Below are 72,089 nucleotides of genomic sequence, written 5' to 3' on the forward strand. Positions count from 1 at the left end.
GGGGTTCATTCAAGAGTCTGATAATGACAGGAAAGAATCAGTTCCTGAATCTGGTGGAGTGTGATCACACACTCGTGAATCTTCCTCTTGATGGGACGGGTTTGGGGTTTGGGGGGAGGTGATGAAGAGAGTCTGGCCGGGGCAGGATGACTCTCTTAATAAGTTATACAACTCCAAAATAGGCCCTTAGCCCATCTTGCCCATACTGCCTGAGCTGGTGCTGTCAGCCTGGGTTTGGCCCATATCCCTCTCATCCTCTCCTCTCCTACCTGTCTACCTGACAATTGTTCTTGCTTCTACCACTTTCTCTGGAAACTCATTCTGCACACCCAACCCTCTCTGAGTGGAAAGGTCCCCCTCAGGTGACAAGAATTTTGAGAGTGTGTTGTGTGATGAGTGTTTTGAGAGTGTGTTGTGTGACATGTTTTGGGAGTGTGGTTGGTGATGTGTGTTTTGAGAGTTGGTGACGTGTGTTTTGAGAGTGTGCTGGTGATGGGTGTTTTGAGTGCATGATGGTGGCGTGTATTTTGAGAGTGTGTAGGTGATGTGTGTTTTGAGAGAGTGGTTGGTGACGTGTGGTTTGAGTGTCAGTGACGTGCATTTTGAGTGAGTGTTGGTGACATGTATTTTGAGAGCGTGCTGTGTAATGTGTTTCTTGACAGAGTGTTTGGTGGCATGTGTTTTGAGAGTGTGTTGGTGGCGTGTATTTTGAGAGTGTGTTGGTGATGTGTGTTTTGAGTGTTGGTGATGTGTTTGGAGAGCCTTTGGAAGACTACACAAAAGAGTCTGGAAAAACAACCAACTGAAAAACCTCACACAGTTAAGCGTATACAGAGCCGTTGTCATACCCACACTCCTGTTCGGCTCTGAATCATGGGTCCTCTACCGGCATCACCTACGGCTCCTAGAACATTTCCACCAGCGTTGTCTCCGCTCCATCCTCAACATTCATTGGAGCGACTTCATCCCTAACATCGAAGTACTCGAGATGGCAGAGGCTGACAGCATCGAATCCACGCTGCTGAAGATCCAACTGCGCTGGGTAGGTCACGTCTCCAGAATGGAGGACCGTCGCCTCCCCAAGATCGTGTTATATGGCGAGCTCTCCACTGGCCGCCGTGACAGAGGTGCACCAAAGAAGAGGTACAAGGACTGCCTAAAGAAATCTCTTGGTGCCTGCCACATTGACCACCGCCAGTGGGCTGATATCGCCTCAAACTGTGCATCTTGGCACCTCACAGTTCGGCGGGCAGCAACCTCCTTTGAAGAAGACCGCAGAGCCCACCTCACTGACAAAAGACAAAGGAGGAAAAACCCAACACCCAACCCCAATCAACCAATTTTCCCCTGCAACCGCTGCAACCGTGTCTGCCTGTCCCGCATTGGACTTGTCAGCCACAAACGAGCCTGCAGCTGACGTGGACATTTACCCCCTCCATAAATCTTCATCCGCGAAGCCAAGCCAAAGAAAGAAAAGATGTGTGTTTGGAAAGTGTTGGGTAATGTGTATTTTGAGAGTATGTTGGTGATGTGTATTTTGAGATTGTGTTGGGTGACGTATATTTTGAGAGTGTGTTGGTGACGTGTGTTTTGAGAGTGTGTTGGTCGCGTGTGTTTTGAGAGTGTGGTTGGTGACGTGTGTTTTGAGTGTTGGTGGCGTGCGTGTTGGTGACATGTATTTTGAGAGTGTGTTGTGCAATGTGTTTTGAGAGTGTGGTTGGTGACGTGTGTTTCGAGAACGTGTTGGATGACGTGTTTTGAAGGCATGGTGGGTTACGTGTGGTCATCTGGAATAGTTCACCTCAGCTCAGAACTCAGTGGGTGTTGTACACCGTCACACTAATCGAGCGAAGCGGTGATCAAGCACAAGGTGTTGACCTTGTAACCACTTTGTCTGAGTCAGTGAATTCAGCCTTGAGCGAAGTACACTAAGCTCAATATATTGCAGGCGTGAACATCTCCTGCAGGATTCCCATCCCACAACACAGAGCTCCGTTTCCCAGTCGGACAACCTCAAAGCCTTGAAGAAATAAACTGCAAAATAAATAAATGTGATTAATGTTTCTCTAGTGTCACACTTACTCTGCTTGGGTTAGAAATAAAAACTCATGATTTGAAGCTGTCAGATTTAAAACTGTACTGATAAATTCCAAGAGAGTATTAAAAATATTTGAGGCCTTGAAGAAATATTGATGAATTGGCGTCTGGTGTGAAACACTTCTCCTACTGTTGATAGATACTGTGTTCCTTCCACTTGTGACACAGAATATATTTCCCCTCACAAAATAAATCAACAAAACGTTTGGGGAACAGAGCTTCTTTTGGGTCAAAGTTCAAAGGGATGGGTATATTAATTTTGTAGAGTTGGAGCCATGTTCAATGCATTCTTTGTGACATGTTTTTGACAGCAATAGTTTCATTATTTTCAAAGAAAAAAAATAATTTGTGTGGAATTACAGGAATGGAGAATTTATCTGACAAGGCATAACTAACAGAGTTAGGGCTTTTTCCTTTGGAATGAAGAAGGAAGAGAGGTGACTTAAAATAAAGGTTTGCAAAATTATGAGAGGCAGAAATAGGTTGAACAGCCAGTGCCTTTTCCCCGAGGTGGGAGTAGCGAACTCCAGAGGACATATTTACAAAATGAGAGGAGGAACATTTAGGGGAGGTGTCAGGGGATATGTTTTTACACTGAGGGTGGTGAGGGTCTGGAATGCATTGCCAGGGAGTGGTGGCTGAGGCTGGTACAATAGGGACATTTAAAAGACTCTTAGGCAGGGACATGGATGCAAGAAAAAGTGGGTAATGAGGTAGGGAAGGTTAAGTTTTTTCTGTAGGTTTAGATAGGTCGGGACAACATCGTAGGCTGAAGGGTCTGTACTGTGCTGATCGAAGTAAAAGGCCGTGTTGTAATGGAAGATTTAAACCGTGTTTTTTACTTTTGCGGCCTTTGCTTCTGCAGGCTGAGAACCTGCTTGTTTTTTAGAATCAGCAGACATAATCTTATTTCCACCATGAGGCCCAGGGGTGCAGTTGTCTTTTGTTGGTCGCAGACTGTCAGGAGACCTTGAAGATAATTAAATCATTTGTTCAAAGAGATAAGATCTGAAGTAAATAACTTTTGGGTAATATAAGCCATGGTCCCGCTGCTGAAGTTTGAGACTCTCCGAGAGGTGGCAAAATCTCTCAGCAAGAAGAAGAACTTTTAGAGTCCAGCTAACGTCCCGGTCGAGGGAGGTGGAGAAGCTGCTACCGGCGCCCCGACAACCTACTACAAGTGTGCAGTCATCGCCTCGCTTTGGTAGTTGGGACCAGTCCACGCATTGATAAGTATAATTAGGAAGGGCTTGCATATTGTAGTATGAATTCAGTTTTAGATTTAGTAATAAAGACTTGTATAAACTGAACTGCTCTCGGTGTGTGTACTCGGTAGCTCAAACACTGCGACCGATCTAAAACAAACAAAATGAGAGGTACAAGTTTACCCAGGACACGTGCAGGTGCATATTACTGCCTATTCACTCATGGTGAGGTGTAATGAACAACATTAGCTACTCCACCTGGTAGAGGAAAGGCTTGAAGCTCATTCCGCAGGTGAGAATTCATTTTCTCCTGAATAGTTATGGTATATTTCACAGCCATCCAACTGGGCAGCCTGTGCTTGGTGACCTACCCCCTCACGAATGAGTGAAGATGAATCTGATAACCCTTGGATATTTGTTACAACTTGAAATTCCAGCAATTATACAGTGAGGAATGTCTGCAGAAGGACAGTTGTGCATTTTAAAAAATGTTCAATCTGATCAACCATTTAGAAGTCTGCAAGAATTCTGCAGAATATAGAATAATGTGAATGTTGAGCAAAAACATAAATCAAAACAGGCCCTTCAGCCCATGTTATACTGTCCCATATAATCCTAGTCTACCCTCCCTCACAGCCCATAACCCTCTATTTCTCTTACATCCATGTACCTATCTGTCTTTGAAATGTCTCTATTTTACCAGCCTCCACCACCATTTCCGGCAATGCATTCGGCACACCCACCACTCTCTGTATAAAAACGTACCCCAAAACTTTCCTCTGCTCACCTTAAAAGGGGCGTCCTCTGGTGCTAGCCATTGATGGATATCGAATGAAATGTGTTTTCATGCTGGTTAATCCAACGTACCAAGATATTGGCCTATTGTTCCATGAGGAGGGCAGTCTTCAAAACATCAGAGTGTGATGTTCTCTGTCTTCACTTCAAGACTGTAACACTACAGAAAGGTTATCTGAAGTACAGGAAGTCCCCCTCATCGCAGAAAACCAAAGTGTCCTTCCTGTTTACCCAGTCCATTGTCTTCACTCCCATATCTTTAAGTGACCTCCAATTAAATAAATCTTTCTGATCATTCATCAGAATGACTCCACAAAACAGAAATAAACATTCTGGATATCCTTGACTGCATGAAGAATAACGTCACGTTTTCTTTTGCTGAAGAACTTGGAAACCGTTTATTTTTTTAAACCATGCCTACAATGTTTGCTTTCTTTTTCAAAAACTGCATTAACCTGCTCTGCAGCGTCCTTAGATCATTGCAAAGAAACAGTCAACAATGTGCACGAGAAAGCTTTCTATATCAATGTCTACAAAGGAGGGGCTTAAAGCTGCAATTTATTATAGTAAAATATGTTGCTTAAAAATACAAATTATTGTCACAAACACTGCTTAATTAAATCCACATGCCAGAAACCTGTAAAGTCTTTGTGAGTATTGTATCATTAATATGTGAGAATTAAAACCAAACGCACCATTTGAAGAGTAAAAGGATTATAGAGGTAAATGATTCTTGCTAAAGCAAAGCTCTGAGAAAGCATATCGATGAACAGAAGATTTATTTGGAACTGAGCTCCATCACACCAAACCCTTGTTTCTGAATCTTCTAACCCTTGATGTTAATATTCTCAATATTTATTAACTGATTTGCAACAGGAAAGAGTGTGTGGTATCATTAAAAAACCTTATCTGCTATAAAATATTGCAGCTTTGAAGACCTATGTAATATATTAATTAGGATTCAAATGAACATACATGAGAATTTCTTGGGATTAATATTGCTGGGTCTCCGCTGACCAACATTCAACTGGACCAGTCGTATAAGAGGAAGATGTGTTGGGGTGGGGTCTTCGTCAATGACTGCCTCATTGCTGGTTCCCCCTACCTAACCAGCCCATCACAGTTCACCTGATTGGCTGCCCAGCCATCCCACAATGGTCATAGCTGTAATGGATTTTTCTGGCATTACCTTCCAAATCTGCCAACAGTCTGTTCCCTCCCCCACCACTTCGCCTCCCCCCCACCCAAGTTACCGTGGCCCATCACCACCTGAGTTTCAACACTGGAACTTCGTACTGGCTGCACACTTTGTCACCATACCCTGGTACATGTGGCGGTGAGCTTCGACAACATGGTGGTGGTTGCACGCATGATTGGTGTAGCGGTTTACGTAATGCAGTTACAGCACCATCAATTGGGGCTGGGGGGGGGGTCTAATCCTGCGTGTCTGTAAGGAGCTTGTATGTTCTCCTCGTGTCTGCGTGGGTTTTCCCCGGGCGCTCTGGTTTCCTCCCACCGATCGAAACGTACCGGGGGTATAGGTTCATTGGGTGTAATTAGACAGCACGGGCTGGTGGGCCAAAATGGCCTGTTACCATGCTGTATGTCTACATTTTTAAAAAACGATAAAGTTAAAAGTTGCTGCAACAATCCCAGGGCACCATCCAATGGGACCTGTTTGTTAACCCTGACAGGAACACCTAAAACCTTGGCCAGATATTTCAACATGTCTGGCGTTTTAGTACCTGTGGGAGGGTAATCCAATCAATTTTTAAAAAGTCATTCTAGTTTCAAGGGGGTAAGAGTATTGGAGATCTGATCTCATCTGACCTCTAATATTCTGGCTGTGCACAGGGACATGTATTCCTTGAAGCTTTATTGCTGATCTTTTTGGCCCAGAGGAAATGTAAAGTTGCTCATTCCTGGGTTTAGAATCAAGAAGGGTGCAGGCAAACAAGGAAGACTTCCTTTGCTTAACCCTCTGGTTTTCTTCTTCCTGCTTGGCTTTAGTATGGGACATCCCAAACAGAACGTTTTCAAGGAGTCAGAGAGAAAGAGAAGAGGCACTGTTGAACAATGAAAGCCTTTCAGGCACTGTGGCTGTAGTAAACACCCTGAAATGCTGGAGGAACTCAGCTGGTCTTTCCATCGTCCATAGGAGGCAGTTATATTGCTGACACTTTAGGCCAGAGCTCTTCTGGCTAATTCCTTGAAATATTGGCAATATATCTTTTTCTCCTAAAGGCACTGAAAAGACCAGCTGAGTTCCTCCAGCATTTGAGGGTGTTTTTACTGGCATTTGAGGGTGTTTTTACTGGTGGACAAGTGGACCAGGCAGCAGAAGAAGCAGGAGCCACAGGAGACCACTTGGCCACTTGAGACCACCCTACCGTTCAAAAAGATCCCAGCTGATCCATCGATCCATCCCTCCACTTTCCTGTTTATTCTACATAACCTATTAACTTCCTTGTAGCTTAAATATCTGTTTTGAATATACAGTTAAACCCCAAATATCCGGCACCTATGGGGATTGTAGACGCCGGAAGTGTATTTTCCGGTTGCTTGAGATTGTCTGCTGTGTGATTGGCGAGCTTACAGTGATGCCATGTCAATTTTAAACCCACATTTTTTACCTACTTATTTTCTGTTTGCTTCAGTTCCGGATAATAGGGGTTTTACTGTATTCAATAACTCTGCCCCCACAACTCCTCCAATAAACCTGTACGCCCTTTGAGAGAAACACAAGCTCCCCGTTATTTTATTCAGCTACCTGCCTACATATTGATCATACCTTTGATGAGGGGTTATGGCCTGAAGCATTGGTTATACACCTTTATCTTTACGATATGGATGGGTCACGTCTCCAGAATGGAGGACCATCGCCTTCCCAAGATCGTGTTATATGGCGAGCTCTCCACTGGCCACCGTGACAGAGGTGCACCAAAGAAAAGGTACAAGGACTGCCTAAAGAAATCTCTTGGTGCCTGCCACATTGACCACTGCCAGTGGGCTGATAACGCCTCAAACCGTGCATCTTGGCGCCTCACAGTTTGGCGGGCAGCAACCTCCTTTGAAGAAGACCGCAGAGCCCACCTCACTGACAAAAGGCAAAGGAAGAAAAACCCAACACCCAACCCCAACCAACCAATTTTCCCCTGCAACCGCTGCAATCGTGTCTGCCTGTCCCGCATCGGACTTGTCAGCCACAAACGAGCCTGCAGCTGACGTGGACTTTTTACCCCCTCCATAAATCTTCGTCCGCGAAGCCAAGCCAAAGAAGAAATAGATCACGTAGTGTGACCTGCTGAGTTTCTCCAGCTTTGTGTTCTAACTACAATCCCAGCATCAGCAGACTTCTAGGTTTCCCTCCTCGTCATCACAATCTGAATTGGCCAATCTCTTATGTTGAAATGAAGCCTCTTAGTTCCAAACACCCCTTCTCGGGGAGATATCTCTCAGCATCCTCTCCTGGCCTTTCCAGCCACAGCCTTGTGTGTTTCCACCTCCGAAGCCAGACGGATCCAGTTCAATTATTTAATTTACCACCAGCATTAATTTCTGGCATCCCCTTTGACTGAGGAATCGCAGAAATGATTCTTAACATCTGCTTTTATTTCTTTATTAGCTTTGCATCAACCCTGCCAACTGCCACAAGAAGGGGACAAAAATAACCATTTAATCCTTTCAAAATCTGGTCAGATTCACCAGATTCAGAATGGAAAATGTTTGCCTTTTTCCACATCCTGTGAGTAATTAATCTGGTGTGTAAGGCAAGGCAGCACAGAGCAAACACTTCATAAGGATTTTAACAATACTCGTCAGAGGGACAGAAATAACACATCTCTAATGACACAGAAGGAGGCCGTTTGGCCCCTTGCCTCATGCTGGCTCCCATGAGTCCTATTCCCCATACATTCCTTTGTATTCCTGGGCCTTGTTCCTTCTCACCGATGCCCACCAATTCTACTTATTTCTCCAGTGCTCACTGAGATGCAATTTGAACAATTCACCTGCCAATCCACACATTCTTGGGAGGTGGGAGGAAACCAGAGCACCCGGGGGAGAGTGTGCAAACTACGCACAGACAGCGGCGGAGGCCAGGATTGAGCCCGATGACCCCACCCCCCCCCCCATGTAGCTGTGAGGCAGTGGCATGACTGTGCTGCTGGTGGCATGGCACTGAAGTCCTGCTGGTGGTCACTGTGCAGCCTTTCTCTGGCTGAATTCACGTCAGAGCATCAGATCTTTCCAGGTCTTTTGAATTGAAAATTATGTACAAACAGGTCACTAATTAAAAGGAGATCAACTGGAATTGATCTTTGCAGCAATGAATTCCGAGACATTCCATGCTGGCTTTACAGAGGAGGAACACACTCAAGCTGACCTGGCCAGCAGTTCGATCCTTGAGCTTGCCTTTGGCCTCACAAACAGCAGGAACAAATGGCAAAGACAAAAGTCATCACCGATCACTCTTTGAATGTCATCAGACCCAGCCATGCTCATTGCAGGAGCTTTCAGTGTCAGGCAGGGTAACTGCAGAGGTGCAAGCTTCTCACATGCCCCAGATTCTACCCACGAAGATTTTGATTGGGAGAGGTTTCCCGCTGCACGTACACAACAAAACTAATTCAGCTGATCCTTACTTCTACACATGTTCAGTGAAGCTGTGCACGGTTGCCTGGCGTGTGTATGTGGGTGTGTGTGTGTGTGTGTGTGTGTGTGTGTGTGTGTGTGTGTGGGGGTGTGTGTGTGGGTGTGTGGGGGTGTGTGTGGGTGTGTGTGGGTGTGTGTGTGTGTGTGTGTGGGTTTGTCCATACTCCCAGTGATCCTGCTTAGATTAATTTGGAGCATTTACATTCTGAGAGAAATGAAATGAGGACTTTGTATCCGAGCATTATACAAATTTATACCAAGATCTAAAGGAGAGAAGGTTGAGATAATGGTCCATCTAAAAGAAAAGTCATTGTTTAAAAAGGGGAAGTTGAATTTGCAGCGACTCGGTTTTCAAATCACGATTGCCTGGAGGAGTCTGAAACACATCATGAAGTCTATTGGGATTGGCGGTGATAGGGCATTACCGTCCAATCGCAGATATCGAAGTCGGGGGATCGCCTCCAGGTTGTGGGCTTGAACAGCAATGCTCTGGATGGGGCTTGGGCAGATTTCTGATCCATTGATTCCTGTAGCAGAAAGATAAAGGGACATTTTCAGTTGGCAGAGCCATGATTTCACATTGTCTGCACAGAAGCCTGTTTTTAATCCACCAGCTATCAGGCACTTGAACCTCCCCACATCACCCTAACCCTAAACTATTCCAGGACCACCACAGGATCTGCATTACTGAAACATTTAGGGGTGGCACTGTCAGCGTAAGGGTTAACACAGCACCTTTACAGCGCCAGCGATCGGGGCTGGGGTTCGAATCTACGCTGTCTATAATGAATTTGTACGTTCTTCCCGTGTCTGCATGGGTTTACGCCAGCAGGCTCCAGTTTCCTCCCATTGTCCAAAACCTACCAGGGGCATAGGTTAATTGGGTGTAAATTGGGCAACGCAGACTCGTGGGCTGTAGGTCCTGTAACCGTGCTGTACGTCTACATTTTTAAAAATATCTTTTTCTTGCACTAACTGCAACTGTGCATATTTCTCTATCAATATATTTATTATCTCTTTTTCTGTCTTGGCATATTAAGAGATTTTAATATATACCACAGGAGTTGGTGTATCTATCTGCGTGACTGCAGCAAGTCAGAATTTTGGTGCTTTTAATTTTTGTGCGTAAGAATAAACTCTCATTACTTGAATCTGAAAATGTCCATATGCATCTTCCTGCATTTACATTTCCCTCACAATCTTCTTTTGACTTTTATTGGAAGAAAGCAGTCTCGCTATAATTCCTCCGAAGGCTTGCTTTGTCACTCCCCCCCTCTCCCACTGCCTCCAACTTCACAGGCTGCCAATCTCCCACCTGGATCTGTTGCTTCACAAACAGGGAACTGGGCAACAGTCAGGAGCAGGCAGAAGCTACATGAGGGTCCTTAATAATCTAATTATATCAGGGTTGGAGGTGTTATGGATAGCATATAAGATTGTCATAGGTTACAACAGGATATAGACAGGAAGCAGAGTTGGGCGGAACAGAGGCAGATGGAGTTCAATCCAGATAAGTGTGAAGTGATGCACTTTGGAAGGTCGAAATTGAAGGCAGAGTATCTGGTTGGCAAAACCAAGGAGCTGACTATGGGCGTCAGGAGGAAGTCAGGAGAACACAATCCAGTCCTCATTGAGGGCTCAGTAGTGGAGAGTCAAAAACTTCTAATTGCCAGGTGTTAACATCTCCAAGGATTTGACCTGGAGACTCCACATTGATCCAATCATGAAGAAGGCCTGCCAGTGGCTACACTTTGTGAGGAGTCTGAGGAGATTTGGTACTCTCGAAAACTTCTACAGGTGGACCATGGGGAGTATTCTGGCTGCTTCATCACTGTCTGGTACGGAGCCACCAACTCTCAGGACAAGAATAAACTCCAGAGGGTTGTGAACTCGGCCTGTGACATCACAGGCACCAGACTTCACTCCATCGAGGATATCGACATGAGGCCGTGTCTTAAAAAAACAGCCTCCATCCTCAAGGACCTACCCCACCCAGGACATGCCCTCTTCACTCTACTACCATCAGGGAAAAGGTACAGGAGCCTGAAGATGAGCACTCAGTGGCACAAGGACAGCTTTTTCCCCTCCTCCATCAGATTCCTGAATGATCAGTGAACCAAAGACACTGCCTTACTTTTCGTGCCCAATTTTGTTTTTTTTTAATTTATTGCTGTAAGGTGGTTTATATGAATGTTTTCCCTGTAACGCTGCTGCAAAACAGCGAGTTTCCTGACTTGTTCATGACAATAAATCCTGATTCTGATCAATGACACGATTGTTAACAGTATGGAGGACCAGAGAGACTTTAGGGTCCATCGTTCCCTCAAGGTTGTCACACATGTTGATAGGGTGGTTAAGAAGGCATATGTGTGTTGGCTTCATTAGTTGGGGATTTGATTTTAAGAGCCATGAAGTAATGTTGCATCTCTAGAAAACCATCAGTTCCGGTCACTTTATGACATGAATGATTGGTAGTATCGGAGATGATGCAGAGGAGATTTACCAGAACGTTGCCTGGATTGGAGAACATGTCAGAAGGTTGTCAGAGCTGAGGCTTTTCTCTTTGGGTGGAGCGGCAAAGAATGAGAGGCAACTTAATAGAGGTGTATACGACTATGAGGGCGGACAGCCATCACCTTTTCCCTCAGGCAACAATATCAAATACCAGAGAACAGTTACAACCATATAACCACCACTTACAGCACAGAACAGGCCAGTTCGGCCCTACTAGTCCATGCCGTAGCAAATCCCCACCCTCCTAGTCCCACTGACCAGCACCCGGTCCATACCCCTCTAGTCCCCTCCTATCCATGTAACGATCCAGTCTTTCCTTAAATGTAACCAATGATCCCGCCTCGACCACGTCTGCCGGAAGCTCATTCCACATCCCCACCACCCTTTGAGTAAAGAAATTTCCCCTCATGTTCCCCTTATAATTTTCCCCCTTCAATCTTAAACCATGTCCTCTAGTTTGAATCTCCCCCTTTCTTAATTGAAAAAGCCTATCCACATTTACTCTGTCTGTCCCTTTTAAAATCTTAAACACCTCGATCAAGTCCCCTCTCAATCTTCTACGCTCCAGAGAAAAAAGCCCCAGTCTGCACAACCTTTCCCTGTAACTCAGACCCTGAAATCCTGTCAACATTCTCGTGAACCTTCTCTGCACTCTCTCTATTTAAGGTGAGTGCAGGAAAGTTTATGGAAGATGTCAAGGGTAAGTTTTTTTTTTACACGGAGAGAGGTGGGTGCCTGGAATGCATTGCCAGGGATGGTGATGGTGGCTAATACAATAGGGACATTTAAAATACTTAGACAGGCTCATGGATGCAAGAGAAATGGAGGGTTAAGGGTGTGACATAGGGAATAATTATACTGTTGTGGTTTCCAATAGGTCAGCACAACATTATGGGCTGAAGGGCCAATACAGTGCTGTAATGTTCTGTGTTTTAAAAAGTTTTTGGAAAAAAGGCAAGGACTGGTTAGGGATTGTCAACAAGGTTTTATGTTTGCAAGATCGAGCTTTGCAAAGTAGATTAACTTTTTTATATAAATGAGAAAGGAACATCGACAAGGGAAGGGAGAGGTGGATATTGTCTGCTTGGACCTTTGACAAGTTCAGGGGTAGGTTGGTCGAAGGGGGTGAGATTACATGAGATTCAGGGCAGGAGACAGAGTGGAGGGTGGTCATTTGGATCGGATGCCCGTTACTAGTGGTGAGGGGCATGGGTCAGTACTGGCACCACTGTTGTTCCTCTTTTCCATTAGATAATAAGTTTGCAAAAAAAATTAAAATAGGTGGTGTAGAGGACAATGAGGAAGGGTTTCTAATATTATGAACGGAGTGGGTGGACCGAGAAATGGTGTGTGGAGTTGTAATTTGTTTATGTGTGAGGTGTTGCATTTTGGGCAGTCTAAGCAGGTTTGGATTCACCCGGGAAATGGCAGGGCCCAGGGGAGTGTGGTAGACCAAAGAGTACAAGCACATGGTTCCATGACAGTGGTGACACGGGTAGACAGGCCGGTGAAGAAGGCATTTGGCATGCTGGCCTTCATCAGTCAGGGAATTGAGTACAGGAGTTGGGACATTGTGTTACAGCCAGGCGAGATGTTAATCAGGTCACATCTGGAATATAGTGGGCAGTTGTTAGGACGGATCTGATAAAACTGAGAAGGGCACAGAAAAGAATCACAAGAACATTACTGGGAATGGTGGTGAGAGATTGGATGGTCGGGGATATTTCTCCCTGGAGGCTAAGGGCTGACCCTAGAGAGCTCTAAAAAATCATGAAGGTTCATGGTTGTGTGTTGACCCACACAGGCTGGGGGAACCTGGAGACTGGCTCATGAATGAGGACCAGGTTTTGGAACCAGAATTTGAGAGGGTGCTGAGGGCAAGAAGGGCTCCTGAAGGGCCTCAGCAACTGAACGCTTCCTGATCTTGGTGGAGGTTCAAATCTGGAGCTCGGAGGTTTGGATCTGGAAGACGGAGGTTTGGATCTGGAACGCAGAGGTTTGGATCTGGAACGCAGAGGTTTGGATCTGGAACGCAGCGGTTTGGATCTGGAGCTCGGGTCGCCAATGAATCGAGAAGTACATACAAACTCCTTATAGACAGCGCCAGATTCGAACCCGGGTCGATGCATTGCTTTAACTGTTACACTAACCATGCCACCAGGTCCAGAGGAACCCATAGGTTCCTACACAGTAAATGACTGCTCCTTGCTCTTGAAACTTTGTCTCTCGTTTGAGAGTTTCCCACCAGTGCAAACATCTTTACATCTAACCTCCACACTCTTTTTTTCTTCCCTCTTCTCTTTTCCATCCCTCTGACTTCTTTCTTTCCTCCTCTTTCCCTGGTCCATCACCCATGCCTTCCTCTGCCAGCTCCCCACCCCCCTTCCCTTCCTCCCAACAGAGAGCATCTTTCACAGCCCCTTGCCCCCTCAACTTCTTCTTCCCCATCACAACTGTGCTCCTCCCTTTCCCTGCCCCCACCCCCTTGTTATCCAGGCATCTGCTCAAATTCTGGCCTTCCTTGTGAAGGGCTTAGGCCCAAAATGTCAGCTGCCTCCTGCTTCCCACAGATGTTGCCTGGCCTGCAGAGTTCCTCCAGTACGTTACGGTATTGTGTTAGTTCCCCTGGATCTGCAGACTCCTAGTTCATCTTACATCTCTCCTGGTCTGTCCCTTAAGGATCCTACATGTTCCAATAAGGTCACCCCCCCCCCTTCTTCTAATTACTATGTAGGTATCAAGTAAAAATATAATGGCATTCACTTTCTCCTGTGCGGGGCTGGTCTGGATTCTGTGGGTTTGTGCTGAATAATGCTTGATTTATCAGTAACATTTCCCATTTGAGAAGGCAACACTTGGTTGATGTCAATGTATCCAGCTTGAGTGTCAATAGTGGGAAAGTTATTGGAGGGGATCTAGCTGCATTTGAAAGACAAGGACTGGTTAGGGATAATCAATAAGGTATCAGGTTTGCAAAAATGTGCTCCATAAATTTGATTGATTTTTTTTAAAGGTGCCCAAGAAGATCGATGAAGGAAAGGGAGGTGAATATTGTCTGTATGGACACTTTGGGGATAGGGTGGTAGCAGATCACATGGGATTCAGATCAAGCTGGTTGAATAGATTTGCCTGATGGCAGGAGACAGAGTGGAGGGTGGTCACTCAGAGTGGATGCCTGTGACTAGTGATGTGTGGCAGGGGTCAGTGCTGGCACAACTGTTGTTCACCTTTTCCATTAATGATCTGGATGAGAATGAGGTTGGAATGGTTAGTAAGTTTAAGAACAAATTCAAAATAAGTGGGGTAGAGAGCAACGAGGAGGGGTTTGTAATATTATGACGGGATCTTCATGAATGGAATTGGCGGACCAAAGACAACTGAATTGAAGCTGCAAAGGATGGTGTTGTTGACTGTTTCATATCAGATAAACCTGGTGAACATCAGATAAGCTGGAAATACAATCTGTTTGCTTCGCTGGTAAACAAGAGAGACTGAAGACGCTGGGAAACTGGAGCAATGCACAGATGTTGGAGCAGATCAGGCAGCATCCGTAGAAGGCAATATAGATGGTGGACACTTAGGGCCAAAACCTTTCATTGGGAAAAGCAAGAAACATGAGGATGGCCAAATAAAAGGTTTGTATGGGGGGTGAGAGAGGGGAATGAACACAAACTATTGATAGGTAAAAACAGGTGGGAGGGGGAAGAAACTAGAAAAAAATAAAAAGCTGAAAGGTGATGGGAGGAAGAGGTCAAAGAGGGCCAACTCTGATAGGACAAACGAAAGGAAGGGGATGGGGCTGGAGGAAGGGAGATGTGGGTGATGGGCAGGAATTGAGGCCAAGGGGAGGGGGGAAGGAGAAAGAGAGGAGGGTTGGAAGGAATTGGGCTGTGTCAAATGGGTAGCGTGCAGCGGTTGACACGGACTTACTTTCTATGTAATTGTAGCTGAGGTAGAGGTGCTCCAACTTTGGATTAAAGATGGGGATGGAGTTGAGTTTGTTGTTGGAGAGGTGGAGATCAAGCAGAGTTGACAAGTTAAAGATGCCATTGGGAATTCCTTTGTCTGTCAACTGGTTGAAATTCAACCTCAAGAACGTCAACTGGTGCAACTTCTTGAAATAGTTTTTGGGGATTTGACTGATCCGATTTTTATCCAGAAAGAGTTGGAAGATGTGAGGGGGCACAGTTGGGGGCATTTTCCTCAAGGAATTGTGAGCCAGGTTGAGTTGCATGAGGCTCTTGAGACCTTTGAAGGTGTTCCTGTTGAAGACGCTGTCGGGCAGCTTGTTGTGGTGAAGGTCCAGCAAGGTTAGGTTCTCCAACTTGCTGAATGATCCGGATGGAATCTTGGAAATCTGGTTCCTGGCCAGCCGGAGTTGTTCCAGACTTGCTGGGAGGTTTGCAGGAACTTCGTCCAACCTATTTCTAGCCATGTAGAGGAAGAGAACCTTGTTCAGTATGGCAAAGAGATTCTTATCCACCTTCTGGCTGGTGATCCTATTATTGTCCAGATTCATCCATTTGAGACCAGTTGCATTCCAGAAGGAACGTTCTGGCAAGGAATCAATGAAGTTATTTTGAAGATAAAGATATTCGATCCTTGGTGGAATGATGGGAACCACTCTCAAGTTCCGGCTGTCACAGTAGAGGGCATTGGGGTGGTCGGGTGGACACGAGCAATGCCTTGGGCAGTCTCGGAACACCGACGGGGGTCCTGGAGGGAGGAGTGGTGGCAGTGTTGTTGTGACAAGGCTGGGTTCCACAGGTTCAATCACCCTGGGCTTTGGCAGTTTTCCAAGCTTGGGAGGTTTAGGAGGCTTCGGAGGCTTGATCCGAGGAGGCTTGCGTTTTCTCTCAGTCTTTTGACAATCGACCACAGTGGTTAAGAGAAGGGCGATGGAAATGATGTACCCCAGGTGTGTCATGATCCAGCTGGAGAAAAGACAACCAACATCATGAAATAATCAAGGCCAAAACTGGATTTCAAATGCATTGAAATTACACATATCTGGTTCCCTCAGGACCTTCCTTCCATCCTCACCTGGCCTGCCTCGTGGTGACTTCTGCCAATCTGGTAACTGTCTTCTGTGCTCAGCAGTGACCACGAGGGGTTGCAGACCCTGGGGGAGCAGCAGGGCAGCGCAGGGCAGCAGAAACGGGGAATACCCCCACCCTGCCATTGAGAAGAAGAAGCAGAGGAGACGAACCTACAGGGAACGTGACCATAGCAGCGGATCAGCGGCTGAGGGACCCACACAGGCTGCAGGCAACTTGCGATCGAGGGATCTGCAAGGGCTGCGGAAGACTGGCTCGTGGGAACCAGGTTTCAGAGCTGGGATTCAAGGGGGTGCCAAGGGCAAGAAGGGCTCCCTAAGGGCCTTGGGCGCTGAAGGCTTCCTGATCGTGTCAGAGGTTTGGATTTGGAGCTCGAGTGGCCAATGGATCGAACAGGAGTCTATGCAGCTGCGGAGGCTGAGGGAGGTGAATCTACGGATACTCAATGTCTCTTTTGCTTCTTTTTCTCTCACACTGTAGCACTAAAGGCGGCTCTTTGGTGTTAATGACGGGAAGAAGTTAAAGTATTGTGTTTTTACATCAGTCTCTGTGTCTCCCCTCCAACACCCCCCCCCACCCCCCGCCCTCCCCTCCATCGACCATCTACAAATCCTGCTGCTTTGGAAAAGCAACCAACAATTTAATTTTTTTTAAATTTAGACATACAGCTCTGAAACAGACTCTCTCCAGCCACGAGCCCGCGCCACCTAATTACACTCATAGCGTGGAAGTCGAATCCCGGTCGCGATCCCTGGCAGGGTAACAGTGTTGTGCTATCCGCCACACTAACCATGCTGCCCTAATAATAAAAGACTATCCTGCCCCAGCTGGACTATCTTCATCCCCCCTCCCCCCCTACCAGGAAAATTTACATGCGAGATCATGCAACCCCAGATTTAAGGACTGTTTCTTTCCAACTGTTATCAGACTCCTGAACGAGCCCCAGATCAGTAAGATGATGAAGCCTTTGCTCCATCTCACTTGACTTCTCTCTGTAACTCTGCGTTGAATTACTGCCCTGTGTCTGTAGCAAACCAATGTGCTGTTCTCAATGCTACATCTTCTGGGATTAATTTCTAAAACATTCTGTTCCAGATGATCTCAGACCCTCGTGACTGCAGATTAAATCATTCCTCCTGGCTCCCCTGAAGGACTTCACCCTCCCTCCCCGCAGTGTGCCGAGCAATGTGATATGTGGATCGGGTCTGGTGTGAGAGAGAGTGAGACCATCTGGTGTGTTGATCTTGTCGAAGGGCTGTTGGCTCACCCAGCGCAGAGTGAAATGCCATCACAGGTTAACGTCTATATTCGGCAAACCTCGCAACTGACACCGCTGTAGACCATAAGTCATGGGAGAAGAAATAGACTATTCAGCCCATCGAGTCTGTTCCACCATTCAATAATGAGTTGATCCATTTTCCCACTCAGCCCCACTGCCCAGCCTTCTCCCCATAACCTTTGATGGGGTTGTTAGGGTTTGGAGATGTGGGGTGGAGGTGTGGGATGGGGGTTGGGGGTGTGAGTGTTGGATGGTTTTGTGGGGTGTGTGGGATAGGGTGTGGGGTTGGGCCTAGAGTGTGAGGGTGTGGGAGGTGGAGTGTGGGGTGGAGGTTGGGCCTGTGTGGGGTGTGGAGGGGTGTGGAGTGAGATGGATGTGGGGTGTGTGTGGGATGTGAAACGATGTGGGCGGGGGTGTCTGTGTATGGGTTGTGGAGGGGGTTGGGGATGGGTGTGGGGTGTGTGTGATGGGGTGTGGGGTTGGGGGATGGGGGTGTGGGGTGTGCCAAGCAGCGACAAGGAAGCCACTGTTACATCGGGAACATCATAACTGGGAAAATGGAGGACAATTCCAAGGAATTAATGAGGAATTTACAGCATAGAAACAGACCCTTTGGCCCAACTTGTCCATGCCAACCCAACTAGTTTGCCTCCACTGAGGCCATCTCCCTCTGAATCTTTCCTACCCATATACCCATCCACATCTTTTAAATGTTGAAATTGACCCAACTACCATTTTGTTAGGGAGCTCGTTCCACTCTCTGGGTGAGAAGGTTCCCCAAGTTCCCTCTTACCTTAAACCTGTAGTTAGGGCAGTAACAATGTGCCTCAGGTTTTAGTTATCAGATCATTCTTTCAGGGACATTGGTTGAGAGTTTATTTGTCACAAAATTCCTAGTACAACATATAGGGTTCTTCTGAAAACAGCTGTTTCTAACATCCATACAATGTTGTAGAGGATCACAATGGAATGAAACACCATTTAGCACCAAGGAAGGGCAGTGTGAGGGCATTGTATGGGGTTCATTCATGGTTCAGGGAGAAACTGTCTTTAAGCCTGTGGGTGTGGGCTTTCACAGGCTTCCCAATGGGAGGAGGGGGAAGAGAATGTGTCCGGGGTGTGATAGAACATAGAACTCTACAGCATACTACCAGCCCTTTGGCCCTCGTTGTGCCAACCCATATATTCCTTTAAAAAATACTAAACCCTCCCTACCCCATAACCCTCTCTTTTTTCTTCCATCCATGTACCTGATTAAGAGTCTTTTAAATGCTCCTAATGTTTTTGCCTCCACCACCATCCACAGCAAGGCATTCCAGGCACCCACAGCTCTCTGTGTAAAAAAATTACCCCTGATGTCTCCCCTAAATGTCCCTCCCTTCACTTTGTATGGATGATCTCTGGTATTTGCTATTCCTGCCCTGGGAAAACAGCCTTGGCTGGTCACCCTATCTATGCCTCTCATAATCTTGTGGACCTCTGCTAACTCCCCTCTCTACGTTCCTTTTACGCTCCAAAGAGGAAAGTCCCAGCTCTGCTAACCTTGCCTCATAAGACATTTGCCAATCCAGGCAACATCCTGGTCAATCTCCTCTGTACCCTCTCCACAGCTTCCACATCCTTCCTGTAATGAGGTGACCAGAACTGAACACAATGCTCCAAGTGTGGTCTCACTTGTAGAATTGCAACCTCTCAACTCTTGAACTCAATCTCCCAACTAATGAATCCCCAACATCCCATCAGCCTTCTTAACTATCCTATTGACGTACACGGACTGGTTGGGCTTTTTAATATGTTGGCTGCCTCTCCTAGAGGGCACAGAGAGAACCAAATGGTGTGCCATGGAGTCTTTCATGTCCACTCAAGAGGATAAACAGCTCCTCAGTTCATTGTCGAATCTGAAATCCAACACCTCGACTCCATGGTGTCTGCTCAGAAACTCAGGATCTGTCCAGGAGCTCAAGTGTGACCCACTGTGGTAGTTAGCTCGGACGAGCATCTCAAAAGCAGAAGGAACAACAGCTGTGTTTAATTTGCCACTGGAATTATCTCAGTGGCACATATACAAGAGACCCAGGAACCTTGCCAAGCACACGCCTCTTGGTGTGCTATGCCTACTGTCCCAACCCTCTCAGTGAACTCGTTGTTTCCTTTCCACTAAACATTCCCGGTGAGATATTATCCAAACTGAAGCCAATTCTGGGAAGTCCGTTGAGCACCATTTGGCAATAAACCTCCCCCATTTTGCTCATCGGAAAACCTTCTCTAAGCTGGCTCTCAGACAAATTAGAGGCATGGTTTCCACTCGCCAATGTCTGAGTTGGAGTCACTGATTGCTGAGCAGCAATAATCTATTGAACCCATTGAGTCTGCCCCGCCATTTAGTCACGAGTTGATCTGTTTCCCCACTCAGCCCGACTGCCCGGCCTTCTCCCCATAACCTTTCATGTCCTGGCTAATCAAGAATCTTTCAATCTCTGCCTTAAATACACCCAATGACCTGCCTTCCACAACCGCCTGTGGCAACAAATTCCACAGATTCACTGCCCTCTGGCTGAAGAAATTCCTCCCCATCTCTGTTCTAAGTGGACGCCCTTCAATCCTGAAGTTGTGCCCTCTTGTCCTAGGGAAACAACCTTTCTACATCTACTCTATCTACGCCTTTTAACATTCAAAATATTTCAATGAGATCCCCCTACATTCTCCTAAACTCCAATGAGTACTGGTCAAGCACCAACAAATGCTCCTTAGATGATAACCCTTTCATTCCCAAGATCTTCCTGTGAACCTCCTCTGAACCCTCTCCATCGTCAGCACATTTCCTTTAATGAGAAACTCAAAACTTCAGATTGCAGATTTTGGATTTAGTGCACTTAATACTCCAAGTGAGGTCTCACCAGTCCCCAGAATGCCACACTGAAACACTCCAAAGTCTAGGACAACAATTCTCAACCTTCCTTTCTGCTCAAAGATTATGGGGCCCCCTTCCCTGTGAAGCCGTCAAGCTTTGGATTCTTCCGTACTTCTTTCCTATCGACTACGTGAAAACATTTATGTTACGTGGGGCACTCAAATGTGCTGTGGCTCCCAGATGTGGTGTGCAGGGAGCCCGTTGAGATTGGCTGGTTGAGAACATCCATTTTGAATGGGAGCCATAGCCTCCCCCCTCCACCACCCCGGGGGCCACTGCACATTTAAGAGGGGGCCATAGACCGAAATCCTAAATATTTTAAATGTTTTTATGTAACCAATCGGAGAGAAGTACAGAAGAAATCAACTAAACTTGACTGTTTCACAAGGAAAGGGGGCCCATAATCTTTGAACAGAGTCCTAAGGGGCCTATAGCCATAAAAAAGGTTGATAATTGCTGGTCTAGAGGTTGCTTTGCAATTATAGAGTCCAACAGCACAGAAACAGGCACTGCTTATCCATGCCGAATGATGTGCCCACATTAGACTCACACAATCCCCTCCCATCCATGGTTATCCAAGGATCTCTTAATGGAAGCTAATGTACCTGCATCTACCATTTGAGAGTTAAACAAGAAAATCTGCAGATGCTGGGGTCAGTACAATTAAATGTACCCCCCCCATCACTACTTCCTAGCCCTGTGAGCCCACGGTCCTCTCCCTTTCCCTTCCTCCCTCTCCTCTCTCACCCCCCCCCCCCAATTAAGGGTACCTACCCACTACATCCTAGCCCTGTTAACCCATGGTCCTCTCCCTTCCCCTTCCTCCCTCTCCTCTCTCCCCCCCCCCCCCCCGATTAAGTGTACCTACCCACTACCTCCTAGCCCTGTGAACCCATGGTCCTCTCCCTTTCCCTTCCTCCCTCTCCTCCCCTCTTCCCTGATCTTTTGATTCAGGTTTTTGCCTATTCTGTTTTCTTATTCCTAATGAGGGGCTCAGGACCTGCTGAGTTTCTCCAGCACCCAGGTTTTCTTAATGCAAAAGGTTCTGAAAAAAATGCAAGCTTTATTGCAATTAATTGTTGCTGCTGCCCTTATATCTGCATTTGTGCAATAAAACTCCACACCGGTCAGGTAGCCAGGTTTCATCCTAGCCTTGATGAAGCAGTCACGCACCTGTGCGGATCCCCCAGGGGCTGCCCATTTCAATCCCCCACCCCATTCCCTTGCTGACACGTTTATCCGTGGTCTCATGTGCTGCCGGACTGAGACCACTCACAAATTGGAGGAACGACACCTCACCTTCCGTCTAGGCCCCCTCCAACCGGATGGCATTAACATTGACTTCTCTGGCTTTCATTAAACCCCCCCCCCCCCACATTCTCCCTGCCGTTTTTCCCTGTCTCTATCTTGCCATTCCTTCACCTTTCCCACAAACATGATAAATCCTCACCTTGTCCCTTATGGTATCCAATTAGCACCTTGTGTTGGTCTGGATTCCTCCCCATTATCTGAATTCTGACACTTTCTGAGATTTCCTCCTTCAAGCTCATTCTACTTATTCCTTGAAGAAAGGCTCAGGCCCAAAATGTCAGTAATACATATTTGTCACCTGTGGACGCTGAAAAGACCAGCTGAGTCCCTCCAGCATTTTGGTGTGTTTACTATAATCCCAGTGTCTGCATTGCTCATGTGTAACTGCCATCAATTTCCCACAGCAATGCTCAAACAACATCGCTGAAAGGTTTCCCTTGAAAATAAGACACCCATGCAGGTTACGGATTTAGACGTGGCAAAAAAAGCAAGGATCTCAGCCAGTCAGACAGCTGAGGAAAGGGACGGACAGCGTCTCCTTATTCACATCAGTTCCTCTGTTCCTAAATTGGGATTTTAAATCATCAGAAAGTTAAAGAAAATAGGCATTGGTTTCACCGGAATATTTTGGAAGCACCAATATATTTTGAGATGCCATTGAAGATTCAGAATCAGAATCAGGATTTATAGTCATGAACAAGTCTTGAAAATCGGTGTTTTGGGGCGGCAGCATCACAGGGCAAACATTCATATTATAACCATCTTAGGATATTACTATAAAAAATAAAATAAAATAATAACAATAATTGTGTATGAAAAGTAATGCAGTGTCTTTGGTTCATTGATCATTCAGGGGAAGAAGCTGTCCTTATGCCACTGGCTCCTGTACCTTTTTCCCGATGGTAGCAGAATGGTGGTGGGGGTCTTTGAGAATAGAGGTTGCTTTTTTAAGACCCCGTCTCATTTAGATGTCCTCGATGGAATGAAGTCTGGTGCCCGTGATGTCACAGGCCGAGTGAACAACCCTCTGGAGTTTTGTCTTGTCCTGAGAGTTAGTGCCTCTGTACCAGACAGTGATGCAACCAGGCAGACTGTTCTCCATGGTAAATCTGTAGAAGCTTACGAGAGTCTTCGGTGACGTACCGAGTCTTCTCAAGCACCTCACAAAGTATAGCCGTTGGCGAGCCTTCTTCGAGTTTGCATCAATGTACATTCCAATCAGCGAAAAGTTGGGATGTGAATTTATCTGAATTTTTAAAAGATCTTATTGAACCACAAGTTCTTGAAAAGTATTGTGGAAAAATGCCTGTAGGAAGCATTGAGTCATGCTCGATCGGCACTGGAGAGACATCCAGAGATTCAGGTAAATTCAGTGCAACAGCATTGACATGATCTACCGGGATCATTGTCTGAAGAGGGAGTGCAAAATCACTGAGGACCCCTTCCACCCCACGCACGGTATCTTTCCCATCGGGGAAGAGATCCAGGAGGATCAGAGCCAGCACCACCAGGCTGAGGAACAGCTTCTTTCCCACAGGCAGTGAGAACGCTGCACAATATTTATTTATTTTTATATGTCTATATGTACCATGCACATGTATCGTTTGTCTGTATGTGTGTTACGTCTGGTTGTGGGTCTGCACATTTTTGCACCGAGGACCAGAGAATGCGGTTTCGTGGGTTGTACTTGTACAATCAGATGACAATAAACTTGAACTTGGGCCAACATTTAACATGGTTTAATAATCTCCTGTGACTGAATTTTAGATGACATGAAGCTTGGAGGTGTTGTGGATAGTGTTGAAGGTTGTTGCAGGTTACAACAGGGATATAGACCGGATGCAGAGTTAGACAGAGAAGTGACAGATGGAGTTCAATCCGGATAAGTGCAAAGTGATACATTTTGGAGGGTCAAACTTGCAGACAGAGTATTTGGTTAATGACAGGATTCTTAAATGTGTGACAGAACTGAGGGATGTTGGGGTCCAAATCCATAGATCTCAAGGTTGCCACACAGGTTGATAGGTAGGTAAGAAGGCCTATGATGTGTCGGGGGATTGAGTTAGTCGGGGGATTGAGTTCAAGGGTCAAGAGTTCATGTTGCAGCTCTATAAAACTCTGGTTAGATCACACTTAAAATATTGTGTTCATTTCTGGTCACCACATGACAGGAAGGATGTGGAAGCTGTGGAGAGGACGAAGAGGAGATTTACCAGGATGTTAGGAGTAAAACAGGAAAGCCTGCAGACATCATTATTAAAGTAAAAACACAACACTGGGGAAACTCAGCATCTCAAGTAGTTTACTTAATAAAGCAAAGATACAGAGCTAACATTTCAGGCTTGTGCCCTTCATCAAGGTGTGAGCAAGATGGAGGCAGGTGCCCAAGCATAATGAGATGATGCCTGGATTAGAGAACGTGCCTTATAAAGCAAGGTTGATAGAGGTTGGGCTTTTCTCTTTGGAATGAAAAAGGATATGAGGTGATTTAATAGAGGTCAACAAGATAATGAGAGGCATTGATACGGTGGACAGCCAGCGCCTTTTAGTGGGCGAGAGTAGTAAGGACCAGAGGACACACATCAAAGTGAAGGGAGGGATATTTAGGGGAGACGTCAGGGGTAAGTTTTTCACACAGAGAGTAGTGGGGGCCTGGAATGCCTTGCCAGGGGTGGTGGTGGAGGCTGGAACAATAGGGATTTTTAAAATACTAGACAGGCTCATGGATGCAAAGAAATAAGGGTAAGAGGTAAGGAAGGGCTAGGTTGTTGAGTAGGTTTATATAAGCTAGCTCAACATCGTCGTTCGAAGGGCCTGAACTACAATGCTCCATGTTCCATATCTATCTTAACATCCAGACATAACCACAATAAACAAAATTAGGGCCGAGATGCCTATGGGATGTGACTCTTTGTAAAGAGTTTTTCACTTATTTCTCATCTTAATTCCTTTAGATTTTGGAAACCAAATTCTAATCCAGAGAATTTCACTAGCTCACAAAGAAACCCAAATCTATAGCATCACTTTGTTTCAATTTACAACACGGTAAAAACCGATTCCAACCACTTGAATCCGTGCCACCCAATTCTACCAAAACTAACTTACAACTTGGAGGGTGGGAGGAAACCGGAACCCCCAGGGAACACCCTCGCAGACTGGGGAAAACGTATCAACTCCTTCCAGACAGCACGGGATTCGAATCCGGGTCGCTGGCACTGTAATCGTTCCAGTCCGATTGAGACATGGTGGAAGACAGGGGACACACAAGATGGTTTTGATGTTGAAATGGAACTTAAGAAGTGCCTGGAGATCCAGCTCTGTTTCAGTTCAATGCTTAGACTGTGCAAATACATCAGTCATCATTTTTCTTAGCCTTAACTTCCAACAACTCAGACTGAAGGTCACACATAAAATGCTGGCACAACTCAGCAACTTCTTCCTGCATTTTCTGTTTTTGTTCGTGTTTCCAGCATCTGCATGTCTTTAGGGCAGGAGTTCTGCGCCTCTGGATACAGCTGTGGCTGCTGTGAGTTCTGTCCCAGGCGACAGAACAGCAGCTCCAACAGGGAAAATCAACCAAACACAGCCTCGGATCACTGAACTGACAGGGGCCATGAGCCTCTGAGACCCCAGGAGGTACTAAACGTGGTGCTGAACCTTCTCCAGCCATGATCAACTAAGACGTGAGCTGGCTTTCTTCCTCAGGATGGGCTGTGGACTCCCTGGATTGCAGTGTTGTGATGGATCGGCTGGGGTCTTGGCTGCTGGGAAAGTGTGTCGGTTGCAACACTACCTCAAGAAGACAGCCACATTCATCAAGAGTCCCCATCACTCTGGTCACAACCTCCAGACTCAAGGTGCAGGAGCCTGAAGATCACAAGAAAAAGGAACAGAAGCAGGCCAATTGGCCCCTCGAGTCTGCTCCTTGAAACCTCCCTGAGCTAAACTTTTCTCGCATCTAGTTCCAAGTTCTAACCTTGTCCCCATATCCCATGATACCCTGACTAATTAGATACCTATCAATTTCCCCTTTAAACTCCTCCCAATGATCTGGGCTCCACAACCGCATGTGGCAATGAATTCCACAAATCCATGACCCTCTGGCCAAAGAAATTTCTCCTCATCTCTGTTGTAAATGGGTACTTTTTAATTCTAAGACTGTACCCTCTTGTCCTGGAGCCAAGAGGAAAACATCTTATTTACATCCACTCTGTCCAATCCATTCATTATTCAAAATGTTTCTATGAGATCCCCTCTCATTCTTCTATATTCTAATGAATAGATTCCAAGAGCCGCTAAGTGTTCCTCATATGTTATCTTTATTCCTGGAATCATTCTGGTTAACCTTCTCTGTACCCCCTCTAACCTTGCTATATCCTTTCTGAGATATGGGGCCCAAAACTGCCCAGTTACTCCAAATGAGGTCTCACCAGTTCCCCACAGAGTCTCATCAATACCTCTTTACTCTTGTACACAATCCCGTTTGAAACAAATTCCAACATAGCATTCGCCTTCTTTACCGCCGATCCAACCTGCTGGTCAACTTTCAGGGTATCCTGCACGAGGACTCCTAAGTCTCCTTGTACTTCTGAGGTTTGAATTTTCTCCCCATCCAAATACTGATCCAACAGCTTATTTGCTCGACCAAAATGCACAACCGTACATTTCTCAACATTATATTGCATCTGTCATTTCTTCACCCATTCTCCTGAGCTGTCCAAGTCTCTCTGCAAGCTTTCAGTTTCTTCTACGCTTCCGACTCAACCACCTATCTTGGTGTCATCTGCAAACTTAGCCACAAAACCATTAAATCCACAATCTAAATCATCAATATACATTGTAAAAAGAAGCGGCCCCAACACCGACACTTACGGACATCACAGGCAACCAACCAGGACGGGATTCCCTTATTCTCACCCTTTGCTTCCTGCCAATTCTCAGCCAGTCTTGCAGCATTCATTGGAAGTAAAGATTTATTACTGACATTTTGAGCCTGAACTCAAAAGGGCTTCGGCCCGAATCATTTGCAATATAGGGTAGAACAGTTAAAGCAATAAAATGAGCAACAATGTTACAGCACTAGTGACCTGGGTTCGAATCGGTAAGGAGTTTGCATGTTCTCCCCGTGTCTGTGTGGGTTTTACCCAGGGGCTCCAGTTTCCTGGCACTCTTTGAAATGTGCCAGGGGTGAAGGTTAATTGGGTGTAAATTGGGCAGCATGGACTCATGGATTGAAAGGGCCTGTTACCATGCTGTATGTCTAAATTTAAATTTAAAATAAAAATATATATCTTTACCTCCCTGCAAGACCAGCAGAGTTTTTACTACAATCAGAGTGTCTACAGACTTTCGTGTTTCACTTCCTTCAGTCCATCTAGTCCATGCTGGACTACTTATTCTGTCTAGTCCCACCAACCTGCATCCGGACCATAGCCCTCCCATCCATAGACCTATCCCTCCCCCCCCTCCCCCCATCAACATGATCTATCAGGATCATTGTCTGAAGAGGGAAAACCACTGAGGACCCCTTCCACCCCGCACACAGCATCATTTCCACTGCTCCTGTCAAGGAAGAGATCCAGGAGGATCAGAACCAGCACCACCAGGCTGAGGAACAGCTTCTTCCCACGGGCAGGGAGAATGCTGAATGACCAAAGAACTGCTCACACTGACACTCCGAGGCTCTCATATTCATGAAGCAAAATATACACGTGTGTGTGTGTGTGTGTGTGTGTGTGTGTGTGTGTGTGTGTGTGTGTGTGTGTGTGTGTGTGTGTGTGTTTGTGTGTGTACTGATATGTCTGGGTGTGTGTGTGTGTCTGCGTGTTTTGCACTGAGGACTGGAGAACGCTGTTTCATCAGGTTGTATTTGTACAATCAGATGACAATAAACTTGACTTGAATCCAATCTTCTCTTAAGTGTTGAAATCGAACCCACATCCACCATTTCTGCTGGCAGTGTGCTCCACTTTCTGAGGGAAGTTCCCCCAAATGTTCCCCTTCAACATTTCACCCTGTGCGAACTGCTGTGTTCCCGATTACCTGGCTCCACCCCGTTCTGTGACTGTACCTGTGGAGATGACCACGCCACAACATGGGGGCCGCCATCTTGGATGGTGCTGATTTCCAGGGATACCCACGCTGCCACATGGGCACCTGTGACCTTGGCCTCAGTGGTGCTGGATCAGAACAGTCCTCATCAATTCACCCACTCCATGATGGATGTCTCCATCAACGAGCAGGTGACTAAATGCTTTTTCACTAGATGGAGCATCAAGAATTTTATTTATCCTGACACTGTCCAACGTTACTCCCTCGAGGCTAAACCGGTCACTTACAAAGACGCCCGAGCCTCAATGTCTTAATCTGCAGAAATCCACACCTACACTACGGGGCACGACATATAGAGACTTTAAGCTCCTTATTATAGTGCAGCTCTGCGCGCCAGTACTGTGGGTGATAGACTTCCAGTGCCACTTAGAGTGTCACTATGCAATATGACAGCCCTCTCCCACCCCTCACGGTTGGCAACCTGCATCCCTTAACCAGCTGCTCTACTTCCCCCCCCCCCCCCACAGCTGGCCCATTCAACGCGCGGTCTCTCTACCCTCCGCAACGACCCCCTGCCGCTGTTCGCCTACCTCACCCTTAACTGTAAGCCAGTCACCACAACAAGCAGGCGATACAGTGAGGACGACAGGGTGTTTACAAAGGTGGAGGTACGACGACTCCTGGACGAGGGGATTATCGAGGCCAGCACCAGCCCCTGAAGAGCTCAGGTAGTGGTGGTCAAGGGTGAGGGTAATCGTAGAATGGTGATTGACTACAGTCAAACCATCAACCGCTACACTTAGATGCATGTGTACCCCCCTCCCTTGCATCATGGATATGGTCAACCAAATCTCCCAGTATTGTGTGTTCTCCACGATAGACCTGAAATCTGCCTACCACCAACTCCCCATCCGCCCTGAGTATCGCCAGTTCACAGTTTTCGAGGTGGGCGGCCACCTCTACCACTTCCTCAGGGTCCCCTTTGGTGTAACCAATGGTGTCTCCATCTTCCCAAATCTGGATAAAGTCACGATCTGCGGCCACAACCTGCAAGACCATGACGTGAACCTCCAGAAATACCTCACCTCCGCCAAATGCCTGAATCTGACTTACAATAAGGATAAGTGTGTTTTCTTAATAAATTCAGATTGATCTAAATGAACCAGTTTGGGCAAGTATTCATCTATTCTATTTGCCAAAACTTTAGCTTCAATTTTGAAATCAACATTTAATAATGATTTAGGTCTATACAATTTCAGCTTCAATAAGTCTTTATCTTTCTTAGGTATCACTGCTTTTGAAAAAGATTCAGGTTAAGAACATATTACACAGTGGCTATAATAACTTCCTTCAGCGTAAATGAGGAATCTAAATCTTTCCGTGCCTGATCATTCAAAGATGGTAGTTGAAATTTATGCAAGAAATCATGAAGCTTAACTTCATTCTTTTGATGACTGAGGTGAATATAATTTAGTATAAATCTTTAAAAGAATCATTTATATCTTGTGATTTATAGCTAATTCTCGAATGTTTTTTAACAGCAGTAATAATCCTCAACGCTTGCTCTGCTTACAATTGCCAAGCCAACATTTTATGCGCCCTTTCTCCCAACTCGTAATACTTTTGTTTAGTTCTATCAATCAATCTTTCCTTCCTATAAGTCTGAATTGAATTATAATGCATTTTTTTATTCTCCAGTTCTAACTTTTCTTTCTTTGATGGATTTTTTTGTAAGTTTCTTTCCAAACTTGCAATTTCCTTCTCTAATTTGTCTACTTCCTGTAAATACTTCTACTTAACTTTAGTTGAAAAATTTAATATCTGACCTCTCAAGTAAGCTTTTAATGCATCCCATACAACAAATTTATTATCAACTGAATTAAGATTAATCTCTAGATATATCTGTATTTGATTCCATATAAAATCACAACATTCTACATTTCTTAGCAAAGATTAATTAAATCTCCATCTATAAACAGTTTCAGTTTTGTCCAAATTTAAACATGATATCAATAACAGTGAATGATCAGATACAATCCTGTACCAGCTGGGGAAGCTCAATGAGCCCTCAGATGCCCTGTCACGAGGGACCTGTGCCAGCACACAGTGGATCACCTCAGTGCCCTCCACAATGATCTCTGCCACCCCATTGTCATGAGATTTTTTCACTTTATCAAATCTTGGAATCTGCCCTACTCCATTGGGGATGACAGAGACATGAGCAGGGACCTCAGGGTAAGTGCGGAGTGCAAGCCGCCCTTCTACCAACCGTTCAGGGCATACCTGATAAAAGCCACGCGCTCCTTCGAGTGCCTGAGCATGGACATCAAGGGCCCCCTTCCCTCCTGCAATACATACTTCCTCATGGTTATCGACAAATATTCACAGTTTCCCCTTTGCCATCCCCTGCCCTGACATGTCCACCATCACAATCATTGGGACCTTATGCAACCCGTTCATCCTGTTCGGGTACCCATCCTACATCCACAGCGACAAGGGGTCCTCGTTTATCAGTGACGAGCTGCGCCAATTCCTGCTGGCCAGGGGTATTGCCATCAGCAGGACCATGAATCATATCCCTGGGGGAACAGTCAGTAGAGAGTCAGTTTCCCACTGGCAGGCGGTCCTTCCAGAGGTGCTCCACACCACTTGAGCTCTGCTATGTACTGCCACCAACGCTACCCCTCATGAAAGAATTTTCTCCATCCTCAGGAAGTCCACGTCAGGGACCTCACTACCCTCCTGGTTGACGTCTCCAGGGTGAGGGCTCATAAAACCGACCCCCTGGTCAAAAGGGTTCAGCTCCTCCACACTGGGTACATGGCCTACCCGGATGGGCACAAGAAAACAGTCTCTATCTGGGACCTCGCACACGTGGAGGCCCCAAAGAGCACACCCACCAGGCAGCACCACTTCTCTTTCCATCCAAGACACTCCAGCTGAGCCGTCACTCCCCCCCCCCCCACAGCAGGCTGACAGCGCTGGAGGTCCAGGATGGGACCGCGGCCCCCGGCCACAAACTCACAACTGGCGCTTCGCCAGTTAGTATGGAAGATCAAACCATCGGACTGGCATAACCTGTAAGACTTTTGTGTCCACATCACCCCGCCAGACAAATGAAAAAAACAAGGGGTGAATGTGGTAAACTGCTGTATCCCTGATGACCTGGCTCCGTCCCGTCCTGTGACTGTGCCTGTGGCCCCTCCCTCCTTGTATAAAGCCTCTAACACCTTGACCCTTCCCCAGAAAGCCCGGATCATGGCACAGGATGAGACCCTTGTCCATTGTGAATAAAAGCCTGTAGATCAGTGACTCAGTCTCAGCCTCTCGAGCTATTTACTGCACAGCACACCCTTAACCAAATGCCCTCTCGTCCCAGGTCCATTCATTGGGCACTGGATTTAAATTTGTTTATTGTTGTTCCCACGCACAGAGATGCAGTAAAAGGTTTTCCTTTGCACGTCTTACAGAAGTTGACAGGGTCACCACACTCTGGTGCCAAATAACACGAAGGGAAAGGAAGAGAAGAAAGAAATTCCCTTCAGAGACCGCAAATCACGGTTCTATGTTAATGTGTGTCATAATCTCATTGACTTGTTGCCACAGAGAATGTGGCCATGCAGCCCTTTGATTGTATACTTGCTCCTGACAGAGTCATCCCATCAGTCCCCTTTCCTCATGAGAGCTCCGCTTGACCAGTGCTGCCATCCCATTCACACTGACGTAGGCCACGAGTCTTGAAGTGTGTTCATAAGGAGTCAGTTTGTGGCGTGTGACATACTTCACTCCAGCAAGGGTTCGAGGCCGCGCCGACTCCACCGCTCCAGATGCTCAGAGATCCGTCGCTAGCTCATTCAATACCAACTGGGGCTGGGGGGGGGCTTGAGTTATCAGGGAGAGGTTGGAGAAGTTGGGACTCTCTGGAATGTAGGAGGTTGAGGGGGCACCTTATTGAGTAAAAGCCCACAAAATACGCATGCCTGAAATCCGGACCACCCAAGTATCCAGACTTTATGAAAACTCTAATTTTTTTTTAAAAATTGCGTGCGCAAGTGCACAGATGCCCAGCGGCAAGAAGCCACCACTTTATTTTTCTTTATACTGCTCGTTTTGATAAATGAACCATGTTCACTAATGAATCATGTACAATCTCTCAAAATTTACCTGTTCATCACTTCTTTATTCCCCCTTAAATTTGAATTTTATAAGTACTGCCTGAGAATCCAGAAAATCCAAAAATCTTGAGCGACCCAATCCCCAAGCGGTCCGAATTTTAGGACTGTACAATCATTAGGGTTATTGATAAGGTAAATGACCACACACTTTTCCCTGGAGTGGGCCAATCTAAAACTGGAGGGCATGGACTTGAGGTGAGAGGGGAAAGATTTAATGGGGACCAAAGGGGGAAGTATTTGGAACAGAGAGTGGTGGGCATTTGGAACAGAGGAAGTGGTAGAGGCAGGGACAATTGTAATGTTCAAGCATAGAACATTACAACACAGTAAAGGCCCTTCAATGCCAACCCAGATAAACCTACCAACAAATTAACCCTTCCCCACCTCACACCCATAACCCTCTCATTTTCTTATATCCACATACCTGTCTAAGAGTCTTTTAAATGTCCCTATTGTTCCAGCTTCCTCCACCATTCCTGGCAGTGCTTTCGCGGCCCCCACCACTCTCCCCTGATGTCTCTACTAAATTTTCCTCCCCTCTCCTTGTACCGATGTCTTCTGGTGTTTGCTAGTCTTGCCCCAGGAAAAAGACCTCCTTATCTATGACCTTTAAAATCTTATCGACATCCATTAAGTGACCGCTCATCCTTTTTCTCTCTAAGGAGAAAAGACCAGCTTTATTAATCTTGCTTCATAAAACATATTCAATCCAGGCATGGAGATCATGGGTTAAATGTTCTTTTCCTTTGCTGTGCATTGGCTTCAAATAACGCGTTGATTTAATTAAAATGCACATTGAATGGTTGGTTTTCTGAAGGAGACATATTCTCCAGTCCAGGAAACATCCTGGTTAATCTCCTCTGAACCCTCTTCAGAGGTTCCACATCCTTCCTGTAATGTGGTGACTAGAAATGAGCACAATATTCCAAGTGTGGTTTAACCAGAGTTTGAAAGAGCTTCAACATGACCTCACAGCCCTTAAGATCAATCCCCAGTCTAATGAAGACCAGTACACCATAACCCTTTTTAACTATCCTATAAGCCTGCACGGCAACATTGACTAAACTATGGATTTTGGCCCCATGCTCCCTCTGTTTCTTGACATGGGTAAGAATCCGTTAAAGGGCAGTTAGAGAAATACACGGGCAGGCAAACTGAATTAACTTGGGTTTTCAGCCTGGTCAGCATGGACAAGTTGGGCTGAAGGGCCTTTTCCATGCTGTAAAACTCTAAACATTTAGGCCAGAACTCTTTTTTTTTGTCAAAGTCATCGGCATCTAACTGTTGCAGGCAGTTCTGCAGACTCTGTAATGACTACACCTTCCAAAAGTGCTTCCAGCAGCACCTCTTTATAGAATGGATGTACTCTGGATCATTTGGAAGGCAGAGGGATGGTACACCAAAGTAAGAGGTACACCAAGGCAAGAGGCAAGTAACGTTAAGGAAGGGGAAGAGGCAGTCAGTGCAGAGCACCCTTGTGGTCATTCTCCCCAACAATAATTATACTGTTTTGGAAACTTTCAAGGGGGACATTGTACCAAGGCCAAGCCCTAGTGATCAGGTCTGATACTACTGGCCTTTCAGCTCAGGAAGGAAGGGGGTGAAAGGAGAGCTGTAGCAATAGGGGATTCGATAGTTAGGGAACAGATAAGGTGTTCTGTGGAACAAGATTGAGACTCCTGGAGTGTATGCTGCCTTCCTGGTGCTAGAACGAGGGACAAATCTGACTGAGTCCTCAGGTGGGAGGGTCAGTAGCCAGATGTCATGGCCCATGTTGGTACCACTGACATAGATAGGAAAAGGGATGTCCCGAAGAGGGAATATAGGGATTAGGGAGGGAACTACAAAGCAGGACCTCAAGGGTGGTCATCTCGAGTTCGCTGCCTGTGCCACATGCCAGAGAGGGTCGGGATAGGAAGTTGTGGCAGATGAATGCATGGCTGAAGAGTTGGCAAAGGGGGAATGGGCTCAGATTTTTAGATCATTGGGATCTCTTCTGGGGAAGATCTGATTTGGACAAAAAGGATGGGCTGCACCTGAACTGGAGGGGGACCAATACCCTGGTGGGCATGTTTGCTAGAGCTGCTGGGGAGGGTTTAAACTAGTTTGTCAGGGCAGTGGGAACCAGAATGAGAGGCCAATGAGTAGGACAGGTGACACACCAGTAGATACGCTGCGTCGGGAAATTGTGAGGAAGTTGATAGGTCAAAACTGCAAGTGTAAGACGAAGGATTTAACTTGGTGCACCTTGGAAACAAAATTAAAAAGGGTGATGAGGAGGTTGGGGGTCTTGTCATTGCAGCTGAAAGTTGGTAGGTATGACTTTGTGGCCATCACCAAGTCATGGCTGATTGAAGACCATAACAGAGAATTAAACATCCATAAAAATAGTAAAAAATGGAATCAAATCTTTGGAAAGAGGAGACATTAGGTTGGAAGATATAGGATCACTGTGAGTAGAATTAAGAAAATGTAAGGGTAAAATATCCCTGATGGGAGTTGTATATAAGTTCCATAAAACAGTAGCCAGGATGTGGTGGGCAATCAACAGGGGAGGGGGTGGGGAGTAGAGAAGGCAAGCAAAAAAGGCCAATATTACAATGGTCATGGGGGATTTTAATATGCAGGTTGAATGGGAAACCAGGTTGGTTCTGGATCCAAAGAGAAGGAATTTATACAAGCCTTTGCGGGTGGGGGGGGGGGGGGGGGGGGGCGGGAAGGTTTAGAGCTGACCTGGGAAACCCCAATTCTGGACTGGGTATTGTGTAATGAACCAGAGTGCTTTTTGTGTCAGGTGGGGGGCATGCAGCACAGTAACAGGCCTTTCTCGAGCTTGAGCACAGGGGTGACCCCGGGGGCTGATTTGGAACCTCTGAAAAACACAGAGGGTGGATTGTGCCTGTAGTACTTGGAGAGCCCACTCTCCCCAGCTCTACGGGAAGAGAATTCACACAAAGACAGAGAGGGCCCATCTGCAGCCACACACAAACTGCCGGTGAACGTGACCATCAGAGTATTCCACCTGCCGCCTGGTCCTTGGCATTGAAATTTCAATACCGCACCACACTCCCACGTCGACATATCTGTCCGTATCCTCACGCGCTGCCAAACCAGGGACACCCGTAAATTGGAGGTGCAACAACCAATATTCTGTCTGGGTGCTCTCCAACCGGATGGCATTAAAATCGACTAATCCAGTTTCTGCTAGCCCACTCCCCGCTCTTCTCCCCCTTCCCCATCTTCTAGCTCTCCACCCCTTCCCTCTGCATTCACAGCTCCATCCCCCGCCCCTTGTTTGCTGCTGTGCCCTCCCTCCCCCTTATCCACCTCTTACCTCCTGCATGTGTGACTGTACTCCTCCCCCTGCCCCTCCTCATCTCCACTTTGTTCAGACGCCTGCCTACACTTAGTTCACACCTTGACAAAGACTGAAACACTAGTTATGTATCTTTATTTTTAATTTTTTTTAAATTTAGACATGCAACACGGTAACTGCCCCTTCAGGCCCAATCACACTTGATTGACTTACATCCCTGGTACATTTCGAATGGTGGGAGGAACCCAGAGCCCCCAGGAAAATCTCACGCAGACTCAAGAAGAACGTACAAACTCCTTGCAGATAGCGCGGGGATTCGAACCCCAGTCCCGATTGCTGGCACTGTGACAGCTACATTAACTGTGCCACCTTTGCTCTATAAAGGACATTGCTTGACCTTTTGAGTTTATCCGGCGTTGTGTTTTTACTTCTACCACGGTGTCTGCAGATTTTCATGTTTCACTTCTCCAACAGCCATGTCCTTATTGAATGGTGGAGCAGGCTCGATGAGCCATTTTTGGCCGACTCCTGTTCCTATGTAACCTTTGATGGAGGGTTCTGTTCCAAAATGTTGACAACCTAATTGCTTCCATGGATCCTGCCTGACCTGATGTCATTTATTGTGCTGGGTGACCTCAGTGGGTCGAGCAGCCCTCTGTGGGCGGGGGTGGGTGCGGGGGCGGGCGAGTGGTGGAGGGGTCAGAGGAATGAGAAGAGAGGGCTGCTCACTGTTTCTGGTTGAGACACTGCTTCAGGATTAAGGGTGGAGAGGAAAGTGAAAGGCAAGGAGTGGGTGGTGTTGGTGAGACAGGAGATGAAAGGTGATAGGTGGGACAAGGATGACAGAGAGAGAAGGGCAGGGGAGGGTGGGGGCAGCTGGGTGATGGGTGGAAGGAGGCAGGGAGGAGAGAGAGGGTAAAGGGTGGATGAGGAAGGTGGGGGTCACGGATGGGGAGAATGGTGGGAGGAGGGGATGGTGAAGGTAGGGGTTGGGGATGGTAGGTGGCAGGGAAAGGGTGGTGGGGAGTGGAGGGAAAATGGGAAGATATAGATTGGGGGTCAGAAACACGAGGAAGAGGAAGGGTTAGGGTGAAGGTGGGGAGAGGGAGGGTGAAGGTGGGGAGGGAGGGGGAATGGGAGTCGGGGAGAGATAGGGTGTGGGTCAAGAAGGAGTAGGGTGGGGGTCAGGGAGGGTGAAGATGGGGGAGGGGAGGGGAAGGGTGGAGGTGGAGGGTGTTAAGCAGCAGCACCGGTGAATAGAAAGTACGTTCACAGGGGGAACCATTGGGGGAGAGAGGATGGTGGGGTGGGAACAGAAGGGAAGAAGGGGGAAATCCCATGGGTGAAATGTGTGGGGAGTAGGTAGATAGAACTAGGAGGGGGAAGAGTAAGAAAATGGATGATGGTGGTTGGAGTTGGGTGTGAGTAAAGAGAGAGAAAGAGAGAGAGAGAGAGAGAGAGAGAGAGAGAGAGAGAAAGTTCTCTGTTCCTACCATTGGGCTGTGGACTGTCCAGGCAGAACATGAGGTGTGGTTCCTCTACTTCCAGCTGGCCATTTGATAATTCTGACACAAAGTCCACAGACTGTACAATAGGCTTTAATTGGCTTAAACTTGTACAGACCAGGCTCAATTCCTGCTGGCTCCACGTGTCTGACTGCCCAGAAGGGGCCAGCTCGTCTTTATGGGGTGGTGATTGGTAGGTGGGGCCAGCCTCCCAGGTTGCCTACCTGCAGGTACAGTGGTTGCCCCCTCCAATAGGGCTGGTAGGAGTGTGGCCAGTGGAGTGTCACCACACTCTGGCAGTGAAGAAGATCATGGGCTAGCAGGTCCATGTGGAATGGGAAGGTCGGGAGCTCAGGATGGACATGGCAGACAAGGCGGAGGTGCTCGCCCCATCGGGAGCTCCAAGTGCCATCGCTGAGGTTAGAGGGGGTGCGGGGAGGGGATCATTGCCTCGCCTGAATGGGCAGTTGAGGTCCCTGGGCAGTGCGGGGTAGGAGGTGCAAGATCAAGTGTGGCCCTTCCTGCTGTCCTATCGAACTAGCAGGAGAAATGCCCCTCTCCTCCTCTTACCGGCTGACTTCCCTCCCCACCCCAACCAGGGGCAGGGTCTCGACCCGAAACATCGACACCTCCTCTGTCGCCACTCGCTGAGGTTTTTTTTCTTGTCTCTGAGCTAGCCTGGGGAAAAAGATGGGCCGAACCACTGGAGTGAGCTGAATCTCACTTGTAAAGTGCGTGCTCCGATTTCCAGAAAGCACAGCCCTTTTTAAGACAACTGCTGGTGAGCCTGACCAGGTTCTTCTCCAACTGATGAGCAAGGTCCGGGTTTGGACAGTAGAGCTCTGCGTTCCTAGAGCTGGTTTTCCCTGTTCCAAACACAAGATATTCGGGCTGGGCGGGGGGGGGGGGGGGGGGGGGACACACACTCCAGTTGATCTCGAAAGGTAAACAGCAACAAGTTACATGAAATAAGAGAGTAAAGTGAAAGCATGAAATGAACATGTTGAGTAAGGAATGAAAGCTTCGCATAAAACTATCGAAACATCGCTCACTATTTGTTTCTCTGGAAATGGTTCGTTCGTAGAGTTTTGGAACTCCTGCAAAGTCACTTGTAACTCATTGCAAGAAACTTGTCTTTCTGTACGTCTGCGCTCCTTTTTATCTGGTTCGGAGCCAAAAAACAAAAAGTTTTCACAAAACATTATCGTGCAACTTAAACTTCAGGACGAGAAACTTTTCCTCAACTTTCAGCTCAAGCCGTTTTTGTTTTATCAATGTTTTGCCCAGGAAACTTATTCACACAGAGAGAAACATGGATTTCTTAAATAAATGGCTCCAGCTATTTCTGGTTCTTTTTGAAAATCTGTCAGAACATCACTGAGCATCGAATGAAACTGATCAGAGATGAAAGCTCGAGATCTTACCGCAGTCGTGCAGACTCAGTCTCCTTTCGAATGCACCCTCGGCTGATAGTCCGTATGTCTTTGTGATGGTTCAATTTGTTCCTCGTGCCTCAGCCTCTATCGGAGTAAAACAATGCATCTTTTATCTTGCAGCCAATTCCTCCAGCTTGAATCCACACCCTCAGACATCCTCATTCCCATATTTAATAACGTTACCTCGGTGAAATAAACACATGCTTTCATCATGCCATTCCCCGCATTTTTTCCCAATGTTTATGCATCGTTTCATTCCCAGATTGTCCCCAAAAGATATGGGTGAGGAATTCTGCACAGCTGGTTGAGAAGCATTCAATAAAGGAGACTCATTCTCCCTATTTTTCTGAGTGAATGATTTCATTCAACTAAAACCCTACTACTTGTAGCATGTTCCATGTCCCACTCTTTGTCCATCTAGAATACCTACTGTATCTGCGTCTTCCCCACCCCTGACAGCCTGTTCCATAAAAAAAACCTGTCCCACACATATCTCCTTTAAGTTTATCCCCCTCATTTAAATGTACCATTTGACATTTTTTTTACCCTGATTCTAAGGACTTTATAAAGTTCTATCTCATCTCTCTTCAGCCTCCAACGCCCCAGTAAAAACAACCCAACTCTGTCCAACCCCTTCCCTTAACTCATCCCCTCTAATCCAGGCAACATCCTGGTAAATCTCTTCTGTACCCTTTCCAAAACCTCCATACCTTCTTGCAATGGAGCGACCAGATTTACACACAATACTCCAAGTGTGGCCTGACCGAAGTTTTCTACAACTGCAACATGACCTCCTTACTGTTTCTACTCAATGTTCCATCCCATGGATCCATGCATATTAGTATAGCAGTTCGCGCCACTCTATTACAGGGCCAGCGACCTAGGTTCAATTCTGTCATTGTCTGTAAGGAGTCTGTACATTCTCCCTGTGTCCGTGTGGCTTTCCTCCGGGTGCTCCAGTTTCCTCTCTCATTCCAAAGACGTATGGGGTTAGTAGGTTAATTGGTCACAAGGGTGTATTTGGGTGGCACAAGCTTGTAAACTGGAAGGATCTGTTACCATTCTGTATGTCTTTAAAAAAAATGCCATATACCTTCTCTATTACCCTGTCTACTTGTGTAGCCATTTTTGTGGACCTGAATCCCAAGCTCCCTCAGCACATCAATGCTGTGAAGAGTCCTGCCATTAAATGCATCCATTCCCTGTACATTTACTGCCCAAAATAGTCCGGATTAAAATCCATTTCTCCATCTTGGTCTGTTGATGTTGATATCCTTTTGTATTCTTTAATCATCTCCACACTGTCCAGAGTTCCACCAATCTTAGTGTAAAATGCAAACTGACTAAATCACCACCTACATTTACAACCAAGTCATTTATATTTATAACAAACAACAACGGTCCTGGCTCGAATCCCATTTGGTTAAGTCCTGAAATGTAGGACTTACTTCCACAGAACAGGCCAAATTATTTGGAAGTTTTCCACAAGAAGCAATGTAAGACTCTCTCTTTAAATTCCAATGGTCCTGGCTGTTAGAACTTTACTGGAAGGAGTTTATTTTTGCTTTTGTACAATGGGTTCTGCCAGCATTTGACTCCTTTGATACGTGGGGACAACTAAATGAAGCACATACTGAGTTCTGGAACACCATACTGAAGCAGCAAAGGGAGGCTTTCTGTTCAACAGAAAGTGAACATCACAGCTCCAAACGTTCTTGGATGCCCCCGAATAGCGCTCGTCTTCTAAATTCCTCAACCAAATTTATTTGGTCTTCAACAGGTTGAGAAATTAATCTAAAAATGGATAATTTTCATGGGAAGGAACAGTTCTGGTGGATTTAGCCCAAAAACAGACAAATAGAACCTCCTCAGGAAGACAATTTGGTCAGCCAGGGCACGAACTTTCCATCCATCGAAGACATCTACTTCATATAGGCAACCAACGTACCCCTGGTCACAACCTCTTTTCACTGCTTCCTTCAGGCAGAAGGTACAGAAGCCTGATGTCCATTACCTCGAGGTTCAAGAACAGCTTCTATCCAATAGTTATTAGGCTCGTGAACCTCCCTGACTCAAACCATAATCTACCCAGAACCACTAAAAGGTCTATTTGAATGACTGAAATGGCACTTTTTTGCACCATCTGCAAATGAGAATGGGACATCAAGGTTGGCATAGCAGATAGTGCAACTCTGTTACAGCGCCAGCGATTGGGACTGGATTTGAATCCAGTGATGTCGGTAAGGAGTTTGTACATTCACCCTGAGTCTGTATGAGTTTTCCCCTGGAAAACTCCAATTTCCTCCCACTGTTCAAAATGTACCAGAGGTTGTAGGTCAGTTGGGTGTAATTGGGCAGTACAGGCTTGTGGGCCGAAAGGGCCTGTATGTCTACATTTTTTAAATTTAACAAAATTTTTAACAGAAGAGAAAGGAGCAGGAGTCGGCCATCTATCCCATCAAACCTGCTCCGCCATTCAATGAGATCATGGCTGATCTGATGAGCAGCTCGTCTCCACCGACCTGCCTTTTCCCCATATCTCTTAATTCCCCAACTATATAAAAAGTTACCCAAGCTTGTCTTAACTATATTTACTGAAGTTGCCCCCACTGCTTTAATGGGCAGCGAATTCCACAGATTCCCCACCCTCTGGTAAAAGAAGTTCCTCCTCATCTCCGTCCTAAATCTACGACCCTGAATCTCGAGGCTACGTCCCCTCAATCTGGTCTCCCACCAATGCGAACAACTTACCTACCTCCACCTTATCTACACCTTTCATACATTCATGATATTTATTTATTGTTTTATTTTTTTCTCTGATGTGCATTTTGTTAATTTAATTTGCTTATTATTAATTTAATTTATTTTTTGGTATTAGTGATTTTTACTCAGTACTCAGCTCCACAGGAAGTACTCTGCGACATTGAGCAGGTCAGGACAGGGTTAAGAAGATGCCAGTGGTAACATGGTGGGCGAGTTGGTGATGAGTGGTTGATGCCACCCCCTCTCTCCTCACCACAGGCTCCCTTTGGTGATGGACTGACATAGCAGTTTCAACCGCAGTGGATGTCTGGCCGTGTAGGTGGATTGAAGAGGTCATTGAACAGACTCTCTTCAGCAATCTCCCCTTGCCAACCAATAGTGCCTGCCTCAACCACCTCCTGCAGCAGCCCCCTCCATACCCTTTTCACTCTCTATTTGAAAACATTACCCCTCAGCTTCTTGTTAACTCTCTCCTCCCTCATCTAAACCCAAATCTTCTGGTTTTCAATTCAGCAAAAGACCTGATCTCTTCCTCTCATGTTTACGATGGTCCAGCTGTTTCATGATAACATGTGTTTTGATTGCTCCTTTAAGTTCAGGTTTATCGTACAACCTTATCGTACAACCTGACAAAACAGCATTCTCCGGTCCTTGGTGTAAAAACACGCAGACACACAACTGGATGTAACGCATGTACAGATAAACAATACCTGCTCAGGGCCAATATGCATATGAATAAATAAATATTCTTTTGTAGCGGCAGCTACACTTCTCCTGCAATAACACACACAACCAGACGGGTTGAGCTCAGTGAGCAGACTAGTTTATTGCAGGCTGCTGGGCTGTACTTATACGCCCAGCCCAGACCTGGCTTGGAACCGTGCTGGAGGGCGCTGACGTCACCCGGGCATCACGTGGTACCCTGGCTGAGCCCCGTGCTGGAAGGAAGGGAAAAACCCTGATGGCGCCATTTTGGCCGGCTGCCCCGCCACGTGACTTACAAGCGGGGCCGGTTCGCCTGCCTAGTGGTGAGCCGCCACTCTTTAGTAAATAGCAGCATCTTGGGTGGTCAGTGTGAGGAGTTCCTTTGGGCACTCAGCGTTCTCACTGCCCGTGGGAAAAAACTGTTCCTCAGCCTGGTGGGGCTGGCTCTGATCCTTCTGGATCTCTTCCCAGATGGGAGCAGCTGAAAGATGCTGTATGGAGGGTGGAAGGGGTCCTCAAAGATTCTGTGCGCCCTCTTCAGACAATGATCTGGGTCGATCACGTCAATGGTGGGGGGCAGGGGGGGAGACTCCTCTCTGTCACTCTTAATTCTCTTAATTACCTAAACCGCCCAATTGCTATGGTGGAATCTAAATGTGTCAGAAGATCAATGGTCTCATTACATACTCAAAGGAACAGTGAGAGACAGAGTGGACATTAGGAAGGAAAGTTGCACGTTATCCTTCCTGAGGGAGTTGAGGAACATATCTGCTCTGCATGGGGGAGACCAAACCTACAGAGCTGTGTGTAGCCTTGAAAAGAACCTTATCATCTTTACAGCTTGGCCACCTTATTTAGGTAGCAGATAGCAGTGGAACAGTTAGCGCAGTAGTTACCCCCCCCCTCCCCAATGCTGTTACAGCACCAGCGACTCGAGTTCAAATCCCGGCGTTAACTGTAAGGAGTTTGTACGTTCTCCCCATGTCTACATGGGTTTCTTCCTGAAGCTCCCGTTTCCTCCCAACCTCCAAAACGTACAAGGATAGCTGGTTAACTGGTCACATGATATGGTTGGGGGCTCCTGGGTCAGAGGGGCCTGTTACCAGGAAGCACATCCAAATTAATGATTAAAATTTAATTATTACAAATATACTTGCCAGAAAGATTGTCCAGATGAGCTTCCCTAGTTCAGCTCCAAGTGTGACAGGGTTATTTTAGGAAGAAGTATTGAACCAGTGTTATAGTACAGATTCTATCACCAATGTGTCTATGTTCAGACGGTCGTGTAGGATGACTGTGATTGGCTGAGAGTGTAGCCACATCTACTGGCAGGTCTTAAAGGATTGCTCCTAGCCAGACCAGGTCATTCTGGACTGGTCAACCTACTTGTGATATGCTCCAGTCTTTTAGTTTGGATCAACAAGTCTTGGTTCTTTCGATGCGCATTACAACCACTTCTAAGCAGCTTAGAAGAAGAAGAAGAGGTGATTTAATTGAAGTATAGATACAAACAGAGGTTTGACACGTTAGAGATAAAGAGGATATTTCTCCTGATCTAGAACCAGGGGAGACTGTTTTTAAATGTCAGATTGTCATTTAACTTGAGACATGAGGAGGGATTTGGTCTGTTAGGAGGCCATGGATCCTTGGAAATCTGTGAAAGTTGAGTTGCTAAATCAAGGTTGAGATGGATTTTTGGATTATAGGATTGGCCATGATCTCACTGAACGGTTATAAAACCATAGAGGAGCCAAAAGTCAAATTAAGTCTTCCCATGTGTCATTCCTTCTTCAAGGATGGCCAGGTTTCTACGGTTTCCAGGTTCCAGTTAAAGTTTTATTCCATCCATACCATGATGCCATGATGGAGGTTGTTTAATGAGAAGTTTAGCTTGGCATCTTGTCCACAGTACACCAGGTACAGAAGGCCAGAGTTATAGAGATCAGTTGGTATGCAGCAAGGGCAGCAGGATTTTATGAGTGAAACATTCCTTCGGGAGTCTGATGACAGTGGGAAAGAAAGTGCTTGATCTTGCAATCTGGAATCTTCTCGTCACCTCATTCGCCAGGCTGCTGTCCATCCATTTCAGCTCAGCGTTTAAAACAAGAGGCTGCTGGAGAAGCTGTCCTTGCTGAGACTGAACACTCCTCTCCATTACTGGATTCTGCATTTCCTAGGAGAAAGTCCGCAGTCAGTCTGGACTGGCAGCAGAGAACCATCACGCTGAGCCCTGCCGCACCTCAGGGCCGTGTGCTCAGCCCCCTTCTGTTCATGCATCTAAACCCATGACTGCATCACCAGACCCAGCTCCACAGGGTCATCATTTACAGTTGGCACAAGAGCCGTCGGCCTCGTCAGCAACAATGATGAGTCGCACTGCAGAGCAGAGGTGGAGAATCTCGTGAAATGGTGCGAGCGGAACAATCTGAGTCGCAACGTGGACAAGAGGAAGGAGATGATCGAGAATTTAAGGATGACCCTGGACGACTACCCTCCCCTACACATTAATAGATCAGGAGTGGAGAATGTAGGGAAAACCAAGTTCCTCAGAGCCCATTTAAGAAGTGACCTATCCTGGACACACAACATCTCCTCACTTGTCAGGAAGGCACAAGAATGACTGCACTTCCTGAGAAGGCTGCTGGTGACCATTTTATCAGTTTCCTACGGGAAGTCTATCAAGGATGGCTGCATCACAGTGAGGTATGATTAGCCTTAGAACATTGGATCAAAAGTCAATCCACAGGACCATAAAAGCAGCAGAGAGGATCACTGGGGTCTCTCCCCACCCCCTCCCACATCGATGGAATTTACCAGGATTGTTGTTTAAAGAGGGCACACAAAATCATTGAGGACCCCTTCCACTCCGCCCACAGCATCTTTCCGCTACTCCTATCGCAGAAACATAGAAACATAGAAGATAGGAGCAGGAGTAGGTCATTCGACCCTTCGAGCCTGCTCCGCCATTCAACGAGATCATGGCTGATCTTAAAGTTCAGTACCCCGTCCCCGCCTTCTCACCGTAACCTTTAATACCCTTATACTGAAAGAGATACAGGAACATCGGAGCCAGACCTCCAGGCTGTTCATCCCACAGGCAGTGAGACTGCTGTACAACTGCTAAAACAAGCCTCTTAGACTCCACTATTTATTAATAATATTTATTTTAAATATGTGTGCATGTACTGTGCTTGCCTGGTGTGGAGGGCAGCTAGACACCCTGCAGGATGAAAAACAAGACCTGTCAAAGAGCAGATGAACATTCTCGTAGAGTCAATGACCATCTAGCCAGCACGTGCTTTGAAGTGCGGAAAGGGCATCCCTTGCATCTGGCCATTCATTGCAACAGAACTTCCCCCGACCCTCTTGGACTTCACCGTACCACTAGATCCGGAAGGGGACGGCAATAGGGTGGGTCTGAACCTGTGCAACCCCCTACTTGCCTAAGTCCATCCTATGGGATGGATAGCCAGGAGAGAAAAAACTGTACTTGTCTGTACGTGTGTTTTGCACTATTCTGCACCATAGACCAGAGAACACCATTTCATCAGGTTGTACTGGTACAAGTGGATGACAAATAAACCTGACAGGACGGAGGTGAAGGGAGGGTGGCTGGGGTGGGATGAGTATTTTAATACATCAACTTCTTTTCTAAGGCATCAGATGGGGTCGCTGGGTGGGGGGGGGGGCGTGGATGAGGGGGTGTGAGGGCCTGAGTTATGTCCACAATACTCTGCAGTTTCTTGCGGAATTGGACGGAGCAGTTCCCGTCCCACACAGTGATGCACATGAACAGGATGTGCTCATTGATGCAGCTGGAGAAGTTGTTTCAGGATGCTGGGGGCAGGCCAAATGTCCTCCAGCTTCTGACAAAGTAGAGGCACTAGTGAACCTTCTTGGCCATTGTGCTGATGTGGGTGGACAAGGACAGGTCACTGGAGATCTGAACTAACAATGGGTCATCGTACCGACCTAGCTGTTTACCACAAGGTCCTCACTTCCAGGGAATCATCCAATCAGATCCTACTGCTGAATGAAACCAGACTCCAGGAAATGTATTAAAAACACATAGAAATGTTGGAGGAACTCAGCGCCAATAGAAAGTAAAGACGTTTCAGGCCTGAGATCTTCTTCAAGGTATTAGCAAAGAACGGGAAGGCACGAGAATAAAGACTGAAGACTGGTCGGTAGAGGAATCCAAATCCACAATAGCTGTTAATTAGGCGTGATGAGGAGAGGTGAGAATTGATTTTGGCTCTGTGAATGGAGCCAGAGGGGGAGAGAGACAGACAGCAGACAGACAGACGGACAAACAGACTGGGGGAAATACAACAGGGGGAAGAAGATTGGGGAGGGGGAAATGGGGTTAATGGAAACCAGAAAATTTAATGTTAATGCCATCTGTTTGGAGGGTGCTCAGATGAAGATGAGGTGTTGTCCCTTGCTGACATGTCTCATGCACTGCCAGACTGAGACCACCTGCAAATTGGAGGAACAACATCTCATCTTTCATCTGGGCACCCTCCAACCGGATGGCAATAGCGTCAAGTTCTCCGGTTTCTTGCCAGTCTTCAGTCTTTATTCTGACACCTTCATGTTCTTTGTTTATACCTTGAAGAAAAGCTCAGGCCCGAAACGCCGGCAATATATCTTTACCTCCTATGAACACTGTGAGACCAGCTGAGTTCCTCCAGCATTTCTATGTGATTTTACTTCAGTCACAGCATCTGCAGACTTTCACGTTTCATTCCAGCAAATGTATCTCAAGGGCAGTGAGAAACCTGTTTTTTCTTTCCAAAGTAACAACAGGCCTGAATGTAAAATAGATCAAGTTTGTGTGGAGCCATAGATCTTCGAAAATGACTTCATCGGGAACTCTGGATTCCTGCCCTTCAAAAAGCCAAGCAATGAAGCTGAGCAAAACTTAATAACATCAAGCAAATAAAGTGCAATTGGATGGTTGCCTTATTGAAGCAGGTTCAACCTGTCTGTGGTTCCTGGTCTGGGAGCTGTGAATTTAAACCATGATCTAAGATATGTAATCTAATTCAAGAACACAGTCAATATACAGCGCTGCCAACTTCCACCCAACCTCAAATTTGCTTGGTCCATCTCTCCCAACACTCTCCCTTTTCTCAATCTCTCTATCTCCATCTTGCGAGACAAACCCTTGACAGACGTCTTTTACAAACCCACCAGCTCCGACTGTTACTTTGACTACACCTCTTTGCACCCTGTCCCCTGTAAGGATTCCATCTCTCCCCTCAGTTCCTCCATCTGCACCACACACATAGACTCTCCTCTCTTCTCCACCTTCTGCAGGGATTGCTCTCTCCATTTTCCACTTCTTCCTCCCCACCAATCATCCTCTTGACACCTCCTACCCTGATGACTGCAGGTGATGCCCCACATATGCCCACCTGCCCTCCCTCACCGCTCCAAATAGACCTTGCAAGTGAAGCAACACTTCACTTGTGAAGCAGGAGTCATCTACTGCATCCGGTGCTCCCGTTGTGGTCTCCTCCACCCATTTCAATTCCCCATCCCATTCCCTTGCTGACGTGTCTGTCCACAATCTCATGCACAGCCAGACTGAGACCACCCGCAAATTGGAGGACCAACACTGATCTTCTGCCTGGGCCCACTCCAACAAGATGGCATTAACATTGACTTCTCTGGTTTCTGTTAAACACCCCCTCCCTCCGACACCGTTCCCCTAGCTCTCGTTCTCTCTCTCTTCCCTTTTCCCTTCATCTCCTTTCACAGAAGTAAAATTAGTTCTCACCTCTCCTCTTATTGTACCCAGTTAACCCCTTTTGTTGTCTAGACTCCATTGCCATTCTTCAGTCTTTATTCTGACATTTTGCTCAGGCCCAAAATGTCGGGTAATATATCTTTACCTCCTATGGACACTGCAAGGCCGGCTGAGTTCCTCCAGTGTTTCTGTGGGTTTTTACAATAAGCAATGTTCTTCATATCAGAACTTGCACTCAAATGACAATTTACTGATGCTTTCATCTATTTAAAAAAAGCAGCAAGACTGGCACAATTTAAATGTCGTCTACAAATTGGCCGATGACACCATGGTCATTGGTAGAATCACAGACAGCATTGAGGAAGTGAACAGGAGGGAGAGAGGGCCAGCACATTACAGCTGAGTATCAGGCCCCTTCTAGTCTGTGCCAAACCACTTTTTTTTGCCTTGTCCCACTGACCTACACCTGGTCCTTACCCCTCCCATCCATGGACCTGTCCAAATTCTTCATAAACTGAACCCATAGTCACCACTTCAGCTGACAGCTCGTTCCACACTCCCATCCCTCCCTGTGTGAAGAAGTTCCCTCTCATGTTCTCCCTAAGCTTTCCCCCTTTCACCCTTAACCCATGTCCTCTGGTTTGTATCTCATCTCCCCCAGTAGAAAAAGCCAACCTACATTTACTCTATCTGCCTCATAATGTAAATACATCTATCAAATCTCCCCTCATTCTTCTATGCTTCTTCTCATCTGCTTAACCTTTCCCTGTAACTCAGTTCCTGAAGTCCAGGCAGTATCCCAGTAAATCTTCTCTGCATTCTTTCTATCTTACTGATATTTTTCCTATCGTTAGGTGAGCAAAACTGCAAACAATACTCCAAATTTGGCCTCACCAATGTCTTATACAACTTTATACCATCACATCCCAACTCCTGTACTCACTCCTTTGATTTATGAAGGCCAAGATGCCAAAAGCTCTCTTTACAACCCTATCCTCCTACCACTATCAAGGAATTGATTAATCGGGTCATTGAGTGGTGTCACAACAACAACCTTGCACTGAACATTAGTCAAACTAAAGAACTGATTGTGAATTCAGGAAAGGGAAACCAGGAGAACATGAAGCAGTCCTCATCAAGGGCTCAGCAGTGGAAAGGTTAAAGAATGTCAAATTCCTGGGTGTCAAAATCTGTGAGGTTCTGTCCAGGGGTTTTCACCCGTGAAGAAGGCTTGCCAGAAGCTATAATTCATAAGGAGTCTGAGAAGATTTAGAGCATCTCCAAAGACTCTTGTAAATTTCAACAAATTTGTACCGTGGAGAGCATTCTGACTGGTTGCATCATTGTCTGGTGTGGAAGTGGCAACGCATAAGACAGGAAAAGACTTCAGAGAGTTGTGAACTCAGCCCACATCATCATGGATATCAGCCTTCATTCCACTAAGGACATCTACTAGAGGCGGTGTCTCAAGAAAGCATCCTCTATCCTCAAGGACCCCCCCACCACCCAGGCCATACCCTCTTCACTCTGCTCCCATCACGAAGGAGCCTGAAGTCAAACACTCAACAGTATAAAAACAGTTTCTTCCCCTCCGCCATCCGATTTCTGAACGGACAATGAGCCACAGACATGACCTCATTTTCTCTCTTCTCTGGCAGAAATTTATTTTTTTACTAGTGTATTTACAGAATTGTAATTCTAGCAATTTATGCCCCTGTAATGCAGAATAATGTCGCCACAAAAGATCGATTCCAATCTTGGAAGTAATCTGTGGCCAATGAAGTAGAACTGATGTTCGACATGATGCAGATCAGGAACAGCAGTACAGCCATGCACACTCTCACACCACATGCTAGTTCAAGCGCATGCTCAAGGTTCAGTGGCAGAGGTTGCTTTGTGAGCAGACCAGTTTAACAACTTATGGATAGTACAGCAGGTGAGATACAGTGCAGAGTTTACAGAGAGAAATCAGTTGCTACAGAGCAAAGGTAGCAGAATTTCAACGTTTTCAGTATCATCCAGGACTCTGGTAATGGCGGGAAATAAGCCATCCTTGAATCTGGCTGTGCGCGATCTCACCCTCGAAAATCTTCTTGGCAGGTGGGAGATGAAGAAAGTGTGGCAGGGGTGGGTTGAGCCTTTCAATAAGTTGCCTGCTTTTCCAGGGTAAGCAGGAGTTATAGATGGAGTGAATGGAGGGGAGGGGGTGTCTTTGATGGTCTGAGCCACATTTACAGCTCTCTGCCGGTTCTTGAGCGGAGCAGTTCCCATCCCACGCAGTGATGCACCCTGACAGGATGCCCTTTACTGAACAACTGGAGTAGTTGTTGAAGGATGCTGGTAACATGATGAATTTCCTCAGGGATCCGAGCCCGAAGGGGTGCAGATGCATTTCCTTGTCCATTGCCTCAATGTGGGTGGACTCAAAGATGTCTACTGTCTTCACCTCAGAACCATTGATGAGGACCAGGGATAGAGCAATGTTCCTCCTCCTGGAAAACCAGCTCCTGGGTCCTGCTGACACTGAGAAGAGGGGTTGTTGAGGTTAATGTCCGCTCATTCGACCACCTTACCCTCAATATCTATTAACATTTCAGACCCCTTACTCATCAAGAATCTATCTTCCGCTGCCTTAAAATATTCAGACTTTTCTTTCATAGTCCTTTTGGAAAGAGAATTTCAAAGACTTACAAACCGCCCCCCCCCAAAAACACTGCCTGAAATGGGTGATGCTTTACATTTGCATCATGACTCCTAGTTCTAGATTCTTCCAGAGGAAACACACTCTACCCTGGTCAGGACCCTTCTTGTAATGCTGCCATTCATTTCAAGAGGAATAGAATCTAAGGGCAGGGATGGATGTTGGGGCTTTATCAGGCCTTGGTGAGATCTCACCTGGAGTATTGTGAGCAGTTTTTGGCTTCTCATTAAAGAGAGGATGTTCTGAAATTGGAAAACATATGGAGGAGGTTCACTGGGATGATTCTGGGAATGAAAGGGTTATCGTATGAAGAGTACTTGATGGCTCTTGGCCTGGACTCGTTGGAATTTAGGAGGGACCTCATTGAAACATTTCAAATGTTGAAAGACATTGGCAGAGAAAGGTTGTTTCCCATCGTGGGAGAGTCTAGGACAAGAGGGCACAACTTCAGGATTGAAGAGCATCCGCTTCATACAGAGGTGCGGAGAAATGCCTTTCGCTAGAGGATTGTGAATCTGTGGATTTCATTGCCACAGGAAGTTGTGGAGGCTGGGTCATTGGGTGTATTTAAGGCAAAAATTGATAGGTTCTTGATGAGCCAGGGCACCAAAGGAGAAGGCCAGACAGTGGGGCTGAGTTGGAAAATCAATCAGCTCAGATTGAATGATGGGGTAGGCTCAATGGGCTGAATAACCTATTTCTACACCTATGGTCTGATGGTCTTATGAACAGAATCATAAACTGTTTCTCTCCGGACAAATGGCTGACCTGCTGAATAACTCCAGCCATTGATGTTTTCATTTCATCTGACCGCAGTTTGACAAATGTGCAGGGAGGTCATCCAGGTAATCCCAATATCAAAAATCCCTCACTTTAAAATAACTTTTGTGATGACAAGCCGGTAAGAGTCATGAAGTTAGTAAATATTTTTACATTTGACAGATGTTTTATATCTCTATGACAGATTCCAAGAAAAGAGCACTTGTGTCAAATTCATCTGTTGGACAAATGTTCCGCCTGATCCTTGCAGTTCCCAATGGTATCTGTCTATCCAATAGCTTGGTAATCCCCTCTACTATAAAGGAGCCCATTAACTTCCACTGGACTGCACAGTTGTTTAAAATAATTGCATTTTGCGGGGCTACATATGAGCATAAGAAATAGGAGCAGGAGTTGGCCATTCAGCCCATCGATTCTACTACACTATTCAATAAAATCATGGCTGATCTGATGAGAGGATCATATCCACCAACCTGCCTTTTCCCCATATCCCTCAATTTCCCAACTATGTAAAAATCTATCTATATATATTCACTGAGGTCACCTCCACTGCTTCACTGTGCAGCAAATTCCACAGATTCCCCTCCCTCTGGGTAAAGCAGTTTCTCCTCATCTCCATCCTAAATCTCCTCCCCTGATTCTTAAGGCCATGTCCTTTATTTCAGGTCTCCCCCACCATTGGGAACAACTTACCTATCTATCTTATCTATGGCTTTCATCATTTTATGTTTCCTCAAGATAAAGAGAAGCCCTCAGCGGCACAAGGACAGGTTCTTCCCCTCCGCCATCAGATCCCTGAATGATCAGTGAACCAAAGACACTGCCTCACTTGGACTTTTCATGCACTAGTCTTAGTTATTGCCGTAAGGTGGTTTTATACAAATGTTTGTACTGTGAAGCTGCCTGTAAAACAATGAATTTCGTGAGTTGTTCATAACAATAAATTCTGATTCTAGATTCTCGATTCATTCTTCTAAATTCCAGCGAATATAGTCCCAAACAACTCAACATCTCTCCTCATAGGCTCAGCCCCTCTCCTCTGGAATCAACCTGGTGAACCTACTGAGTGGCCCAAGTATTTCAATGCATTTTAGAAGGTTCTTGTTACGGGAGAATCTTGTGACAGATTATGTTATATTTTATATTGTATATAGATATATTTTTAAAAGGCGATCAATGGTAGGGTCTTTTTCAGTATGGGTCACAAACAAATACAAACACTTCACAGCATAGATCTCATTTAAAATGCCAGAGCACTGCTCAAGCCAGACAGTGGAAACTGCTTTGCTGAAGGACTTCACAAGTAAGTGTTAATTGGACACGGTGTAGAGTAATGGATTATTGCTTTGGAATGCAACAGATGAACGGACTCAGAAGATTGGGTGCTGCAGTCTATCGGAGTACAGTTTGCTGTTCTAAGAAGGTCATGTGATTTTCTCTGAGAGAGAGAGAGAGAGAGAGAGAGAATTCAGTTCCACCGCCAGCAGCAGCTGCTGGGACTGGAACAGGACAAGCTGACAAGCTTGTGGAAAAGCCCCATTTTGAAGACGGGTTATGAGTTCTTAGTTCAGCCTGATCAAAGCCCTTGTGGTCCATACAAGAGGAGATGGCTGGCTGTATAATATCTCACCTGAGGATAAGAGAAACAGAAAAGGAACTCTGTAGTGACCTGAAAGAAAGAGGTTATCATCTGGAAAGTGAGGAGTGAGAAGTGAGATTGGACTGTGAATCAAAAAACTTTTCTGAATATAGTAATAAGTTAGAGTTTGATCCTGTTTTCATGTTTAAAGATAATTAAAAGCAACTTTTGTTTAAGTAACCATTTGTCTTGGTGAATTTCTATTGCTGCTGGGTTTTGGGGTCCTCTGGGCCCATAACAATGTCAAGTTTCTTCAAGCAATATTTTCCTCACATGGTACATTTGTCTCACCAGGTCGCCCCGCAACAGCTGACTGTGTTAAACAAGACAATGACAAGAAACAACAAATAGAAAAGTAAGAGAGACTGTTTAAAGTTAATGAGGAACAGATGCCACAATCCAACTAGGAGAAGATCATAATTCTGACACTGAACTGGGAGAAGTGGAGAGTAATCACGGTTGCTTTACTATAACACATAAGACCATTCAGTCCAATGGCTTCATGCCAACCCCTCACTCTAATGTCCCTCCCTCATTCCCCTGTATTTATGGACTTTTCACACAGCCAAACCCCTTTCATTTTCATTTTAATTTAGACATGTAGCACAGTAACAGGTCCTTTCAGTCCACAAGTCCATGCTGCCCAATTACACCCAATTACCCTACAACCCCCAGTATGTATTGAACGGTGGGAGGAAACCAGAGCACCTGGAGGAAACCCACACAGGTCATGGGAAGAACATGCAAACTCCTTACAGTTAGCGCTGGATTCAAACCCTGGCCGCAGGCCCTGTAACAGTGTTGCGCTAACTGCTACGTTAACTATCTTTTCCCCCCCCCCCCATTAGTTTTTATTTCCACCAACCTATGTAGAGGGAGTTAACTGTGGACAATTAATCTACCATCATCCAAACACCAACTGTTACAGGAACTAGAGGGCTGGTGGGAGAAAAAAAAATGAGGGATATTTTGTACAGGAGCAGGTACAATCAGAATCGGAATTTATTGTCATACACATGCATTGTTCTGCAAACATTCTGCAAACATTTCTATAAACCTCATTTCAAAATAAATAAAAATAGTGCAATTAAAAGGAAAAGACTAAGGGATCTGATGGCGGAGGGGAAGAAGCTGTCCTTGTGCCGCTGATTTCTCGTCTTCATGTTCCTGTACCTTTTTCCTGATAGTACCAAAGTGAAGAGGGCATGGCCTGGGTGATGGGGATCGTTGAGGATAGAGGCTGTTTTTTTAAGACACCACCTTAGGGGGAAGGGAAGGGAGGGGGAAAGGTGAGCAGGTTGGCGGAAACTAGGAAAGTTGACGTTAATGCCATCTGGCTGGAGAGTTCCCAGTCGGAAAATCAGGAGTTATTCCTCCAATTTACTGGTGGGATAGTACATGAGGCCGTGGACAGACATGTGAGAATGGGAGTGCGATGCAGAATTGAAATGGTTGTCCACTGGAAGGTCCCTATCACAGGTGTCAACTGAGTGAAGATGCTCACTGAAGCGATCTCCGAGTCTTCACCCAGTCTCTCCGATGTAGACAAAGCCACAAAGGGAGCACCGGATGCAGTAAATCAGTCCCTAGTGAGTGGGTGTGGGTGCAAGGGAGGCACTTCCTGCCGGGGTTGCCAGGGGCGGGGGAAATTGGTAGGGAGGGATGAGTGCATGAGAGAATCACAGAGAGAACAGTCCCTATGGAAGGCAGAGAATGGGGAGGGGGAAAGAGGAGGATGTGTATCGTGATGGGATCCTGTTGTAAGTGCTGGAAATTCCAGAAGATAATGTGTGGGTGTGGAGGCAGGAGAGGTAGTGGTTAAGGGTGCTAATGGAAAGATTAGCTCCCAAAGGACCTCAGGCACAGACAGTTTCTTGATCGTATTTGGTGGGGGGGGGTGGGGGGGGGGTGGAAACTGGAAGCTCACGTTCTCCACTGGATCAGTCAGGAGGCCGTGCAACTGCAGAGGTTATTGGGCCTCATGAGGCGAATGCATGGACACTCAGTGTCTCTGAAAGGATTTTCTCCTGCTTCTCTCTTCCTTATTGGTGGGGACACCGGGCTAGTGGAACTTTTTTGTGCCTTTACGACAAGTTTTTGTTATTGTGTGCTTAATAACAAGTCGAGTTGGAAGGTGAGGTAAACCAAATAAAAAACTTTACTGAACACAGCCAGACATGGTAAACAGGGCAGGGAGAGAGAGCCCACAGCATGGCGTCTGCTCCTTGCTAGTCTTAATTCAACTAAAAGAGATTAGGAGATGGGGAAGTGCAGAGAAACCTAGGGGTACTTGTACATCAGTCTCTGAAGGCGAGCATGCAGCTACAGCAGGCGGTTAAAAAGGCAAATGGTATGTTGGCCTTCATATCAAGAGGGTTTGAGTCTAGGAACAAGGATACCTTACTGCAGCTGTACAGGGCCTTGGTGAGACCCCACCTGGAGTATTGTGTGCAGTTTTGGTCACCTTATCTAAGGAAGAATGTTCTTGCAATGGAGGGAGTGCAGAGGCGATTCACCAGGCTGAGACCTGGAATGGCAGGAATGACTTAGGAGGAAAGATTGCGCAAATTGGGATTGTACTCGCTGGAGTTTAGAAGATTGAGAGGGGATCTCACAGAGACCTATAAAATTCTGGCAGGACTGGACAGAATGGATGCAGATGGGATGTTTCCAAGGATGGGAAAATCCAGAACCCGGGGCCATGGTTTGAGGATAATAGGCAAACCATTTAGGACTGAGATGAGGAGGAATTTCTTGACCCAGAGGGTGGTGAATCTATGGAATTCATTGCCACAGAGGGCAGTAGAGGCAGGTTCATTAAATATATTTAAGAGGAAATTAGATCTATTTCTTCAGTATAAGGGTATTAAAGGTTACGGAGAGAAGGCGGGGACGGGGTACTGAACTTTAAGATCAGCCATGATCTCGTTGAATGGCGGAGCAGGCTCGAAGGGTCGAATGACCTACTCCTGCTCCTATCTTCTATGTTTCTATGTTTTAAAACGCCCTCACGGTACTCGCGCATGCGCGGGGCACCACTGCGAGTACAGTGGCTGCAATGCGATTTTATCGGGTATAGGGCAGCCAATGGCAGCAGTGGTCTACAGCAAATAAAAGGTTAACACATTTGTAGTTATCACATGACATTCAAGGAATCTTGGCACTTGAAATTGAATCTTGAACCCGTGTGTCAATGGGAGGTGAGAGGAAGCTGGAACACCCAGGGGAGACCATTGCAATCACAGGGAGAATGTGAACTCCACACACAAACACACAGAGCACTGGACATTGGGATTGAACCAGGGCCACCGGAGCTCTGAGGTAGGACAGAGATAAGGAGGAACTGCTTCTCCCAGAAAGTAGTGAATCTGTAGAATTCTCTAGCCAAGGAAGCTGACTCATTACATAGCTTTAAGGCAGAGTTAAGGTTTATACGGAGCTGAGTCCATGTCCAGATCAGCCGTGATCTTAATGAATGGCAGAGCAGGCTCGATGGGCTGGATGGACAACTCCTGGTATTCTCTCCTGGTGCCTCCATACCCTCTTCCCAGGAGGATCTGGGTCAGTCACAGAGGGAAGATTATTTCCAGTAAATGGGGACTACACTTTGGGGAAGATATGCAGAATCTGAAGAGTGGAGCAGTGTGGAGATTGTTAAGTATATATGTGATTAATATGTACTGTGTATTGTATGTGTGGAGCATGGTCTTGAGCAGTGGTTCTCAACCTTATTCTTTCCACTCACATCCACTTTAAGGAATCCCTATGCCATCATTGCTCTGTGATTAGTAAGGGATTCCTTAAGGTGGGATATGGGTGGAAAGAAAAAGTTTGAAAACCATTGTTTTAATCCTACCTCATTGACTCGTTATGTGCACGGTTTCATAACTCCAAAGGAAATGGACCAATGACAATTTTTCTCAAGCAAAATATTTCAGTAACAATTGGGTCTAGAGCAGTGATTCTCAACCTTCCCTTCCCACCCACATCCCACCTGAAGCAATCCCTTACTAATCACAGAGCACCGATGGCCTAGGGATTACTTAAAGTGGAATGTGAGTGGAAAGAGAAAGGTTGAGAACCTCTGGTCCAGAGAGACACTGTTACATCAGGTTGTACAGGCACATTCAGATGATAATAAACTTGAATTCTCCAAATATTTACAGGGAAATATTTCCAGTGGCTAAACCTCGCTGGGAATCAGAAAGAGTGGAGAAGATGGAACTGTTTCTCCCAGTACAGTAAAGGTTGTGAAGAGATTAAAGACAGAATATTGTGTTCAGTTCTGGTCACTTCATTACAGGAAGGATGTGGAAGCTGTGGATTGGAAAGCGTGTCTAATGAGGCAAGGTTAGCAGAGCGAAGAAGGATGAGAGGAGACTTATTAGAGATCTGCGAGAACCCAGCTCTACACTTTTAAATTTGTTAATTTTACATTTGATTTTTAGACATACAGCACGGTAACAAGCCCTTTCAGCCCACGAGCTCGTGCCGACAATTACACCCAATTGACCTATAACCCCGGTACGTTTCAAATGGTGGGAGGAAACCAGAGCCCCCGGGGAAACCCACACAGACACAGGGAGAACGTACTTAGATGAATGTTAACCACCCCCGCAGAAAATCAGTAACTTACGACCTTAATTCCAACACGAGCCAGAAGCCACTTTGAGAAGTGACCTCCTTACAGGTCATTTCTTACAGACAGCGCGGGATTCTAACCCTGGTCCCGATCGCTGGCGCTGTAATGGTGCTGCGCTAACTGGTACACTCTCTCATCCATTATGAATAAAGAACTATTTTTTTCTCTTGCAAAGATATTTCCAATCAATATTTCCTTTCTACCTTTCCTTGGCAAGTTTATTTATCCCAAATATCAAGTACTTTGAGAAGGGTTCTTCAGCGAGCAGACTAACAAGTTATCTCCAAGATTCATACAACTGGGTAAAGGGCACAGTTTGCAGAGTGTGGGATTGCAATGAAAAGGAAACTCAATTAGCACCAATTAGCAGGTAAGAGTACTTGTTGTGGGGCCCATTCAGGAGTCTGATAGATGCATGGAAGAAACTATCTTTAACCCTGTTGGGAGGGCTTTCACACTCTTGCCTTCTCTCAGATGGTGTTGTTGGTGAATTTGAAGATGGACTTGCAGGCTTGGACCACTCATTGATTTGGTTGATATTTCCATGACAACACTTCTTGTGTGATTGGAAGCCAACAAACTGTTTGAGGGAAAGATTTGCTTCATTTGTGAATGTTCTATTCCCACGACTTAGGTCTATTACGGGGACATGTTGCATTTCACCAGAAAGTTTGAAGTCACAAAACAAACTACGCCCCAAACTTTCTTCCAACAATAATCAGAGACCTTTCCAGAATTGTGAAATATTCTGGATGTAGGCCTGTGCAACATGGCTCAGCTCAACTGTACTTAGATGAATGTTAACCACCCCCGCAGAAAATCAGTAACTTACGACCTTAATTCCAACACGAGCCAGAAGCCACTTTGAGAAGTGACCCTGATTCAACCCTGCCTTCTATTTCTGCGAGGGGTAAGTGTCAGATGTGCTCAGGGGCTGTAGGATGGCCTTTTAGAGGGCACACTGGGGCTGCCTACCACAACCACATCAGCTGCGCGACTTTTTTTAATATTTTCAATCAACATCCAGTCAAAATGAAAAACAATCAAAAAGTAAAACATCGATATCCATAATAGTAACAAAACAATACAAATACTGATCTGCGTCGATGTTAAAGGAAGTGAGTAAAACAAAGAAAAGAGTCAACATGTGACTCGATTATTATAAAAATTCCAATAATACAACAAAGATGTAAATTCAATGTCTGTGTTGAACCAAAAGGAGAAAAAGGGAATAGAAAGGTAATAGAAAGAAGAACAAGGTAAGAGGACCCCTCCCCTCCCCTCCCACCCAAACAATGAGAAAGAATAAGTAAAGGAAAAGATTGGCTTCTCTCCAGATAAACCCCACTCCTATCAAGGGACAAATAACCTGACTAATCTAGGGTCCTCGGCGCTGTGAGCACTGGCGGGGAAGAGACAGGAGGGGGGAATCATTTAAGATTTACCCCAATGTACCTTAGGTATGAATTCCATTTTCTTGAAAACACATCCTACCTGTTTCTGAGCTTCTAGGTGATCTTCTCCAGGGGAATACAATGATGCATTTCTATCTTCCAGTGGGCTAAACCTAGTTAGGAATCAGATTTCCAAGTCACTGCTATCATTTCCTGACTATTGCTAAATCAAGCTTAATGAATTTTAATTGATATTTCAACAGCCTCACTTTGGGCCTTACATCTTCTAAATTCCCCAATAAAAATAATTCAGGTGCCTGACGGTATCAAATTCCAGTATTTTTTTTCGCCAGAAGATGACCCAAATCTTCCCAGAAAGGCCTCATGTTAGGACATGACCAGGTTGAATGTAAGAAAGTACCCATTTCTTCACCACATCGAAAACATTGGTCTGAAATAAGGAATACGTTTTTGAAATAATTTTTTTGTGATTCCCTTTCGAACCAGAGTCTCTATTTCGCTGCACTGCAGCAAGGTTAGCGCTGGACCTAATTTGTCCCTTAAATAAGACCTTAACTGAAGACAGAAAAAAGATCCATTTAAAATTCCATATTTATTCCTAATTTGCTCAAATGTCATAAATTGTCCCTGCTCATAACAATCCTCGATACACTTGCCCCCTCTCTGGAACCAAGTGTCCAGGATTTTATTATCAATCATTAATGGAATAAACATATTTTGAGCTAGGGGTATTTTAGGTGAAAGATCCCCCCTTGCCCCCAATTTGACCATTAATTTTATTCCATATTGTAATTATATGCTTTAATAGGGGGCTTCTTTAGGGTCAGATAATAATTTAGGATTCCATTTATATGTAAGGTTTTATTCTATCCTCTCACCAATCTTATACAACTCCAATTTTACCCATGGAAATGTCTCCTCCATCAAAGAGGGAGGTGACAAACTTCAATTGGGTTGCCCAAAAATATTTTTTGAAATCCTGGAGTGTTAAATCCTCCCAATTCATAATTCCAAGTTAATTTATCAATAGAGACTCTGGAAGGTTTAACTTCCCACAGAAACTTCCTGACGCATGAATGAATTTTAGACGTGTAGGAACAGGCAAACTTTGAAAAAATTATTGTACCCTGGGCAGTACATTCATGTTAATACAGTTGACCCTTCCAACAAAAGTTATTGGGAGAGTCACCCATTTATTAACATCATTCTCAATTTTCCAAAGCAAGGGAAGATAATTCAACTTGTATAAATTTTGCAGGTTGATATCGTCCTTAATACCTAAATATTTAATCCCATTGAATGGCCACTTAAATTGAGAATTTCTCTTAATTTGTTCATAATTCCCACCCATAAGTTAAATAACCGCTCTTGTCCCAATAAACTTTATAGCCCAATATAATCCCAACATCTTCCAATTTAGACTGCAATTTCTATAATGAGTTAACTGGTTCTGTCAGATACATCAGAACATTATTAGCAAATAAATTGATTTTAAGTTCTTCCTAAATGATCCTGTCTGGATCCAAATGGATGGATTATGGTAACGGTTCAATAGCCGGGGGAAAAGAGCTGGAGATAATGGACAACCTTGTCTCCTGGATCTGGACAGTGGGAAATGCTGATTAAATTTGACCATTACTTCTTACTTTAGGCTCAGAATATAGAGCTCTAACCCTATTAATAAATGTTTGTCCTCCTCCACATTTTTTCAGCACTTTGAATAGAAAGTCCCACTCCAGTCTGTCAAAGGCTTTCTCTGCATCTAGAGCCACAGTGACATTCAAGTCATCTCTTGTTTGTGCCAGATGTATAATACTGAGCAATCTACATACATTGATTGCCGTTTGCTTTGTGCAGGTAAGTCAGTTTGATAGCATTGATTAATGTAGGCAAATAAGTTGCCAATCTATTTGTAAGGCTTTGGCAATAATCTTAGAGTTCGTATTCAAAAATTATATGGGCCTATCAAACGATGGTTTCAATGGATCCCTATCTGCTATTGAAAAGGACTCTGAGAGAGTGTGGGTCTCCATTACCTAATCTAATACCTCCATAAACAGAGGTATTAATAAATCTTTAAATTCTTTATAAAATTCTAGTGGAAATCAATCCTCTCCCAGAGATTTATTAATTTTTAAGGAAGCCAATGCCTATCCTATCTCAATTTGAATAAAGGGAGTGGTAGACCCCTCCTTTTCTTCTAAATTCAAATGTGGGAGATCCAACTGTGACAGGAAACTCTCAATTTTATTCAAATCCTCACCGATTAAGATTTATATAAATTAACGTAAAATTGCTTGAAACCTTCATTTATATCCTTTGGTTTGTAAGATATCCTATCCCAGTCTAGCTTAATTACATTTATTGTTCTGCTTTCACTGCCAGGAGAGGACCTTATGGGCTCTTTCCCCTAGTTCATAATATTTCTGTTTAGATCTTGTTTTTTTTTTTCATTTTATATGTATTATACTTGAGCTTTTTATAAATAAACCGTTGAATGTCCTTTTCCAAAATTGTAATCTCCTTTTCCAATTCTTCCACTTCCCTTATATACGCTTTTATAATCCTAGAGGCATAACTAATGATTTGACCTCTCAAATATGCATTTAATGTGTCCCATAGAAAATGTTTAACCACAGTGGAATTACAGTTGATCTCACAGAACGTAATTATTTGAGTCCGAATAAAGTTACAAAAATCTGGCCTTTTTAACAGCAATGTATTAAGACACTATCTATAGACCAATTTCTTCTTATCCAGAATATCAATAGTCAATACAAGAGATGAGTGGTCTGATAAGAGTCTCACCTTATATTCAGTTACCATGATTCTACCCTGTTAATGCGCTGAAACTAAAAATAAATCTATCCTCGACTAGGAGTCATGTTGTCTTGAGCAGAAGGAATAGTCCCTCTCTCTAGGGTGAAGCCTTCTCCAGATATCCATTAAGTTCAGCTCCTCCATTAACCCCAAGGTAACTTTAGCTGCCTTTGTCCCAGTATATTTACTTCTTGATCTAGCTAGAACCGGATCCAGCCCACCAGTACATTTCCATGACCATCAGCCAATTTTAAGAAATTATCTATTATGAATTTATTATCATCTGTGTAGGGCACAGATAAATTCATGAGGGTCCAGAGCTCCAATATATCTGACAGTGTACCAGAATATACCTACTTGTGGGAAGCTGGGTGATTGTTAACCACAAATGCAGTGCACAGCATCCCCATCACACTCCAAGCCTGAGCCTTGGAACTAGAGGACAGGTTTTGGGGAATGAGGAAGTGATCTACTCACCACAGGTGTTCCAGCCTCTGACCTGCGTTCGTAGCCACATTGTGTACCTCTCTGCTGTGAAACTGTTCAGGGATGCTGAACCACTTTCTCAGGACATACCTTGTCAATGTGAACTGGCTCAAAACAAAACGTTCATCCTGTGGTGACACTTAGAATCTGACTCATTCCTCTAACTAGTTAATTTTTGTTGATCAATACAAATTAACCAGGTCTAATGGTGGCATGTGCACACACAGAACAATGTATATGGCAATAAACATTATATTCAACAGATCTTAATTATGCCCATCTAGAAATTTGCTGACGATTGGCCGGGGAGTGGGGCTGAGTGGGAGGATGGATCAGCATATGATGGAATGGTGGGATGGACATGATGGGCCAATTGGCCTATTTCTGCTCCTCTCACTCGTGATCTTGTGATACCACGGTAGTGAGCTGCATAACAGGGGGCGATGAGTCAACGTAAGGAAGGGAGATTGAAAACTTGGCCGGATGGTGCACCAAGAACATCCTCACACTCAGTGTCACCAAATCTATGGGGATTGTGGGCGTCAGGAAGGGAAAGCCAGAGGTGGACGATCCAGCAATAATTGGGGCAATCAGAGGTGGAGAGAGAGAGAGCAAATTTAAGTTCTTGGAAGACATTATCTCGGAGGATCTTTTCTGGAACCAACTCAAGAATGTCATCGTGAAGAAAGCAGGTCAGTGCCTCGACTTCCTCAGAAGTTTGACAAATTTCTTGAGATGTGTAGAGGAAAGTGTGCTGACTGCCTTCATCACGGCCTGGTATGGGAGCACCAATACCTCTAAGCAGAAAGCCCTCCGCCGCCCAGGACGTCACAGCAAAACTTTCCATGTGGTCGTGGGGAGAATATACAAACTCTTACAGACAGCAGCAGATTCAAACCTGGGTTTCTGGCTGTAGTGCACATCAAAAGAAACAAAAGTTTGTTGATCCAAACCAAGCCTTTTATTAATTAGAAGAGAAGACTGGAGTGTATCACAAGTAGGACGACCAGTCCAGAATGATCTGGGTCTGGTTAGGAGCAATCCTTTAAGACCTGCCAGTAGGCGTGGCTACTGAGATAAATTACCAATGTTTTGGGCCTGAGCCCTTCATCAAGGTAGAAACAATGGGAGGGGAGATGAATGGGAGGGGAAGGAGTCCAGGCCAACAGCCAAAAGATGCTAATTGGATGTGATAAGAGGAAAGGTGAGAATTGATTTTGGCTTCGTGAAAGGAGACAGATGGAAAAGAGAAGTGAGAGCGAAAGAGACAGAAAGGGCGATAGGGAGAAGAAGATGTGGTGGGGGGGGGGGGGGGGCTTTTAATGAAAACCAGTAAGGTGTTACTGCCACCTGGTTGGTGGGTGCCCAGACGGAAGACAAGGTATTATTCCTCCAATTTGTAGGTGGTCTCTGTCCAGCAGTGCATGGACAGGCATGTCAGTAAGGGAATAGGATGGGGAATTGAAATGGGTGGCCACTGGGAGATCCATGGAGAGAGCCAAGGTGCTCAACAGGTGATCTCCCAGTCTGTGATGTAGACTGTGTCCAGTCTCTCTGATGCAGAGGAGAGCACAACAGGATCATTGGACACAGTAGACGACCACCGCAGATTCACAAGTGAAATATTGCTTCGCTTGGAAGGAATGTTTGGGGCACTGAATGGTGGTAAAGAGGTGTGGGTGCAAGTGGTCACAGGGGAAGGTGCCAAGGGGGCAATTAGATGAAGGAATCACAGAGGCAGCGGACCCTGCAGAAGTGCAGAAGGCAGAGAGAGGAGGAGAGGGGAATATGCGTCTGGTGATGGGATCACGTAGTAGGTGGTGGAGAAGAGGATGTGTTGGACACGGAGGCTGGTAGGATGGTAGGTGAGGACAAGGGGAATCCTGTCCTTGTTGCGTGTGGGGGCAGAGGGGGCCAGGGAAGATGTGTGGGTAATGGAGGAGATGCGGGTGAGGGCTGAGTTGATGGTAGTGGAGGGAAAGCCACGTTGTTTGTAGAAGGAGGACATCTCTTACCTTGGGAGCAGATGCAAAGGAGATGAGGAATTGAGAGAAAGGAATGGAATCCTTACAGGGGACAGGGGTGAAGAGGTGTAGTCGAGCTGGGGCAAGCTACAAATGAACTGTGTGCATTGATAGGATTTCCTGCTGGTTCAGGAAGAGACAGAGGAGAGGTGATTGAGCCCACGACACTGACCAGCCCAAGTACTCAAAAGTGATGGTGCTCACAAAGGATAGTCATATCAGATCAGTAAATTGAGTTGAATTGAATATTTATTTATACAGCGCATTTTAAACACAGCAGAATGTTGCTCCAAAGTGCTGGATACCATTAATCTAAAGATACATAAAGCACAAAATCAACAAACACAGAAGACTAGATACTGAATGAGAGAGTCGTCTTGCAAAATAGTGATGGGTTGGAGAAACACGTGGGTGGCGACAGACCACCTAAACGCACTAGCGCGTCCGATTCAGCCCCGTGCCCTACGAGTCCAAACTATTTGGATGGGTGTTGCAGCTCCCTGGATAAAAATGAGGCCAAGACTTTCATCTGAGCTCAAGGGAATCAATACAAGTTCGAAGTTGATCACCATTTTTTTTTTAACTGTGGCTGTTATAATGAACAGCAGTAAAATAAACAAGATAACACTCTTGGAGACTGGGGCATCACTGGGGTAAAACACAAGACACTTTAGACTAAACACAATTTAGATTTTAGACTCAAAATATTACATAAATGACTAGCTTAACTAAATTTATTAGACATAAAACCAATTCTTCCACTAGAAACCAACACTAGCACCATAAGGGCTGAAATATCGCAGCAGGCCTCAGTGGATCAAGTAAGGGATCTCTCCATTCACATTCTCTGGTGCCTGGGGTAATAGTATAGGCACCTCTGTGCCCCGCAGACACCCACATTGCTACCAGCCCTCACAACGCAGCCCCTCAGGAGCGCCCCACCAGCAGGAAGAAGTCCCGGCCCCGCAAACAGACCACAGTCCAGCTCCATAACCCTGGTGTGACATCCCCTCGAGTACGTCTGCCAACTTCGCCCAGCGACAAACCCTGGGGTCCACCTCAGTCGCCGCAGCTCCACGTCAGTCATCCCGACCCCAAGATGAGCCACCACAGTCTCCACACCAGTCGCCTAGGCTGCCCCGCTGTCCTCCAAGCCTCCATGCTGACATTCCACCAGGCGCCTGCCTCAGTCGTCAGGACCTCCGCCATGGACGCTCCTCAGACAGAGCTAGAGTCACTGCCAGTGAATTTTTCAGGCTGCAATAGATCCCTCAGGCACTCTCTGGTGCTCATCTGCCGGTTCCAGTCCCTCAAACATTGTGTACCCGAGTCCGGAGAGCTGCATCAAGCTGCAGTCACGTCTCCACCATCTTGCCCAGTGCTCTTTGAAGACATCTCACTCACAATTCCTGTATGAGTGTGCGTTACTGAACCAAACTCAAGCTTACCATCCTCCTTTCCCCTTTGGTCTCCACGTTCCACAACTATCGCCAACTTAAACAAATAGATCTCAGTGATAATGGAAAAATAGCATTCCAATTAAAATGCAACAAAATTGCCTTAAACGCTTGTTAATAACTTACTGCCATGGCTATTGAGCTTTACTGATCTCACTCCCTGCCAACTATTTTGGTTCTTAATGCCTGGAAATGCTTTTGCCTCAGATCACTGAGTTAACTCATGCTGTGCTGGATTAACGTGCCTAATCCTTACCCAGGTCAGGGAGTCTGCCGTCACAAAACCTGACATCGCAAACCCTTTCATTAGTTACCGGCCAACATTAGTACTATTGGCGTGCGTGCTGTGATGGGGGAGGGGGGGGGGGATGCACTGAAGCCTGGTGCAACCAGCTGTGGGGAAGGGTCGCAGTCTAGAATCATTCCAATGCCAGGCATTGAGGAGGGGAAGCCTCTCAGACAGCAGAACGGGGACAAGATGCCATAGTGGTGGTAAATAGAAATGGATGTAACGATGAACAGTGAGGGAAATGAAAAGAGTGGGAAGAACTTTGAACAGTTTTGGTTTTGTGAAAATTTATTTTGAATAAAGTCTATTTCTGGTTTTAAAAAAATTAGAGAGCATTAAGTTCAGTCATTGAATTGGTCATTAGATTTAGACAATAAAATAACAAGTAAATGCCAAAATAAATACTTTTCACTCATCAAGAAGGCCTATTCTGTACACACCACTTTCACTGAAGATCATCAGAATTTATTTATACAAGTATTGTGTTTGGAACGTATCAGATTCAGAGGGTTCACAGAGAGATGAGTCTGGTCACAAGTGTTACAGCGTTAACTTTATTGAACACACGGGAGACAAACAGGGGAAGACTTCAAACGACACAATTTTTCTACTACTGAATATAGGCATTCACATCGGACCCAGGTTGGACTCCAATACCAGTGGCCACTTATCTTCTACGTGCTCCTGCACTTGAACGCACTTCACAGAGTGGGTTTCTCAAACATACTGCTCATTCCCTGTACCAATGGGGGGTGCACCTCTCTCCAAGTACTGGTTTATTGCAGTACAGCAGGCTCACCTCATTGTAGTGCACACCTTACCCAGCAATGGCTCCAGTAGCAACCTGGTGTGAAGCAATGTCCAGGGCTTGGACCAAGAGGCAGAGAGAAGGAAATGTGACGTGTATCGATCTTTATACTGTCCTGAGCTGGCCAGTGATGGCATTGAGTCATTTAAATGAGGTGGCTGGACTCCAATCTTGATTGGCAGATGATGCAATTTCCGAATAAGTTTCAGACAGGGAGGACGCGTGACACCCTCTGCAAACAACAATGTTCCAGACAGGAAATCCAAGTGTTGCTCCGCAATCCACATACAACAACAAGCTGTAAATCAAAAATTCTTGAGACATCGTGGTTGAAGTAAAAACACAAAGTGCTGGAGAAGCTCAGCAGGCCGCACAGTGTCCTTTACGTAGCAAAGGTAAAGATACAGAACTGACGTTTCGGGCTGGAGCCCTTCATCAAGGTGTGAGAAAATGCTGCAGGCGTCCGAACAAAAGTGCGGGTTGGAGGGTGGTAAAGGTAGGAGATGATGGGTGGGGAAAGGAGGGAGGGGACAGCAGCAATGAGTGGGAGGTGGGATGACTAGGTGGGGAGAAGAACTGGAAAAACAGAAAAAGGGAGAGGGGACAGAAAAGGTGAGATCTAGCAGAAGGCACTAAGGCCAATGTTAATGCCATCTGGCTGGAGGATGCCCAGAAGATAAGGTGTTGTTCCTCCAATCTGTGGGTGATCATGGTAGAACAGTGCATAAGGCCATGGACAGACGTGTGAGTGCGTGAGTGTGACTCAGAATTAAAATGGTTGGCCACTGGGAGGTCGTTGTCATTGTGAACGGAGCGGAGGTGTTGAGCAAAGCGATCTCCCAATCTGTTACCGGTCTCTCCGATGTAGAGAGGGCCACAAAGGGAGCACTGGATGAAGTAAATCAGTCCTCTGGATGAAGTATTGTTGCACGTGAAAGGCCTGTTTGGGGCCCTGGACCGTGGTAAGGGAGGAGGTGTGGGAACAAGTGTGGCACATCCTGAGGGCACAGGGGAAGGTGCTGGAGAGTGGGGAGGGGGGAAATGGGTGGGGAGGGATGAGGGCACAAGGGAATCATGGAGGGTGAGGTCCCTGCAGAAGGCTGAGATGAGAGGAGAAGGAAAAATGTGTCTGGTGGTGGGATCCTGTAGTAAGAGCCAGAAATTCCAGCGGATTCTGTGTTGAATGTGGAGGCTGGTGGGGTGGTAGGAAAGGATGAGGGGAATTTTATGTTTATTGTGTCTGGGGGCAGAGGGGGCCAGGGCAGATGAGCGGGAGATGAAGAAGTTGTGGGTGAGGAGGGGAAGCCATGTTTGTGGAAGAAGGCAGATATTCCAGAAGATCTGGACTGGAAGACCTCATCTTGGTGGAGATGAAATTGATAGAAGGGGATGAAATCCTTGCAGGGGACAGGGTGTGAGAAAATGTAGTCCAGGTAGTTGTGGGAGTTGGAGGGTTGTAATATATGTCAGTGACCAGTTTGTCTCCCGAGATGGAGACAGAGGGATCCAGGAAGGGGAAAGTGTTGTCGGAGATGGACTAGAAGAGTTTGAGATCAGGGTGGAAGTTGTCCACAAAGTGGATGAAGTTGAAAAACTCATCGTGGGTGCGTGAGGCAGCACCGATGTAGTCGTCGATATACCGGAGGAAGAGGTAGGGGGTCTTGCCAGTGTAGGCTTGCAGCACGAATTGCTCCACAAAGCCCATAAACAGACAGGCATAGCTGGGACCCATGTGGGTACCCATGGCTACTCCTTTGATTTAGAGAAAGTGGGATGAGTTAAAGGAGAAGTTATTTAGAGTGAGTACAAGTTCTGCCAAGTGGAGGAGGGTGGTGGTAGAGGGAACTGGTCGGGTCTTTGGTCCAGGAAGAAGTAAAGAAGTGCTTTCTGTGTGGGGGATAGAGGTATAAAGGGATTGACCATCCATCGTGAAGATGAAGCGATCCAGTTTTGGGAATCTGAAGTCATTGAGGAGATGGAGGACATTTGTGGTGTCATGGATGTAAGAGGGGAGGGATTGAACCAGGGGAGAAAAGCTGGAGTTAAGGTAAGATTAAACTAGTTCAGTGGGGGAGGAGCAGGCAGAGACAATGGGTCTACCCAAATGGTTGGGTATGTTTATCTTGGGTAGAAGGTAGAAACAGGCAGTGCAGAGGTGGGAGAGAATGAAGTTCGTGGCTGTGGTGGGGGGTTTGGGGGGAGGTGACTAGAGGTGATGAGATTGCCTGTGGGACCCTGTTCCCCCCCCCCCCCACCCCTTTCTCCCACACTATTTTGTTCAGGCGCCTGGCTACACTTTTCCACACCTCGATGAAGGGTTCAAGTCCAAAACCATTGTGTATCTTTATCCTTGCTGTATAAACTAGAGTGTTTGACCTGCGGAGATGCTCCATCTTTTTAACTGAGTGTGTTGTTGAGGAGTCTGATGGTGGAAGGGGGAGCAGCTGTTTCTGATCCTGGTGGGTGCAAGTCTTGTGGCACCGAGACCTCTTTCCCGATGACAGCAGTGTGAACAGAGTGTGTGCTGGGGGGTGGGAATTGCTGCTGTTCTCCGACGGTAGCGTTCCATGCAGATCTTCTCGAAATACATTGGCAGTCAGTTTTTCCCTGAAGCTCTTTCATGAGTCAGGATCATATAGCATAGATCAGGCCCTTTGGCCCATCTTGATTATTCTACTCAAGCTAGCATTTTGGGCTGGTCCCATTTCCTGCTTATGGTCCTGATCCTTCTGAGGTTTTCCTATCCATTTCCATCCAATTTGAAAGGTGCAACTGAACCAGCTTCTGCAAGCTTCCTCTGGCGGCTCGTTCCTGATACGGACCACCTTCTGAGTGAAAAGGTTGCCCCTCAGATCCCTCTTAAATCTCTCCCCACAGCCTCCTTCACTCTGCAGAACGCAGTAGCATCCTCTCCAACCTCTTCCTAATAATCCAGTCCCAGAAACATCCTGGTGAGTCTCCTCTACACCCCTCTAGCTCGATGACGAGACCTGCTCCAACACAATGTACAGTTGTACAATGAGGTCCTAACCTTTGTGTTCAAAAAGAAAGGCTAGGGTAGATGACTCTCGAAAAGGAGAAGGGGAGAGGGTAGAGAGATGGAGGAAAGGAGGACATTGTAGGTCAGATTTGATGCTGTCTGGTTGGTGACTGCCAAGACGATTCCTTCTTAGCCCTCTTCCCCAGCTTCTTTCCCTTCTAACCCTCCCACTTGTGTCCACCTGTTAGCTTGTGCACCTCCCCTTTCCCCCCTTCTCCACCATTCTATTCAGATATCTACCTCATTTTCAACATTAAGAAGATAATGACAACACAGAACAGGCCCTTCGGGCCCAATGATGTTGGGCCAACCTTCATAAACCTACCAAAAAAAACTATATTCTCCCTACCCTGTAACCCTCTATTTTTTGTTCATCCATGTCTGCGTCTAAGATTCTCTTAAGTGCCTGTAATGTTCCCGCCTCCACCACCACCCCTGTCAATGCATTCCAGGCACCGACTACTCGGTGTAAAAAACCTACCCCTGATGTCTCCCCTAAACGTTCCTCCCTTCACTTTGTACAGATGCACTCTCTCATCATGGGGAAAAGGTTGTACCAGTACAACCCGGCGAAACAGCATTCTCCAGAGCATGGTGAAAAACGCACATGCAGACTTAATGCACATTCAAAACACCTCTCAGAATCTTGTAGACCTTTATGAAGTCTCCTCTCATCCTTTGCTCCAAAGAGAAAAGCCCTAACTCTACTAAACCTTGCCTCATAAAACACATTTTCCAATCCAGGAAACATCCTCCGCCCCCTCTCCACAGCTTCCACATCTTTCTTGTAATGAGGTGACCAGAACTGAACACAGTACTCTAAGTGGGGTCTCACCAGAAATTTGTAGGGCTACAATGTCACCTCATGAATTCCTGATGACGGGCTCTGGCTTCAACTGCCCTTTTACTTCCAATGGATGAGCACTGCAGCTAATTGGATATCCACAGCTACTCTGTTCATGTACCGTTCACCCTTGGCCCTGTGCCCAGTTGTGTTCATCTGTGTTCGGAGAAACATGCTGAATAGGCAGTAGATGCCTTTACAACTGTCACCAATTAGTTTTCCGCTAGTTATTAACACCAGCCTTGAGCACCAGTTGGAAGCCACAAATCCAAGGGTCAACTTGCTTTGATAGAGATGGTGAAAGGATTTATTTGGATTGTGAATGTAATTTCCTGGGATACCGCCAACATAATTCAATTATGGGTCCCATTTATTTGGCTCGATGAATACTTCATAGGGAGTCTGTGCTTCACAATATGTTGGAAGTGAACCAGAAGGACTAATCAAAATCAGGAAATATTTCACACCATATGTGACCAGCCTGGAACAGAGATATGCCACAGGCATGAAGTGGGAATGGAAATAACACAGCGCAGTGTGAATATCAGATAGTTCCACACTCAAGAGCAAGGTTCCATTGAAGGAAGGCAATTGTAAGCGTTACAAGAGTTTCACAGGGCTCACTCTTCCTAACCCATTCCCCATTCGGGGAATGAATTGAACCATCAGCGGAGATGATAACCTGCAAACCTTACCCCATTCACCATTGTCCATCCCATGCAGGCAAGTGTCCAATCCAAGGTTTTTTTAAATTATTTTATTTATTAATCATAATGAATCATACAATAAAGATACAAACATATACATGATATTTTACCACTTACAACCCCACACCCCCCCATGCTAACCTCACCCCCTCCCTCCCAACCCCCCTCTAAACCACCCCAAAAAAGAGGAAATCAAATAACATAACACCCTTATTTATTTGCCATGGTTTGGGGCACCACCATCAGTGCGTGGGAAAAAAATTAATAATTCAACCGCATATACTTCACATATGAGCTCCAGGTTTTAACAAAAAAAGAATAATTATTACCAATCCAAAGTTTGATGTCGTTCGCATCTTTTGGGATTTAAACTGAACTCAGAGATTATGTACTCATTGTTGATGAGCAGATGAAGTTTTGGAAGAGGTGAGGGATTCACAATTATTCCTAATCTCATTTAATATCCTTCCAGGCTGACGTCCAGTGGTATGGACCCTGCTCAGTATTTTTCTCATCTCGGGACATGGATGGAGATGGTTACTGTTGATGTCAGTGCCCCTTCTGTTCCTAGAATGCCAGTCTTGAAGAAGCACTTCTTCCCTCTCTCTGAGTGGAATTCCATCTGTCCCCTCTGTGTTGGACACTCTCTGTGGTTTTCGTTTCCCTCCTTGCAGTGATGTCCTGCGCTGGAAATAACAAATCTTTTGCATGTGTGGCCAAGGGCTGGTTTGCAGGTGCAGCAGGTCATCAAGAAGGAAAATGGGACGTTGCTGGAGGGAATGAACTGAAGAGCAGGCAGATTCTGTCGCAACTGTACAAGGTACTGGTGAGGCTTCACCTGGAGTACTTATTGCGTGCAGTTCTGGTCTCCTTCCTTGAGAAAGGATGTACTGGCTTTGGAGGTGATGC

The 72,089-nt window shown here is 45.9% G+C and overlaps 1 protein-coding gene across 1 annotated transcript; it reads right to left on the bottom strand.

Annotated features, from left to right (window-relative positions):
* Positions 1-4,480: 4,480 nt before the first annotated feature.
* prelp (proline/arginine-rich end leucine-rich repeat protein) lies at positions 4,481-38,454 on the bottom strand. Its single transcript, XM_069942202.1, has 3 exons — positions 38,294-38,454; positions 15,195-16,198; positions 4,481-9,277 (listed from the first exon to the last, which is right to left on the bottom strand). The coding sequence occupies exons 2-3, from the start codon at positions 16,189-16,191 to the stop codon at positions 9,102-9,104; spliced, it is 1,173 nt and encodes a 390-aa protein (XP_069798303.1). The 5' UTR covers positions 16,192-16,198; positions 38,294-38,454; the 3' UTR covers positions 4,481-9,101.
* Positions 38,455-72,089: the final 33,635 nt, after the last annotated feature.

This window comes from Narcine bancroftii, chromosome 5 (genome assembly GCF_036971445.1).
Source record: "Narcine bancroftii isolate sNarBan1 chromosome 5, sNarBan1.hap1, whole genome shotgun sequence".
NCBI classification, from domain to species: Eukaryota; Metazoa; Chordata; class Chondrichthyes; order Torpediniformes; family Narcinidae; genus Narcine; species Narcine bancroftii.

What these genes read in the sequence shown, in the direction of transcription:
- prelp (XM_069942202.1), bottom strand. Translation starts at nt 16,191, where the DNA reads ATGACACACCTGGGGTACATCATTTCCATCGCCCTTCTCTTAACCACT. An exon ending in CAGCTACAATTACATAGAAA is followed by an intron (nt 9,278 to 15,194) that starts GTAAGTCCGTGT and finishes TTTCTGCTACAG; the next exon opens with GAATCAATGGATCAGAAATC.